This window comes from Mytilus californianus, unplaced genomic scaffold, assembly GCF_021869535.1.
Source record: "Mytilus californianus isolate M0D057914Y unplaced genomic scaffold, xbMytCali1.0.p SCAF_13, whole genome shotgun sequence".
NCBI classification, from domain to species: domain Eukaryota; kingdom Metazoa; phylum Mollusca; class Bivalvia; order Mytilida; family Mytilidae; genus Mytilus; species Mytilus californianus.
The window spans coordinates 706,904-778,992 of record NW_026262615.1 but is presented as its reverse complement, the minus strand read 5'-3'; the positions used below and the strand labels follow the sequence as shown (position 1 = coordinate 778,992).

Here is a 72,089-nt window from a genome sequence, read left to right as displayed (position 1 = left end):
AACTGTATGATTCCAAGAAAAGATGAACTGTTATTTTATGGAAGAGACCCTATGTTTTTTTTAGGTATGATATTTATAGATAACCAATAAATTTTATTCTTTGTTTATATGTAAAAACACTCTCAAACTGTATGCCAATATCAAACATTTTTGTGTATCAACAGGAAAACTGCGTATTAAGAGATATTTATTTCTACAGCAGCAATTGTTTAACCACGGTAGATCAGTAAAGAATAAAGTATAGCTGGTATTGAAAGTCAATGTTTTGATTAAAGACATTTGAACATTTGCGTTAAAGGGTATTTATATTTAAAGTATACACCAATTAATCTATTTTGTGAGTAAACAATTGCTACAGATATCAAATGTGCATGCTAGTAGAACAGTTGAAAGACAAGCTCGACAATCTCTTGCTTAGCACTACGTTTTTTTATACCACAAAAATTAGGATTAAATTCGGTACAATGTAGTGTTCATACGTGTCTATGCTTAATTCTCCTTCGACCTTTCAATACATACATAACCTAGTTTACTACATGGTGTATACTTATATGAATTATCTACCATTTGTAATGACTTCAAAAATAATATAATGTTGTTTGTTTATGTTTTTGGATTTCGTCACTTAAAGTATATGTAAACTCCCAATGTACATGCAATAATTAAAATACGATTAAGAAGGAGCAGCAATAAAGAATTCATTAACCTAATAGAAACTGTACATCTATTTTAGCTGATAAGATAATGGGGTTTCCAATTCAATTTAAGTTGGATTATATTGATTCGAACAAAACAAAAACATGTCACTGAAATCGTAAATTTTACCTTTCCTCGAGCTTAATACATTGTTCTAATGGAATAGAGTTTTTCTGATTTTCTTAAAATTGTAATTATGTTTATTTGGATATAGCATCTATGAAAACAATAAAAAAGCAGTATTCATTATTCATTTTATTCAAAGTGATTACTATTTTGTCACATATCTTTGACACATCATACCATTCGGTGATCGGACGTGTATGCCATTAGCTATCTTTGAATATTAGATTGAGGGAATATTGATATACATTGAATAGGTTGAAGCGACAGGAACACTGTATTAGATTGATACTTTATTGATTGGGATACATGAATTATTCTGGTTTATTATCAAACACTCGTTCAGATAAATTACCGTTGTATACGATTTTCATTATATTGTGATAAGATGTATAGAGCTCAGTCTGGATATTATAAAAGGTGTAATTTACTGTTCAAAACAGCTTTTTCATAAAATATTAACACTCTTGAGACAGGTTGTCAAAACGTTTGGTTCATAGTTCGATCATCTATATTAGTTGTTCTGAACGTACCTTCCTGTCCCGTATCTCGATATTTTCATTATTTAGAAACAAGATACCGCGGTATCAGTCAAACACTGAAAAAAGATGGCTAACAAATAAGAAGACAACAATTTTAGTTAAGCACACATTAATAAACATTAAAATTCAACAAAATGCATCTTTTGGATGATGTAACTTCAAGCTCTGAATATCATTATATATATGTTTTGGACCATATGAGTATTTGGACCGTACGCGTATGGTCATGACCATATGGGTATACTCATATGGTCCAACCATGCGCATATTTACAGACCATATGAGTATATACTCGTTTGGTTATTAACAGGCCGGACCATATGAGTATCTATACCATAGAGGAATTGTTCTAATAAATTCAATCTTCTTTAACAGACACAGCTCGTTCTCTGAACCACAATCGGCACTAGTTATTAACTGAAATCCTTTATCTTTGTTACCGGTACATATTGTTTGAATCTTGGTATAATTGTTGTCTTGCCTTCGTTATCTAGAGTCAATTTTAAGCAACTTGACGATGTCAACAGTTTCGTCCGTACGTGAAACCACAGGTGTTTAGGGCAAGGACATTTTTGTTTTCTTTTCCCCGGCGTTTAGATTAGGTTTTTTCTTCTTTTAATTTCCACTTATTTTCGTTTAACCGATGTGATCATACTCTTTTTCATATGATCTTACAATAACAATGGTTTGTACAAAAGAATAATAGAGAAGCAGCACGTATAAACTACTGTAACTGTAATTCGTATAAGGAGGAGCATTAACAAATAAAATAACTGAAAATAGTTTGAAAAGATTAGGAAATCTAAATTGAAACAACAAAATAAGGAAACAAGGAGGTTCAATGCTACAATTGATAATTTGTAAAACAGTTGACCTTTTGCTTAACGTGTTTCGTAAAGACTAATTAATAATGACCATGCAAAAAGGCTTCAACGATTATTTTAACTTGTGAGTAAATTTCATTTTATGTCAATAATCACGTTACAATAATTACCAAATCATTATCCAAATCAAAATTTCATTTTTCGAAACTCTTAATCTACGACACCTTGAAGGGATATGCCTTCCGCAATTACAGTTCAGCGCAATTAGTTACCCGGACCATACGCGTATGGTCGGACAATATGAGTATGTACGCATATGGTTATGACCATCGCGTATGGTCCAATTAAAGTAAAGTTTTGTGGTCAATTATGGTGGCTGTTTTCAAAAACATGCTTTCGTCCAATAAGTTGTTAATTTTCATTATTATCATATTTCAGGTTAAATGAATTGTCAAAACTGTGAGAAAGTGACCTATATATTTATACTTAAACATAGAATAGATGTTATCATGTCAACTGGAGAAACCCCAACAATGGGAGGATTGATTTTCGTTATGTTTATCACATATGTGTTATATATTCTTTCAAAATTGCTATGAGAATATAGCAATGTGAATGGAAAAGGGGAAAAAATGTGATTCATGTACTACAAGGATTAAATGATTAAAATAATAGTGTAGGAAATCATTTATTATTAATGAGGTAGGAAGTATACATCATTCTATATAGGATATTACACGCTGTTCCAGTGGAAATGTTTATGAATAGTTTGACAGGTGATATTTCTTTTTCACAAATATTAAACTACAAATTTGAATGCAATTTTCTGTACTTTTAGCAATTAATGCTCCTCATTTTAATTAGACATTAATTCTTATTCTTTGTCAAATGGCCAACTATCAAGGACAACTCTTCCATAATGCAATTTATACCTATATTGCAAAACGGTCCTCATTTTAGCATGAATCAGTCATATCATATATATGTGATATAAAATTACAAAATATGAATATGCAAAACCTTCTCCATCAGAATATTATAGAAAGGGTATAAAGCAGGGAAAATGACTAACATTATCAATATAGTGGCCCAACTTCGCCCATAGTATAACTTAAAATATAACATATATATATATATATATATATATATATGTATATACTTTATTAAAAAGTTAATGGGCCCTCCACGGATAACATTAAATTATTACAATAAACAATTAAACGAGTACAACAGAACAAATTCAACAATTCTGAGGGAAAGAATCTATGATATATTTATGAGGGTCTGATGGGTTTTACAGAGAACAATAGCCAATACTGCAAAAAAATGGAAAGAAAAATAGACCTCATAAAATTAATTAAGAACACATAACACAATAATGTGGTGCTTAATTTTAAAGAATAGAAAATATCAGGAATACATATACAGAATCGAAAATAAAAACGACCTAAAAAAGTAAAGAATACAGAAAAGAAAGACCCTTATTCATCTTTTTAAAATAAACTAGATTGATGAAGGCTGTAAAGTGACCTTTAACGTACACTATCTGCTTTATCGTTCGTTGTTAACATATTTCAATTGATAATATGACTGCCTGCATTTTCATATTAACAAGGGTGTCCTCCTAACGCAAAAACTGCTCTTGGCGTATGGGTATGATTTAATTTTTGGTGTTTTAACGCCACTTTTAAGCACCGCTTTTGGGCTATTTTTAATTGGTGGTGGAAGCCGGAGTGCCCGGAGAAAACCACCGACCTTCGATAGAAAAACTGACAATCCTAGTGAAGTAAGATTGGAGTCGAATGCACCCGGACGAGCGGGGTTCAAACTCACAACCTCAGTGTTGACTGGCTAGTGATTACAGTAGTGCTGATGGGTATGAGAATTAATAGCTAAAATTAAGACACTACACACAAGTTTAACTGCCAAAATGACAAATTGACTAACAAGAGCTATAACCAAGAGTGGCACTTGTTCGTGGTCTTATATAAATTAATGTTTAAAAAGTCGTTGATCTGTAAATTTATCAGCTGTATCCTTTTACATATCATGATATCTATTCTGTGTGTAGACTGACATTGTGGGAGTGCTTGTATATAATGACAAATGGATATCAACTGCCATATTCCTGACTTGGGACGCAGATTTTCCAAAAAAAAAAAAAAAAAAAAAAATTGTGGGTTCTTCCTGGTTTTATAGCTAAACATTTTTTTGCCTTTCATTATACATGTTATAATTTCGATACAAGTATCGATATGACTTTGATGTTTGTAACTTATTATGATACAGTAACCGATATATGCGCTACTTTATTTGGTATCAATAGGCTTAGCAGTTTGATCTGCTTTCTGTAACCGTAAGTATTCCATGCTACGGTATCCTTTATAATAGTTTAAGTAGCAATCTGCCTCCTGTTGTTAACCATTTGACTGTTGTTTATGTACAATAAGCGCTTTTACCGAATAATTAGTCTTTGTTAACGATTTGCGTATCATACTGACATAACATAAGGAATTTATTGTTTTAAAGGATATGATATCAGAGGCTTAACATAATCCTTTTCTATTTCATATACGTTATAACTGCTCAGCCATTAAACAATACTTATAACTTTGATATAATCACCAGTCAAGTAATGAGAAATTCTGTTCTGTTATGTAATGTTATTGATTTATGAACAAAAAAAAAAAAGATGTGGTATGACGGAGAAAGTGGCAAACCACCGTATGACCGTCAACATTGAGCAAAACTAATACATTAAATGAAGCTCTAAAAGATCTCGAATTGACAAACTGAAAATAATTCAAACGTTAAAATAACGACATGATTTATGGACAAAGCAAATAAAAAACATTTCGGTGAATTTACTGTCTAATTATATGTTGAAATACAACTTTTCACATTTTTAGTATTTTCTACCCCAGGTACACATTCCCTAAGCCGATTTTGGCCAAACTCTTTGTAATTTGTTTATCAATTGTCTGTATTTAATTTGGCGATGCAATTGCTTTAATTCAAAAAGCAATGACAAATCTTATGTACACCAAATACCAAATTATAAGCCTTGTATGTTTGGTGGTTGTATAAACAAAATATTGTTTGCCGTTCCTAGTTTGTTTATAAATCAATTGTGAAGGTAGACAAACTGCTTACTTATTATATTAACTTCCACCATGCAAATGGGTTCCAGCCATTCTTATTTACTCATCATTAGTTGTCACTCAAGTAATCATTCGTATGACTGTTCAAATTAAGCGACCTACAATGGCCAAGTGGGTAAAACGGACATTTTCTTTCTGCCGATATTCTAGGAACAAAACATGAAAAGTAGATTAATGCTCCGTTGTCATCAATGAAAGCACTGATTGAAAACGACAGTATACTGTCACCAGACGTGCATTATTGAGCATGATAATTTAAATAATAGACAAAAGTCACATATTAATTACACCCAAGAGTATTCAAACCCGAAAACCAGATAAGTTTTACTTAAAATATTTACTTTTGTTCTAAGATAAGGCCACGGATACATAAATAGTTGCAAGACTTTGATAAAGGACGTTTAAGCTGTAGTCATTGTTTTTTGATCTATTGGTTTTATCAAATTTATATATCTAGGAGCTTACATAATCAAAATATAAAGAATATCCATTAATTCAAATTTAATATGCCTACCTAGATATTGGTTTGCAGATGAACTTTACATAGGTATTTCAGTACAACATTTATTAGTATGACAATTGCTTTTTTATCTTTTTTTTATCAATGACGATGGAATAATCAAACACAAATTTGCTATCCTCAATTAAACATGTTAAAGCAAATTTAATGTTGAACAACTAATATAACACTTTGTAAGTTTCATGCATGCAATCGACGCCCTTGTCTGAATCTACCGAATCAGAAATATTATTAACACTAAACTCCAAATATTCTAAAGCAAAGGATATATCTATGCCCTAAAACGTGAGGGGCTCTTAAAATATAAGAGATCAAAAAGGAGTAGCCAAATTTATCAAAGGTCAACTGAAAATTCAAGAAAAGTGTGTTTTAGATCATGTCAATACTTAAGCAGTGACACAAAAACTAAAGATACCCCGTGGAAGTTACAGACCACCAACAGTGACGTTGACCAAGTGATAATGACCTTTTAGCTCTGAGTGTAGCCTTCATTATTAAAGTTGATTTTAGAAGATATTTTATGAGATGCGTTTCAAACGCTTCCCTCGTTTGTCGAGTCTTGACAGTTGTTATAAGAAAAGGTATTATGAGAAAAACAATTTGATTTGGATGCCTTAATCATTTGCGTGCAATTTTTGTTTGAAAATTGCAAAGGTTTTTCATCAGTGTTCAAATAAATTTTGAAAAGTTTGAGTCCCTCTCAACACCCCCTTCCCTTTCCGAAATAGGTATCAATTATGTTTTTCTCGGATTCAATTATTTGTTACATCATCAACTCTTTATCAATATTATTTTTTGACAATTTAAGCATCTATACTGTATGAGTGTACTTATAGAAATATATGACTGTAGGCATTTGAAAGTATTCAAATTCGATTAAAACAAATCCATTTTCTTTTTCTGTTTTTCCGGAGTGGCATTTGTAAAAGCGCCTTGATCTTCAACATAGAGAGAACAAAATCATTTTCTTTTTTATGATGTGATTGCATTTAAAAGTTATCAATTCTTTGAAAACGTCTGTGCATGTTGATATTATTGGTTTTTTTTCTCTAATACGACGATATTAAATGATTATTACACAAAGTTTAGAACCCTTTAATTACAGTAACAGACGCTGATGCTTGTTTTAAGACTTTTGTTATACAATAAGTGATTGTCAAAGCACGGCCAGTGTTTCTTTGAATTCAAATAAGATACTTAGATATCTATATATTAATCTTTGACAGTGATGTTGGAATCGTATTTTCTGTTTAATGTTGAACAAGACGCAAAAACCGCAAATAATACTCTAGTATTCAGCAACTGCGAGTATTCTCGTATCTGTATTGTGTAGCCTTAGTGTTTTTGTTAGCATTTTGTTTGTGCTGTGTAACGATCTAATGAGTTAAGCCGTTTTCAACTGATTTTATGTTTCTTTCTTACGTTTCATTGTTACACCAATGTTACGAGGAAATCTGTTTAACCCCGCTAAATTATGTTTGTACTTGTCTCAAGTGAGAAGTCTGTTATTCAGTAGTTGTTTTTTATTGCTGTATATCATATTTGTTTTTCAGGCTGTTATATTTCTCGTTTGAATTGGTTTACACTTATCATTTCAGGGCTATGTATAACCATGGAAGTGTTATATTGACAGGAACTCCAACGAAAAATTAGCACATTCCCATCCAACTGATTTCTTTAAGAAAATAAAAGGTTCAGACTCAGTTTGTCAAGTACGTGATAACTCCTTTGTGGGGTATCTGCGATGCCGCCTTCGCCTGTTCTGTTTACTGAAGCTGGTCTTATCACGTGATTTGGTATAGAGTGTCTTATTTACCTACCAATGTAAATAAACACGGAAACTCCCGTGGTTATTTGTGAATCGCTACATGAATAACGACACCTGTTTCCGTTCAATAAATGAATGCAAAAGCTGAAAAGATCTAAAAAATCGGTCCATATTTAACAGAATGACATAAGAAAATTAACTGCATTCGGAAAAAGGCTGCATTCGGAAAAAGGGCAAGCTTATGTTTAGTTTTGTTTAATATGTTTTAATCATTGGAACTTGGAAATCGGGAAATATCCGATATTAAAAATTACATGTACCTAAAGTCGGGTGTTTGCGGAAAATAATGTGATGCGCGTGTAGTGTGTAAGATGGCGGAGGATAACTCAAATTTAAGTTAAAGGTTGTAAATTTTAATCGAATGTTACAAGAATATTTATGGTTTTCTCTATCGTCTCAATGAAGAAAAATGTTATTAACGTATTTCTCAAATATGTTATAAAGACTAAAAGAGGTTAATAATTACACGCTCGTGATGACCTCTACATAGCATTATCAGGTTACGAGACGGATGAATTGTTACACCTTTTATAATAATACCAAAGTTATAATCAACCTTAAACATTCAACCTAGTCCGAGATTACTCTGACGTTTGACAGATTTTTTTTACGAATGGCTTTAAATATTTCTGGATGCATTTAAAGAACGATCACCATGATGGGCCGTAAGCAGTATAATATTTTTTTTATTCTTAAAATTTTATCATGGGAACCAAATTTGAATTTATTTATGTGTGTAAATGCTTAACAGTTCTGAAACATCTTACACCGTATGTTAAGCAATTTATGTTTTTGTTTCTTGTTGAATTGCATGAAATATTTGCCATTTGACTTTCGGTAAACAATTAATCAAAATATTTGATATTTTTTTCCGATCAAAGCCCTAGCTTTAACCTCCCTCGCCCCCGCCGCTATGAACCAACTTTTGAATTAAATTTTTGTTGGAAATTCTTTCAGTAAACACTTAATTAAAATATTTGTCAAAGTTGGCAGTAAAACGCGATAATAATTGCTGATAAAAACTTTTCCGTTTACTTTTTATAAGAATTTTATGATTTTCAAGCCTAGCATGTATTACATGCACTGTTACTGATGCGTGTTTAGCCAACGGCCCTCTCATGAATAAAAAAATCTTACAATTTAGATTGATTGTAACTTAAACTGAAATGTTTATGGCTTGTGAGTATTTTTACATTCAGTTATTTTTGGTGAAATCAGTTGCGGGGATTTCGTTTCTTTCTTTTTATTTGTTTTTACGCAGCAAAACCAGTCAAAGCTGACATATTTGACGTTTAGAGGCATTGTCGGTAAATGTCATTTCCTTGACAATTAAGTACACATCCGGTTATTTCGGAATGTTCCGTAATTACGATTGATCACGAGGTTCCAAAAATTTGATCGGTACCCATGCATCCATATGACATGTCGAGTTAATTAACAGATACTTAACGATTTTGCGGCATCGCACTATAAACGTTTGAAGTCCGCTTGTTGGAGTTCCTGTCAATATACGTCCATGGTATAACTCACTATGCGGTATGGGTTGCGCGCATTGTTGAAGGTCGTACGGTGACCTGTAGTTGTTAACTTCTACGTCATTTTTGTATCTGGTGTAGAGTCGTTTCATTGGCATTCATACACCATCTTATCTTTAAACCAACATAATGTTGACATTTATCTCATGGTAATCAGATTAGGGCATACATATAACCAGTCTTGTAATCGCCTTAACGCCACTTGGAAACACCATTAAGTGTACAATGCGTTGTGTGTTTATTTGTAGCAATATAGATAGCCGTAACTGTTTAAATGTCACTTATTCATACTTGTTTTTTTAAGCAAATCTAATATTGCATGGTCAAAATCATTGCATAATAGTAAATTTGATAGTGACGTTTCACATTATGATGAAATGTCAGGCAAATCTAAATAGAGGAAATTTTGTTTTTCGACACCATGAGGAAAGTTTATTGCTAGATACATCAAAAAGTACCTGAAACAATCCTTTTGTTTTAAAGCTTCTATATCATAAGTTTGTATTCATATCTATCGTTTGAATCTAAAATATCGGTGAAGAATTCGAGAAAGAGAGGCAAAAGCCTTTAACATGGACATTCAAACACATAAGTCAAAAACAAACTGACAACGCCAGGTATCTGTAATTGATCTTCACCTCCAATACAGGTGATCGAGGAAATCCTCATTTAAATCATACCAAAAATTCATAGGAAACAAGGACTGACAAACACATGATATGTCTTGTCGTCTCTGTTTAAATAGGCAAGAGAAAAAGTAAAAATAAAAAAAAAAAAAAAAATCAAAACAAAAAATATGTTGAAACGTATTGGAATACCCCATCACTGACTCGACCTTACTGCTTCCAACATCTTATATCGAGCAATATGCAGGTTGCATAAGTGTCTTCTGCAGTGAAATTCCAGCATTGACAGTTTGTTTACTGAAAATTTCTTCTCATAAGTTACTTTTTGTGTATTTGTAGAACACAATTTGTATTTTCTCTTCATCTGACATCTGAGCTTGTTTCAATTTGCATGCTTTCTATAGTTAGATTTATATATCTTGAAATGTAGCATGCCGTGTTGATTCTGATAAAGTACAGTTGATTAGAAAATGTTTCATATCTTCGTCGATTTTTTTTTTCACACAGAGGGCATGTTGCATCTACTTGGTTCTGATTGAATCTTGATCGAAATGCTTGAAATGTGTATGATCTACTTACAAACTTTGGCTTAATAGGTATCTATATGTGCCTCGTGCTAACTGCTTTGGCATACATATTAGGGGTATTGCTTTCCCGTATTATACGATTCTAAATTTAAGTATCCCGAATGGTTGTAAAGTTTAGCTAAAGTTGTCATTTGATTTTTCAAATATTTGAATACCTCATGGTAAATCAACTATTTCCGTCTCATTTTTTTTGTATTGCGTTTCTAGAAGTAAACAAATGTCTGGTAGATTATATTTCCAGAATATCTTTTTTTCTATGTTGAACCAAGAGTTTCTCTGCACTGTTGTAAGTATAACTGCCTCCTAGCAATTTGTTTTTCTGTGGATGTTTCGGGTAGTAGAAATAGATTGCATACAACTTTCAATATTCAAAGATGGACCTGTCCTTCTATTGGAATCAATCCAGATAGTATATATGGTACAACATTATTATTGTTTTGTGGAATAGATAAAAGAAGTAGGTCCGGTAAGGGCCGATTTTGGCCTCAAATTTCAGGTTCATCTGACGAAAGATTTTGGACACTTTTTAAACACTTAACTGTCGATTTCAGTCGATTCAATTAGTTTATGTGAAAAATTTTAACTGATTTAGTCATTAAAAACGCTCCGATTTAAGCTTAGATATGAAAGATCTATCAAATATGACGAAAAATGGCACTTTCAGATGGTTTTTGTCAAAAATGAAAGTGGCCGCATCCGTGTTCATCCTCAACCTTTATATATGTTATGTATTATCATCAAATACAACTTACATTTCAATATTAAGAATGAACACAAATGCGGCCACTTTCATTTAAGACGGAAACCGTCTAAAATTTAACTAAAATGCTAAATTTGTGAAGATTTCAGTAATTTAGCATGACTTGATGATTCTAGTACCCAATATATGTGTATTGAATTGTCAAAAACAGCCCATATTTATGTAGCAGAAGCATTATACTTTCCATTAAATAACTAAAAGTTTACATTTTAACAATTTTGTAAAACTGCTATATTTTGGGGTCAAAAAGGGGTCTTACTGGACCTACTCCTTTGCTTGATCATTATTTTGTGAAATTTCTCTATTTTTGTTTATCCATATTGGTTTTATCCGGAACTATAATGTCTAGCTCATATATTAAAGTTGGTATAATATATGTTATCAGTATGTATATACAGGTGCTGGGGTCTAATCAATTTTTTCCATGAAATCCGGCAGACATTAGGCTGTAAGCTGTTCTTTTTGCTTTTGTGATGGTGATACTTACAGTATCCTCGCTTGTTTCCTTATCTGTTTCCAATCTCTGTATGCCCACATGTACTGCTTTATCTACATTTGGAAGAAATGAAATATTAAGTTGAAATTCAATGCTAGAGTTGTTATGTTTAGTCTTACGATCTTTCATTTCAATAACTACACTCTTTTGTTGTTGGAGTTTATAGTGTTCTTGTCAGCTGAATTGATATGCTATGTTGAAGAGAATCTAAGCTTCTCCATGGTTTGTACAGTTGATAGCTATGTCATCTGCACAGTCAGTTTTGGAGCAATGTATGTGCCCAATGTTTATGCTTATTCTACTATGTTCGAGGTTGTGTAGGAGTTGGTTAACATAATTTGAGCCATCTCCTGTGTATTTGTATACACAATTTCTGATTCTCATTGCAGCTAGGAGCTATCATTCTAGCGATTTCTCTACACCCAGTTTGTAATTCCGCTTAGAAAAACTGTTGTTTTAGGATATATTCTGGATGTAAGCTGTTCTTTTTGTTTTTGCGATGGTGATACTTACATAAGCAACGCGACGGGTGCCACATGTGGAGCAGGATCTGCTTACCCTTCCGGAGCACCTGAGATCACCCCCAGTTTGTGGTGGGGTTCGTGATGCTTAGTCTTTAGTTTTCTATGTTGTGTCATCTGTACTAGTCTATTATTTGTCTGTTTGTCTTTTTATTTTTGGCCATGGCGTTGTCAGCTTGTTTTCGATTTATGAGTTTGACTGTCCCTTTGGTATCTTTCGTCCTCCTTTTAACGTGTCCTCGCTTGTTTTTTTTATCTGTTTTCAATTTCTGTATGCCTACATGAACTGCTTTATCTACATTTGGAAGTAATGAAATTTCAAGTTGTAATTCAATGCTAGAGTTGTTATGTTTAATCTTACGATCTTTCATTTCAATAACTAGACTCTTTTGTGGTTGGAGTTTATAGTGTTTTTGTCAGCTGAATTTATATGCCATGTTGAAGGGAATCTGAGCTTCTTCATGATTTGTACAGTTGAAAGCTATGGCATCTGCACAGGCAGTTGTGGAGAAATGCATGTGCCAATTTTTCATGATTAATCCACTATGTTCGAGGTTGGTTGTGTAGGAGTTGGTCTACATAATTTGAGCCATCTCCTGTGTATTTGTATACCCAATTTCTGATTCTCGTTGCAGTTAGGAGCTTTCGTTCTATTGATTTTTTACACCCAGTTTGTAATTCCGCTTAGAAAAACTGTTGTTTTGGGATATATTCTGGTCAGTATATATATTTGACATCAGGGTACCTGTTCCCTCGTTGTTGATGTTAGGATAACTGACTCTATTCAGTGTCATGTTGATGTAATATATGCTTATTGTTGAAACGGGTAAAGTGTTCTGCTATATGGAGATAGATAACAAAATTATATTTTCGAACAGGGCTTCCCTAATTCACACAGGAGCAAAACAGACAGAAGATTGTATTAGTGAACAGGGCTGCCCTAATTCACATTCAGGTGCGTGTTTGTCTTGCAAATTTTGCAAATCTGTAAACCCAGAGTCTATCGAAAGTTCTTTTTTGAGTAAGTTGTAATGAACATTATTTTTAGTTTTGTTCGTACGTCGCTTTTTGCAGGAGATGATCTGGTCTTGACTAACTTTTGGAGTTTGGACGAAGCTTTCTTTATTAAGTAATTTCAGTGGTAGGTTGTACTAATTAAAAATATTTTCCAGTTCTGTTCTTGTTGTTCATAAAAATTTTCAGCTTCAGTTAATGAAGGTTTGCCTTGAAATTAATTCTAGTTACTGTAAATTCAGAAAATATTGCGAGGTTTTTATTAATGCGAATAATGCGACCGAATAAGTACCGCAATAATAAAAACTCGCATTATGATATCTGATGCTTATATATGTATGCAAATTTTTCTGAAATAATTAATCTCGCATTGGTGTCAATTCTAAAAAAATCGCAATAATAAATGCACGCAATTAGTATTGAATTTACAGTAGTAAAAGTTTGGTAGGGCATTCAAGGCAAAATATGTTTGCTCTCCTATTTGCTCTGATAAATTTCTGTTTAATTTCTCTAAATGTGTTTAAGATTCTTTCAACTCTTTGATATGGATATGGATGTATTTTTGTAAATTTTTCTTTTTTGTAGTTAGTTCACAGGTCACAAACAAAAAAAATGTACTATAGGCCTGTTTGCGGATTTTATTTTCTGTAGCGCTTCTGATGTTATAGAGCTGTTAATACTAGTGCCAGATTTATATAATATGTTTATGTTAGGACGGTATCTTCCAGGAATTTCTGGTTTTAAATATCTTACCTTACTGTCAGTGAAGATGAACATTTCTTAAGGGTTGGTAGACTGCATGGTAGTTTCCTCATTCAACAATTTGCTAGTTTCCTTTATTACTTTAGAATACGACATATGTCACTGGGTATTTAAAAGATCAATAGGATCAGGGGTACAACAAGAAAAAGATGAAAATGATAAGAAAAATTTGTCATGAAAACGATAGGGAACCGGGAATATAATCTATTCATTGATACAAAAACTAATGGTGTTTCCAAAAAAAGAATTGATAACTGGAAATATTATCAAAGTTAATATTAAAAACAGTTAATAGAACAATAATAAAAAAAAGGAAAAAACAACTACTAAATCAGAAAATTTCACCAGTTTTTCAATATGGCGCGTACAGTGAAACTCTATGCAGGTATACATTTTAATACACGATTTTAAACTATATTTGAAAATGAAATGGATTAAAATAAAACAGTTAAATAATTAGTTTATAACCGGGATTTGTTTTTGTTTCAATCGATTTATGACTTTCGAACAGCGGTATACTACTGTTGCCTTTATTTAAATGTTAAAACAATTTGTGTGTGCAAACGAATGTCAATGTGTTTTATGTTATGTTATGTTTGTGTATAACCAAAAACCACAGTTACATGAGTTAAATAATCTTTTTCTTCTTCAGCTCAAAAAGATAAACCGCCACCATTCACACATGCGCATACATGACAAAAAATAAAAAATCGACCAAAAGTCAAACAACCGTATCCTAACACAACATGAAAAACTAAAGCCTGAGCAACACAAACCTCACCAAAAAACTGGGGTTCTCGGGTAGGGTTAGCTCCACGAGTGACACCCGTCTTGTTACACCTATAAAATACGTTGTTTAGTTATATGAAGTGATAAGATTTCACGCAATAGTGGAATTAAAGACAAAACGAAAAACAGCTAGTCTCATACCAATACAACAATAAATCTTAATCAAGGACACGTTCGAGTTAGTGTCTCCTAACATTGGTCAATAATCTATCACTCTATTACCAGTAGAAATAATAAGAAAATATTAAGAAACTAAGGATACAACTCTGTCAGGCATCATAGGCTTTAGATGAATGTTGGTCCCTAATAGTCATAGAGCTCATACCATGACTACGTTTTAATACACCATCTATCAAATATTTAGGTTTGGGCGTTCCCAAGCGTAAATCAAGAAAAGCGACCGTTCTCACCCCTTTGACAAAATTTTATTCTTGGTTGTTATGAACACTTTATTAACCATTGGGTCGATGCCACTGCTAGTTAAGGTTTCCTTCTCAAAGATATGTACAGCCCAGTAGTCAGCACTTCTCAATGCTCTTCGTCTCCGTACTTTATTTGCCCTTTTTTAAATTGTATTCGAATGTCACTGACGAGCTCATGCGTATCCTCAAGTCTGTGTTTGTTACCTTGATATGTCTCTCCCCTCTATTGATGTACGCAGTTTGAATTCGGAAATAATGTCGCCTTAATCGTACCAAACCACAAATGGCATTTTATGGGTGTTCGTTATTGTTGTCTTTTACTGTACATTTACGTCTGTTTCTGGAGGTTGATGAGATGTATTGTATGTTGAATAATATAAGAATTTTTGAATTAGCTTGTATGGTAGTTATCAAGATTATAGTTTAAGTAACATATATATAGTCACGCATATTTTGAGGCCAAAGACAAAAAGCCCATCTGACCGTTCAGAAGTGTGAAATCTCAATACTGGACTATTTCATCCAGTTAAATGTTTCCAAACATTTCCAAATTTTATGTGAAACGTCATTCTCAAATCTGGTAGGCAAAATTCAGAAACCTTTTGCATTATTTGTGAAATTTATTCTTTAGTTTTCCTTTTGTAATGTTTGGTAGACTAATTTTGTCTTTTTATCTTTTTTCATTTGGTCCTAGTTTCGTCTGATTTTCTTTGATTTTTAATTATAATTGTTCCATTGGTATCCCCTTCTTCTATTTCAACTTTTTTTTTACATAAATATTCTAATGCCATCAGATTAATTATGTTAGTTGAACTTCTTTCGATTCTCCCTGATGCTGTTTCCCATCCTCACAAACAAAGTAAATATTTTAGTTTACAGAAATGCTAATCGCTATTTCAATAACAGATTTCAAATCATTTGTTTGAGTTAACTCCCTTATCCAAGTTCTTACCCCTTAACAAATCAAAGGTTTTACTTTTATTTCTATCAGCAAGTATTCAGATACATAACATATACATATGGTTAATCTTATTCTTCAGGATTAGTAAATCATAATTTTAAAATGAATTGTTAGATGAACAGAAATGATAATTAGATAAACAGAAATATAAAAATAAGAAGATGCGGTATGAATGTCAATGAGACAACTATTCACCAGAGATCATATGAAGTAGATGTAAGTAATTATAGGCTACCGTTACAAAATGAAACGTTTGATAGGGAGATAACTGCAGACTTTGAATCACATAATATCTTCAATTGAAATACTTCAATTCAAACTAGTTGCATCACTATCTAGACAGATACCTATTACCTTTTCTTAGAATTGCATTGATATATATACTTTCCTAGAATTGCATTGATATATATACTTTCCTAGAATTGAATTATTATGTATACTTTATCGAATTGAATTGATTTGTATACTTGAAATATTTTAAGTTGTCAGTTATCATCATCAGTTACAATAAACTGTTATAATTTTGAAAACAAATCAATTTGATGAAAAGAAAGATGGACATAAAATTAAGATTATTTTTGGCTTCAGCAATGTTGAGTTTATGATTCAACAGTACTTTGCCTAGCTCTTGTCATCTGTAATATACTTTTACTTTTAAATCGTTTAAATAGCTCCTCGAATGTTTTTGAAGCGGTGATATTGATGTTTTCAACATTTTCTTATCTCTTGCGTTATTCAAAACTTTCGAGATCAGTATATCTAAAGTTAACTTAAACCTGCCGTTTTTTGGAGGAGGACTCAAAAATCGTTGTCATCTATGACGTCTAAATTATGCATCTCATCATTATTTGTTTTTCCTCATTAGTTGTTAATGTTTTTTATTTTTTTATTATTTTCATATTCTTAATGTATTGCCTATTATGGTTTTGATTTGTTTTTTTCTCTGTTTTTGTTTGATGTCGTTGATGTTAACACCCATGTCCACTTTTTTTTTGGTATACATAAATATAAAAGAAAAAGCACAATAGAACAAATCAAAGATAGAGAAATTTAAAACAACATTTACCGCTCATCATGTTTCATTCATAACAACGTACACTGTGCATGATCTTATTTTTTCGAGTACATTGTCAAACACTTATATAAAATAATTAGATGTTGTATGATCACCAATGAGACAACTATAACACTCCCCCCCTTTATAAAAAAGAAAAGGAAAAAAAAATTCAATGAACAGATACCATACAATATTGTTAGCTATAAAGGGCCTTGACATGGCAGAATATACTTTTGAAGACTATATGGTGCCTTTTAAATCTTTTTTTTTAAATGTTTGTCCTTCAGTTGCTGTTAAATTCTACACATCTCTCTTTATTGACATCTTTTAGTAAACTTTTGTAATGATTTCTTCATAGCAGAGCACTTTGCAAACAATTTTGGCTTAAAGATTTGAACAACGAGGTGTATAACTTTTAATTAAAGTTGCAGACAAAAACTAACTGACAATCAACAGTCAATTTGTAGATGTTAATACTTGAATGTCTTAAAGTTACTACGGTAATGAGCATGAAGAGATGTCAATAGAATAAAGGTTGGCGTAAAAGACTGCACGAAACAATTTACTCATGTAAATTGTAAAAGTGATAACATCATCAATTGACTTTTAATCATTTATCACTTTGGTTTTGACTAAAATGTACAAATAAATCTGCATTTGGTGTTTTAACTTTGCGAATTCTTGTTTTAACAGTGCGTATCGTCTATGTTTATTTTTGTTTTTGATATTTGATGGAATGGTTTAAAAGACCCAACTTCGATCAAATAATTTGACATTGCTGTGAATTGCATCGTTTGTTAATTTTCCTATTGATTTCTAGTTTATTTCCTTGAACATAAATCAAATCTTTTCTTTCTTAGTATCTACCAAACGAAACAGATAATTCTGCTAGTATAAATCTTGGTTTCTAAATCAATTTTACTCGCAGATATTAAACTTTTGATTTGTACTAGAACTTTTATAAGTTTAAATCAAAATTTAATCTTAGAATTCCACAGCATGATATGCTTACCTTATACTGTCTTGTTTTTTCGAGTTCATGCAATTCAATCATCGTTTGTTTATATCGTAGATAATTATGTTTTGAATAAAGCTATGTGATTTGGACGACACTAAACTACGGTTGCCTTTAATATACACCCTTACTAAATTAGAATTATCCATTGCATTACTGGATCATAACATTCTGAGAAATGAAACGAGTTTCATCACAAACATTATCCCGGATCTATTCTTTTAATTTTTTTATTTTTGTATTATCGTAAACGGGCATTTAGATGTCATTATCTTATGCAGTCCCGTGAGGAATATTTCAATTGAGACGAGATTGGTAATTTTGTTCTGAATATTGACCGAACCAGTTCAGATTAAAGATATACCATTTTTTTTTCTTCCCACAACAAGCATTAAAACTCTGTTATATATAAGAAGCAGTCTTTGTTGTTATGAAAGTATTGATATTTAAGCACAATAAGTCAAGTATCGTAAACTAATTAAACGTGTATACGTTCTGATTGGATGTTTTCCAATTAAAACGTAAAAAAAATATTGAGGAAAAACAGCTGATTATGGAAATGCCAAAGGTAAGTTATATATTACATATTGTAAATTTAGCGGTTAGGTCGTACACATTTAATAAATTAAAAAAGCAGTGTACAGTTATGTCGTACACATTTTAATATATAAAGGTAGCGGTAAGATCGTACACATATAAATATATAAATGTAGCTAACAGGTTAGATCGTACATGTATAATTATATATATAAAAAAAGCAGTGTATTGTTATATTATACACGTATAAATATATAAATAAAACAGTATACTTATAAAAATATAGGACAACGGTAAGCTTAAATACTACATATTTTAAATGTAGCGGTTATGTCGTACACGTATAATTATATACATGTAGCGGTTATGTCGTACACATATAAATATATAAATAAAGTAGTGTTCCGCTATATTGTACACGTATAAATATATAAATAAAGCAGTATACATATAGAAATATGGGACAACGGTTAGCTTAAATACTACATATTTTAAATGTAGCGGTTAAGTCGTACACATATAAATATTAAATAAAGCAGTCTATTTATAAAAATAAAGGACAATTTTGTAAAAATGTTTTAGTTGAGTTAGGTAAATTACGGTATACGATACCATGCCTTTAATATCATCAGCGTATTCAAACACAAAGTGCAATTTTAGAAGAAGAAAAAAAAAACAAAAAAACGAACGTGTACAAGAAATCCATTTTATTTCTATAGAAGAAGAAACTTTTACAGGAAAGTGTTATTCATTATTTTATTGAGTGCTTCGGTTATTTTAATAAACTATCAACTTCGTATAACATCAAAATCTGTTAACAACCTCTGTGTTTCACAACACCTGTCAGAGATAATTTATGTTTAAATATTTTGCATTTATAATATCAAGCAAAACCTTAGAGATTTTTTTTTTAACAGAAGTGTTTGTTACTAACAAATTTAAACGGTTTTTATTCATAAAAGTCCGAACGCAGCTTTTGGTCTCGAGTACCAATGAAGAGACATTTAATGTCGAAATGCGCATTTGGTGCAGAAAAATTGTTTAATGTTTTTACTATTGATTTATAATTCTTAATAGATATGAGATAATATCGCTGTAAGCAGAAGTTATGTTATTGATCAAATGAAAAAAAAAGTTTTATGTATAAATTGCGACATATGATATTATGTACGTCAGTGATTTTCTTCAGGTTGGAAATAACATCATTCAATACTGAAATAAGGGTTATTTGTAATGGTTAAACAGATCAAAAGGTAGAAACAGTGGTTTGAACAGTACAAACGTGACGACGACGTTCCTATATAGAGAAAAGAGAAATTGGACTGTAAAATATACATACTGAAACTTTACAGCTTAGCATACTTAAGATGGATGCAGACTTTTTGAAGGAACTTTTTGTTAGGATTAGTAATCCAGGGGTAAGTTTTGTCTATTGTTATAACTTGACAATGTGCCTTGTCATTTAACGGTATGAAATCATTTCAGTCTGAGAAATCGGCGCAATAATTCACCTTTATGACATTGCTTTGAAACTTTAAAAATGCGGGCAAATTCATATTTCTTTTTAATATAGTTTTAAATTCACGTTTCACTTGCAAGAGTCCGAACATTGGTAGTTATGAATGAAATACAATCAGTTTATATATGTATATCCTACAACTTAGATGATGACGGTGGTGGTCAATTTTTAGCTTATAAAAGTGGTACCGGTCCAGTGTTTACTGTTTTAAGGTTGCTCGTTCCTCTGTTACAAAATTACAAGCTTTTTAAAAGAGTGTAATAAAATGATGGTTTATAACTAACGGGACTTAAAAAGTCGAATCAAATGAAAGATCCGTGTCCTTGTTTTTGAGATATAACTATGTTGGTCGTTAATGTTTTGTCTTCAGTATGCATATGTACATAAAGCTATGACGTCTAAATTATGCATCTGATCATTATTTGTTTTTCCTCATTAGTTGTTAATGTTTTTTATTTTTTTCATTTTCATATTCTTAATGTATTGCCTATTATGGTTTTGATTTGTTTTTTATCTGTTTTTGTTTGATGTCGTTGATGTTAACACCCATGTCCACTTTTTTCGGTATACATAAATATAAAAAAAAAGCACAATAGAACAAATCAAAGATAGAGAAATTTAAAACAACATTTACCGCTCATCATGTTTCATTCATAACAACGTACACTGTGCATGATCTTTTTTTTTCGAGTACATTGTCAAACACTTATATAAAATAATTAGATGTTGTATGATCACCAATGAGACAACTATAACACTCCCCCCCCCTTTATAAAAAAAAAGGAAAAAAAAAATTCAATGAACAGATACCATACAATATTGGTAGCTATAAAGGGCCTTGACATGGCAGAATATACTTTTGAAGACTATATGGTGCCTTTTAAATCTCTTTTTTGAGATGTTTGTCCTTCAGTTGCTTTTAAATTCTACACATCTCTCTCTATTGACATCTTTTAGTAAACGTTTGTAATGATTTCTTTATAACAGAGCACTTTGCAAACAATTTTGGCTTAAAGATTTGAACAACGAGGTGTATAACTTTTTATTAAAGTTGCCGACAAAAACTAACTGACAATCAACAGTCAATTTGTATATGTTTACTTGAATGTGTTAAAGTTACTACGGTTATGAGCATAACCTCTATGTTTTACAACACCTGTCAGAGATAATTTATGTTTAAATATTTTGCATTTGTAATATCAATCAAAACCTTAGAGATTTTTTTTTAACAGAAGTGTTTGTTACTAACAAATTTAAACGGTTTTTATTCATAAAAGTCCTATCGCAGCTTTTGGTCTCGAGTACCAATGAAGAGACATTTTTATTAGTCTTTTTAATAAATGTAGTCATCAATTCACTTCGGAGTAATTGACAATTCATCAGATCTTTTTGGATTTTAACACAAATCGTATTGCTTAAAACATTTTCGTTTTACTAATTTGATAGCTACAATTGAGATGTTATCATTTCTGATGAAGAATTTACTGTTAAATATACTCAATCCTCAATTTACTTTAGCTACAGCTTCTTGTTGAAACACAGATAAAGTGACACGTACTTAGAGTCATTATCTTTTTTTTCTCTTAGAGATAGCTTACAAGGATATGCTAACCGTTAAGGCACCCGAGGTCACTCCTTTTTTTTTTTAAAGGAATGGTGTTACGCAGTCCGTAGTTTTTCATGTTGTTTTTTGTATGCTGTTGTTTGTTTTAAGTTGTTTTTCATTTTTTGCTGTAGCCATGTCAGTTAGTTTTCAATTTATCAGTTTGAATATTTTTTTGGTATTTTTCGCTTCTGTTTTACAAAAATAAAAAAAAACAAAAAACAAAAAGAGAAAATGTTGCTTTCTATGCAGCAATTGCATATACAGAAAGCCGTTAATGAAACAAAATTAAAATGTTTAATCTAGAATATTGTCTATTTATAAATTTTGAAATTATTAAAAAAACTAAGGTTTCAGTTCCCTCAGGCAAAGTTGACCTTAGGTGGATTTGGCTATTTTTAGGTACTTTAAACTTTATAACATGTTGCTTTCATTTTGTTGGTTATATATATAGAATAATGTTGTAATTTGCATTGGCAATAGTACACAAAACTAAAGGTCTAATTACACAGGACGTTTCATCTAGTTTCACTAAAAAGAATTTACACAGGACGTTTCATCTAGTTTCACTAAAAAGAATTAAAGTCTTAAAGAGGCAAAAATAAGTGAAGAAGGCAAAAATAAGTGAAGAAGGATAAAATATGAAGATACGCATAAGCAATTATTACACAATGGCTATGAATTAGTATAAAGAGCAGTATGCATATAGAATATATACAAACGAATAACAAACAATGTTAGAAATTAATTTGATAGGCATTGACTTTTTAATCAAACCCGTAAAGAAAAACACTCAATCAAAAGCAGATTATTCCGTTTACAAAATTAAAAACCAAATTGCACAATTCATGTCATCATCCTATTCCTTACACCAATTATTGTCAGGAGGACTTGATTGAAATTATACATATTTCTATGAAATGTTATCGAAGGCATATCAATGTCGCAAGATTTATAGTGATACAGTAGTTCGACTATTTAGAAGACTTGGCCACCGAGGCCCCTAAACACAAGGTAAAAAATCCCGATCCTCTTGAAGGATATCAAAATTTTCTTCGCTTGTGATAACCGTAAAATAACACTGAACACGTAAATGTTTTTTTATTAATCGTTTAAACTTTTTTTCTTTATATTTTTTCTCAACACAATTAATTCGAATTGAAAAAGGCAGAGTGTGCAAAGTATGTATCGATGTATATTTTTGATTTTATGATTTTCGATTTTATGATTTTCGATTTAACTGATAGTTCGTCCGGTAATATATGGCGTTGCATTTATTTTGTTTCCATTCACATGTATTTTGAATCTGGAGATTTCATTCTCCTGACTGTTAGATTGCATAATTTGATGGGTTCTGCTTGGTATTGTCAAACCACTATTTGCATTGTATTGACTACAGATAATGAAAAGTGTTTACATTCATGACTTCTTAAAACACCAAAACCGCGATTACAATTTCAATAAAAAGAGAGGCGAAGATTCCAAAGGGATAACAACACTCATAATTCGAAGACAAACTGAGAGCACAGTGGCAAAACAAAAAAACGTATAACGACGAGAAGACAAGCAATCGCCTAAAAAAACACAACATAGACAAACTAGATACTGAGCAACACGAGCCCCACCAAAAACCTGAATGTTCTTAGGTGCTCCAGAAGGGTTCTCCGATCCTGTTTCAAATATTGAGCAGGTTTAGCAAACATTTGATTTATTTTTTGATTTTTCGATATGTTTGTTAGTTGGATTTATTGCCTTTAACATTTTAAGTTAGTGCTCGTTTGTCTAGATCATAAGCTGTTATCCTCTTTGACACAATTAAATTTGTATATATCAGAAAATGTAAACAACTTGTCAAAAAATAATGTGTCCGAAGCGCTTTTCTAGATTTATCGTCATCAGTAACGCTTAAATCCGTATATTTTACAGCCAGGGATGCAAAAGAACCGATACAGTTTAAGAGATATATGACCATAGAAGGACCTAAAATTATATAAAATTAGACAGCAGCCAAAATCTGTAACTGTATATGTAAACAATATGTTATGCGATAGAAACTTTATTTGCCATTGGATGTCTAAACCTATGTTCACCTCTTAAAATATCTCAGTATGAAAATAAAGTAAAGTGCATCGGTTTTTGTAAGTTTCAAACAATATTCCGGAAATATTATTGAAAGCACGAACTGGCGTACTATATCAATTAAGGGCTTTTACCACTTAATGTGTTAGTGTACCTAGCTGCATTTCTAAGGATATATTTGAAATGCTTTTATTTGATGAAAAAGTAACTTTTAAATTTTTACTTTTCACAAATAACGCCTACTTCAAACACAGTTCAATGCAAATTAATTCTTTAACAGGCTGAATCTTTTGAATACTTGAAAGTATCTTATGAATGTTACAGAAAGTATTTATTTTTTGATTTAGCGATATTAACTTTTGTAAGAAGTTGTTGTTTTGTTTAAGTTCAGGCTTAATTTTCGTGTTTTAATGTAGTTTTATGCTTGTTTGCAGTGGATTCTATTTAGGTGTAAGATTGTCTGCATTTGATACTATTTGTCCCTTTGGTACATCAGAGTTCACCGAAATCTTTCGAAGGGTCCATACTGTTTAATCTTTGGTTTTCCTGTACGGTTTTTAGGCGGTTATAAATATTCCGTATATTGATTTCCCCGTTTTAATTATGGTCGACCTGTTCGCATCAAGTTTTTGGAAAAACAGCAGTTCTTATTTAATATGTCCAAGAACATGAATCTTAAGAAACCTTCATTTTTTGTAACAGATTTTAGAGAATCCAAAAACTTTTGGTTTTCCTGTACGGTTTTTAGGCGGTTATAAATATTCCGTATATTGATTTCCCCGTTTTAATTATGGTCGACCTGTTCGCATCAAGTTTTTGGAAAAACAGCAGTTCTTATTTAATATGTCCAAGAACATGTATCTTAAGAAATCTTCATTTTTTGTAACAGATTTTAGAGAATCCAAAAACTTATTTCGTCAGTGCTGCTTTAATAGTTCTCTTGATGAAAACATATCAGAGGAAATCGTGGTTTTAATACATGATATAATTCTATATCAATAAGGTTGTTTTTTTTTGCTCAGTAGCTCTATCTCGCGTTAAAACTGTAAAAGGCCAACAAAACTTCCCGTGTGTAATAAGTTCGTAATAACTGTATCTACTGTAAAACTTGCTTAATTATTTGTTATCTATCATTCTGTCGTTTAATATAAAAATAAGTAGATGTGGTTTGATTGCCAATGATACAGACGTTGCGCACGATGTTGGTACTACTTATCGTTACACGACGTTCCGCATAATAAAGCGATTTCGATGATTTCAAAGAACGTTTCATGCGCCAAGCTCATAATTGACGATGTCATTTTACTGTTGTGAATTTGGTAACCGATTTTGGTTTGTCTGAAAATGCATAGTTTAACAAATAAAACTCAAAGTGGTAGTACACATATCTTTTTAATGAATATTCATTTATAGGAGTTGTTAGTCTTTCCAGGCCATAATTTATCATTTTACTGTTGGCAGCAGTTAGCATTAATGAATCATAAGTTAATTTCCAAATATATACATATTTCGTTTTAATATAAATTAGATTTTGATTTTATTTTCCCTTTTAATGCATGTTTATACATACTCCTTTTGTTGCAATTCTTTCCGTTTCCGTTTCCTTTCTATATTTTATCATTTGCCGATGCTTTTTTTGTCGCAAAATTTCTAGGTGGCTAAACATTTTGGATTCATGTTTTTCTCATTTCCGTATTTTTGTGGCATTATGCATGTCCTTTGTTTTGTTGTAAAAGCCAGCAATGGTTTTTCTCTATTTTATTTTATAATCAAAAAAAAAAAAATTTGAATGTTGCTTTTGATGATTTAAAACTTGCAGATAGACAACGCTCCTTGAATAAAACAAATGTCATGAATGTCCTTTATCATACATTGGTTATATTATAACTTATATTTTTATTTTCATTCGAATTAAACTGGAAACAAATAATTGTGATATAAAATTAAAAACCCGATCATGACATCAATTACGTTTTGCGAACGTTAGGACAAAACGGCTATACTTTTTGAAACGATATAAAAATCTTGTTGCCTATCGAAAAAAATGTTAAACACTATATTTTTTACCGCCAAGTTTTAATTTCTTTGATTTAACTATGCTCATTTAATATACAGCCGGTTAAAACCTCAATTGTAAAGAAAATACAGCGTTTTTTTTCGTTGGGACAAGATGGCTATACTTTTTGAAGTCATTGCAATAGAAACTATACACATGGTTTCCGGCAAAAAAATATCATGAACCAGGAGAAAAGTAAAAAAACTTTCAAAATATCATAAATATTTTTCTCAGCTTTTCCAATTTCACGGTATAAATGCGCAAACTCGATATATGCTTACCTTGCATATGCTTGGACATTTTGCAGACCGTTTTCAAAAATAGCATTTTCCGGTTTACGGTTTCATTGATATTGATTTTGCTTTAACACGCGAATAACAATAACGATAGTAAAACTCTTGTCAAGTTTTACGATGGTCAGAAAAAAAATACTGTGGGAAAGAAACGGAACTCCGATCTTTTACACACAAAATGTAACGTTGGACATTACGTGTTTGCGTAAAAATGGGATAATTAAGTATTGTAATATTCTTGATATTTTAAATTTCGGTTCCTTTTTTTCTTTATTTTCAAGTCTAATGTAATAAATTCAACCAAACATCACTATATCTTTATCGAAGTGACCAGTCTACGTATTTATTTTCATGCTAATCTATAGCAAAATGGAATTCGTACCAACATCGTGCACAACGTCACAACTATCCACCAAAGTTCAAATGAAGAGGATGTAAGCAATTATAGGCAGCCGTACGTCCTTCCAATTTTAGTCAACTGCAGTATAATTTTAAGTGATATCACAAAAACAATCATGCATCCCGATCGTACTTCTACTGAGATACACAACCTATTTGTATACGTTTTAGAATACGACTAAGGATTTAAAACGTCAAAATTAATCATAAAGTTTAATTAAATCTTTTAATTTTCTGTCACTTCACAGTCTTTCGGCCCCCAGTTTAAAAATACGCAAAAACACACAATGAAACCTATCGCATAGGAAATTTCTCAATCCATCCTCATCTGTTTAAATTAAGGTCAGAAAAAACTTACAGAGAGACAGAAATACTGTGAACAACAATACTATAATATCAATCCTTATATTAGATTAACCTACTTGCTTAAATTACAAACAATATGTGTCCCCATATGCGTTAAACAAACCATTTTTATGTCAGCTGCTAGGCTTTTAGCAAAACGATAGTTTGATGTATAACTTGTATTGCAGCTTATAGCACAACATATAGTTAATAATAAATTAAAAAATGTTTAAAGGAGAGGCAAAATATAAATGGATTTAAGCAATTCTTAGGTCGATACCAAACTGACGATGCAATAAGATGAAAAGAAAAGCGATTAGAATAAAAGTGCACAGGAAATGAAGAAAGTAGTACACATTTTAAACACAACAATTCGCATGATTAGCTTGCACTTGGTCAAAAAGTAACATACTTGGGTATTTTTGATATCAAATATATCAAATGACAGCTTAAGGCCTTGGGATACCTTTATAGTTCTTGTTAAATTTCTTTTGAATAATAAATTAAAGTATATGGGCATATTTGTCCTGTTGCTAAGATCAGAAATTAATGTGTTTGAACTAACAAGACGGTGAAAATGAGGTAATGTGGAACTATGCACTTTTAAAGATCATGCATATACTTAAAAATCACTATTTCACGTGTCTGCAAATCTATCATTTGGGAATAAACAAACGCATTTACATTGACAAGTCTCAAATTCAAGTCTATGACATAAAGTACAATAGAAGTAGTATTTGATAGTTTGGTCGACAATAATAAAAGATCATAGAACGAAACCTTCACACCCTAAATGACAAAGAGGAGTGTTGTAGACTATTTAGAAATAACCAATGCCTTTGTGGCTTATGTCCATGAAAGAGGTAACACCAATGAAAACAATATTACCGCAAATCAATCGTACAATGAAAGGTCAATATGCCTGATACAAACTGACCAAATAGTTTGTTTCATGGTATCGTGCTCGCCCCGAGGGAGGAATTTTGTCGATTCAGGTCAAACCAAAGATATAAACATTGATATCTGCTACTTCCCCGTTCCGTTAAGCATGTAGGCGCTAGAACGAAGACCATCCTCCTAAAAACTATACCTTGTGGAATTAGCATGGGTCATTGGACAGGGTCTGACAATAATGTTAACTTCGTAAGTGTATATAAGTATCCTATATATTTATATGAGATATTGCATTAAATATAAAAAAGGAGATATGGTATTACTGCCAATGAGCCATCTACCCCACAGAGTTCTGATAATGACGATATAGGCATTATTCGTAACTAGAGGCCTTCAACAATGAAAAAGAAACATACTCCATAAAAAGGCCCCGGAATGAAAAATGAGAAATGACAAACATGAACTTACAACAACCACGTGAATTACAGGCTCCTGACTTGGGACACACACGCAAAGAATATGGCGCGTTAAACATGTTTATTATAAGTCTTTGACACAAGATATTTTATTAGTTGTAATGGCATTGAACTGGCAATCGGTTAACTGTGAGTACACTTAAATCTGTACTTTTTGTATCTGTGTTTGTGATAGTTCTTATATTGGATTTGTATCAATTGGATGAGTAAAGCCCTTTTCAACTATTTTATATAGTTTGTTCTTATATCTGTCACCGCTGTCCCAGGTGGTGTAGAGACATGTTAAACTCCGCCACATTCTGTATGTGACTATCTTAAGTCATGAGCCTTTATTTCAATTATTTTAGGTGCTTTTATAAATTACTATATCAAATTGGTTTTCCTGATTGTTGAAGGTCTTACGGTGACCTATATATGTTAACTTCTTTGTCATTTGGTCTTTGGTGGAGAGCTGTCTCATTGAATATTATACCACATCTTCTTATTGTTATATCATGAGGGCTCAACCTAATATGTAGATTGTGACAGTGGTGCAACAGCAAAAAAAAAAAGAGGAACTGTACAATTCAGTTGCAAAAAATTTTAACTCAAATACTCGTTACAAAGCAGAAACACCCACATAGCAGAAAAGCAATAGACACAAATAAAGATATTAGAGAACTCACAGTTATTAAAAGCTAGTTTATAGTTCATAACTAATAAATAAATCATGTTTTCCTAGAATAAAGTACCAACCAGTACATAGTACGTACATCGTAGTATTCTCTTTGCATCAAGTTTTATAGGCAGAGAAACAGTCCTACCTTCTTATGTGTTTCTATGCGACTGGCTACAAGTGAGAGGTTTAGTAAGCTGTAAACCAGGTTTAATACACCATTTTCTACATCAAGAAATGTCTGTACAAAGTCAGAAACATGACTGTTGTTTTCCATTTGTTTAATGTGTTTGTCTTTGCCATTTAATAAACGATTTCCGTATTGAATTTTCCTTGGAGTTCGGGATTTTTGTTATTTACGTTTTTTCCACAAGAAAGGTTATTTATATTTGTTTGAAACAGAGTTTTGTTATTACAAAATGGCCAATTATCTGTACTTAATTCTGCATTTATTATTACTAAATTTAAACACAAATATCCTTTTACTTTCTCACTATTTGTTGCGGTTATGTCATCACAGTTTTTTTTTACTATTTTTGTGTCAAGTAACAACTAATGTGCACAGAATCTAACTTTGATAAAGCCTTTCGAAGTTTTAGATCCACAAGGCTTTTCAACTTCGTACTTTATGTGGCCTTTTATCCGTTTTTTTTTATTTGCGCGTCACTGATGAGTCTTTTGTAGACGAAACGCGAAACGTGAACAAAATGTCAATCCTGGTATCTATGATGAGTATATTTGTATTTGCTTATTGTGAGACACTACATAAAAGTCCTCTGCGCAGGTCATCTGTTAACCGGTAATATGAAACAGAAAAAAAATCTATGTTTTTTTACAAAACGATATCATTATTCTTTTATATGCCTGCATACATGACATAAGAATGAAAATGTCATTATTTGGTTTTTGATTTTGTGACTCCCCCAGTTTTTTGTGGGGTTCGTGTTGCTTAGTCTTTGGTTTTCTATGTTGTGTCATCTGTACTATTATTTGTCTGTTTGTCTTTTTATTTTTGGCCATGGCGTTGTCAGTTTCTTTTAGATCTATGAGTTTGACTGTCCCTCTGGTATCTTTCGTCCCTGTTTTGTATATATCCTGTCTTCAAAAGTTCAGACACACAATTACTCACACAAAATGACAACGATAAAGTGCACACCGACAAATTAGTTTTAAAATATATGTCCCTTGGTAATTACAATGTACTTATAATATCCATTACTGTTATGAAGTGATAAGAAACTGCGTCCTACGACTAAAGATGACACACTGAATACATTATCATTAATCATAGCACTGTAAAAATATGTGGTACTGACACAAAATCGAGTGTATCTTTTTGAATTGATTGAAAGGAATAATGAGGAACATCATTTACAAATGTAACGGTACCAATCTGAAAGCACCTGATGCTCATTTCGTCAATTAGTGTCTCTTCACTGATGTGAAAGGCCAAACGTTTTAAAATACTCTAACATCAAACAAACAGTAGTTTACCGATGTTCAAATCTAATAAACCGATTAAGAAGATAAAAATAAATGTAACAAACAATAATGAGGGCATGATTACATAAAAGTAGCTTGACCGAGTACTTACGTGAAAAATATGACTGTGCTATGTATGTGATATATTAAAAACTGATGATGTAATGTATATGTTAATGAGTGAGCAGCCACACGACACATACAATATTAGATGCGTTCTTTTTGAATATACTGAGAAACACGACAAGTTGATGAAAAATTATTTGGTGAGATTTTTGACTCCATACTCACTAGACTTGTTAGATCAAAAGTATAGTCACAATTGATAAGACTGCCCAGAAGATATAAGAACTAGTAACTCGATATTACTAGACAATATTTTTTTTCATGACCTGTTATTATATCATTCCGGTATTCCGAAGCAGAACAGTTTGAAGCAAAAAGATAATTTCCGAACGCCGTTTTTGTAGTGGGATTCGTGTTGCTCAGTTTTAAGTTTTCTATTTTGTGTTTTGTGTACAGATGTTTGTCGCTTGGTCTTTTACTTTTTTGTCATAGTGTTGTCAGTTTTTTTTTCGAATCATGAGGTTGAATGTGGTGTCTTTCGCCTCTCTTTTACTATTTAAAATTAATACAAATCCCAAAAATGAATAATTAAAAGAAAATATAAAGGACGATTAAAATTGAAAACTTTAAGGTAAAATAACAAAAATACCGAACTCGAATGATAATTCAAAACGGAAGAGACCCTCATGTTTTATTGGCAAGATGATATTCATGCATAACCAATAAATCTTTTTTTATTGTATGTAAAATACTGCTAATATCCAGATATGTTCTTGATATCTACAGCAAATCTGCATATTAAAATATTTTATAGTCTATGGCATGAGATTTCAAAAACAAAGTTAACAATTATCACGGTAGCCTAATTAAGGATAAAACATATACTGCATTGATAGTCAATATTCTTAATTAAGTATATCGGAACACTTGCGTTATAGGATATAAATAATTTAGTTTAGAATGATATAATCTGTTTTGTCTACTTTAAGTGTATTTTTAGATTATCCGTTGAAGGTATAGATATGCTATCTTTTGTTTATTTTTTTTGTTTGTTTTATAATTGACGGTGTGGATAGGGTTAACATAATAGATATTACTGGGCTCAGATTAAAGATAAATGGGCTTAAAAAGATGTGCAGAAAAAGGAACCATAAAAAAAAATGGAGTGCTAGAATATAAAAAATCAAAGGTTATTGACAATCAATAAAAGGAAAAGAGAACAAATAGCCTAAGATATTATGAATACATAAAATAAATGACCCCTATCAAGACCCATCATCCTTGTTTTCACTCGTTTCCAATATTTGGTTAGAGTACCGCTCATTTGAGATATTTAAAACACGCGTATGGTAAATCAAATTAGAAAAAAAAACGTACGGTAAATCAATATTTTAATTAACACATAGCTCAGAAGGCGATGGAGCAGATTGTAACCACGAGGAAACATTGTCAACCGAGGCGACGCTTGGGTCGATAATGTTTTTCGAGGGAAAACAATCGGCTTTTATAGCTGACTATGGGATTTGCTCATTGTTGAAGGCCGTACGGTGACCTATAGTTGTTAATTAATTTCTGTGTCATTTGGTCTCGTGGAGAGTTGTCTCATTGACAACCATACCACATCTTCTTTTTTATATCCTCTATCACCCTCTCAGATATGTGTTATTAATTTATCATACTAGATGCTGTGTCATTATTGTCTCTTAAATTTCAAATATAAAGTAATTAACTATGACGTCATGTACATAACAACGTCAAAGTTATTAGAAAAACAACAAAAGTGAAACAAGAACTTTTGAGAACAGCTATCCGACTTTCGGAGGGTTTGTGTTGCACTCTCTTAATTTACTATATAGCGCTTTGTATAAGGTTGTATGACTTTTTGTCGTTTTTCGTCCTTTGCTAAAGACATAACTTTTTATAATTACTTGTCTCGAAATACTATAGACATGCTCAACACACCCAAGTATTAAACACGTTTTTGAGCCTTGTTTATGTTCTGTTTTGAGATAGTTTTTCATTAGTATGCATGTTTTTTTTTTCAAACAACCACTGGATCGATGACATATTTTGTCTTGTCACTTAAACAGAGGTATGACTTTATAACATTTGTGATATTTCAGTAAAAACAAAACTATATATGTTTTTTTTCTAAAACTATAGTCGGTAAATTTCACAAAGCAGGGATGTTCTGAAAATAAATCAAATTGAATCTTTTATCAAACGGCCAAAACCAATAAGAACGAAAGTCTTAAAACTATGTACGGTGAAAAGATGAAACATAAACAATAAAATAACAAAAATACCGAACTCCAAGGACAAATCAAAACGAAAAGTTCCCTTATCAAAAGGCAAAATCAAAAGCTCAAACACATTAAATGAATGGAAAACAACCGTCATATTCCTGACTTGGTACAGTCATTTCGTTATGTTAAAAAATGGTGGATTAAACCTGTTTTTTAGCTAACGTAACTTTTCACGTATGATAGTCAAAAGGAATTCCATTATATTGACAACAATGTGTGAACAAAACAAACAGACAACTGTCTTTACCATAATCCTCTCCCCTTTTCCCCGAATGTGACCTCCCGAATTAGATCGGTCAACGGGTTTGTACTTACATGAGCAGCACGACGGATATCACATGTGGAGCTCGGTTTGCTAAACCTTCCGGAGCACCTGATATCCATCCTTGTTTTTGTTGGGGGTTCGTGTTGGTCAGTCTGTTGTTGGCTTTTCGTCGTTATTCGTTTTTATGCCATGGAATTGTCAGTTTATTTTGCCTTATGAGTATGAATATTTCTTTGGTATCATTACCCTCTTTTTTATTAGAACACAATTGGTAAAATTGTGTATGTGATGACTATTCTGGTTTTTAAACATCAAAGTCTCCAGAAACTTGTGACTAATGAATAATAATACACACACATATCGTATAGGTAAACCAATGTATGATGATAAAAATTATGAATGATAAACTCATCATATATAAATAAAGGCAACAGTAGTATACCGGTGTTCAAAAGTCATAAATCGATTGAGAGAAAACGAATCCGGATCCAAATCAAAACCGAAGAAAACACACCAACTACATGAGGAAAACAAAGGAACAACAGGAACACTGAAGTGCAACTAAAAAAAACGCCAACATACGTAGATACGAACTATTTGATAACAACTTCTATATTCCTGACTTGGTACAGGATATTTTAAGAAAACATGGCGGGTTGAACCTGGTTTTATGGCTAGCCAAACCTCTCGTTTATATGACAATATTAAAGAATATCGCTAAAATGACAACTACGTGACAGAATTACAGCACAAACACACGCAAGAACACTATAACAGAGAAACGCACAAACAAATAATATAATAGTCGACACAACCTGCAAACTGCAGAACAACAACGAACATCTTCCATCAACGAGAGACACCACAGTAGATCACAAACAGTGACGCCCTTACGTAACGAACATGCAATTTCGAACTTTATACAATTATTTTCACAATACCAGTCCAAACAATTTTCATGACAATGATGGTATTGAAAGGCAATTTTATAAATATTTACCAGGAATGAAATTTTGTAAGCCAGACGCGCGTTTCGTCTACAAAAGACTCATGAGCTACGGTCAAATAAAAAAAGTTTAAAAGGCCAGACTGTCAATTGTAATCATTTCTAATCACAACTCTTTTATCAACTTTTGTGTAAGGAGCATACCCCTGTTAGTGAAGCCCGTAGAGTGTGTTAATGTATGAATATTAAGTATTAATTGAAATATATAAACTCCATACGATAGGGCAGAGGTTGTTTTGCTGCTGATATTGGGACGTTGACAATTGGAAAGTTAATTCAGTTTGAAGTCCTTCATCACTGTCAATATCGAGGAAAAGGTGAAAATGTGAGTTAGACCTTCTAGTGTCGAAAGCATTCTTTAGCTTACGTTTACTTTGATATATTAGTAGAAACGACTCACTAAACACTGGATTTTTGGTGACATTATCCACATATCTTAAAATCAAATTAAAAAACTGTCCAAGATGTCTTTTGTTTTTGTCTCTGAGAAGGTTTTGTATGATTTCTGTTTTACCAAAAGGAAATACACAGTCACTTAACGGCTTTGAACAAATTAACAAATATTCGTCTATAATACTTCAAATCCCATTTAAATTGCGTTTTGAGTAATAAATAAGGAGATCAATATTAATGATGTTTATTTTTATAATTTTGGTTGGCAAGATTAAAATCTGCACGGTGTCATGTCCAATACATATCTATGTGTTATACTCTTTAAACCTTACAAAACAGAAATAACCTTATTTACTTCATAATGTATTCTAATCAGTAGGAATATCTTCCACTTATACTGACTTCAAAGCTAGTCTAATGTTGTTGGTTTATGTTTTCCTTCGATTAAATATATGTAAAAATCTCAATTTAAATGCAGTAATTAGAATTCGATAAAGAATTCATGAACTTAATAGAAACTGTACATCTTTTTTAGCTGATAAGATGATGGGTTTTCCAATTCAATTTTAGTTGGATAATATAGATTCAATTACGAACAAAACATGTCTTTGAAATTGTGAAAAAGTCAAATAACAAAAATAGTCAAAATGGAAAGTCCCTTATCAAATGACATAATCAAAAGGTCAAACACATCAAACGTAGAATTGTATTTTCCTTTGAGCTTAATACAACTTTCTAATCGAAATGAGGTTTTTTTTCTGATTTTCTTAATATTGTAATTATTTCTATATGCATATAGTATCCATGAAAACAAAACAAAAAAACGTATGTATTATTCAAAGAAGTTAATATTTTGTCACATTTATCTTTGACATATCATAATATCAAGGGATATGAAGTGTATGCCATTAGCTAATTTTGAATATTAGATTGATGGAATATATTGATAAACTTTATTGAATGGGTTTAAGCAACAGGAACATTGTATTATATTTATACTGTATTCATCGGGATATATAACAATTATCGTGTATTATCTGACACATTTACTGAAACAGGAACACATTATATGAATTTTACTTACTCGTGATAAGATACATGAAGTTTTGTCTGGGTATTATAAAATGTGTCACTCACTGTTTATAATATTTTTTTCTTAAAAAAAAAAAAAAAAAAAAACTCTTGAGGGAGATTGTCAACATGTTAGGTTCCTAGTTCGATTATCTGATACCGAATTAATCGTCATCGAGATGCATTAATACAACATATATGAAAATAACACTTTATGAATTGTGTACGTTTGCAGATCATTTAAATAAACGATTATTTTGAAATTTGGAATATACAGCCAGAACTAAAGCAATGAGGAACAATATATGTCAGGTTATCCAACTATTGGATCGACTTGAAATAAGTCGTGCATATATGAATATTGTTAGAATTGAAACACAAGCATAGTCTTTCATGTTATTTTCCTAAATTAAGTTTGTAATTATTACCTTATACGATTAAGCCTTCTTTTGTTTTTTTTTTGCGTGTGTAGGTGTAAACTGATATTCTAAATTATATCGTTATATTTATACGTTCCTAAAAGTTGGGTATCCAGGTGATTGTTATCTGTGGTCGTCGTCATGATAAAATAAAAATATGTTTATAAAAGAAGAAAATTAAATGAAATAGATACACACATAAACCACGTGACGTGTGTCAATCAAAAGGGGAAACGATTTAGGAATCAAAAGTGTTTCGCTTCTGGTTCTGATTTAGTCATACATTTACCTATAAATGGCTTAGATATGCAAGTAACAATGAAGTTAGACACGAGAGATATTGGCAGATCCCATCCCATAGGTGAGATTAAAGACGGGAAAACTTCCATCATTGTACGGTTCCTGTCGTATCGTCAAAGGCAGTTAGTTTTCAGCAATAAACGCAAATTGAAAGGAAACATAAATAAAACTTTCATTGCTGAAAACCTTACAAAACACAGATACAATCTTTTGCACAGACTAAACACATTGCGTGAGAAAGGTCAAATAAATTCGTTTTGGACACATGACGGGTCAATATTGATTAAACAATCTATCTGAGAATTCTCGTCCGAAAGTGGTAATTTCAAGGCAGGACATATATAAGCTTGGTGGGGAAGTCCTTGAAGGTGATGACCAGAAAGAGGATTAGACATTCCGTTTACATCATAGTCTTATGTCTTTTGACTTGCATTTGTTTAAATAACACAATTCTTAAATTGTTTTATCAATTTAATTATATACACTTGTATATATATACTTGTTTTCTATGTATTGCTGTACTGAATATTTCTTTTTTCGATACACGTGTTAAGCAGCACGTGCCTGTGTTTGTTTATTTATATTTCATTTATTTGCTATTTAAAACATGTGACATGAAATTATAACTCAACTCTTTACACCTGAGTGATTTAAAATCACTTACATACACGTGAACTTGTGTCGTTCCTGTAACTTTATCAATGATCGTTCTTCAAACATTTTTATAGCTTACCTGTATTGATTAAATGAAAAGATAGATTACTCTATTTACCTATTTATAACATTTCACAAAAGAGCTTCCGTTTTTAAAAAAACTTCACATTTTGTTTTCTGATTTATTTGATTTATTTGTTTCCCCCCTAAAATGACATCGAAACTAAATTCATCTTAACTAAATTAATCTCTCTGATTTCACTACAACTGCATCGAACATTCTTATGATGTTCCAATTTTGCCTTTTGTACATAGATTTTTGTTTTCCCTTATTTTTTATTTGCCTGAATTTCATGAATGATCATTCGAATTATATGTGTTTATATCTTGCATCATGTTTTACAAAGCAGTCCAATTTTCTGATTGTCATTTATATGTATTGTCTTGTATTTGACAATGGGTAATGACATCGTAGCATAAAGAATGACAATAGGACTGTTTTATCACAAGATAAGTCTGGGTTGTTTGAGAAAAACATTTGTATCGTTCTCAGTGTATGAATTACTTGCCGTTTTATTTACGAATGTTTCAAGACTCAAAATATGTATTTTTAATTTATACAGATCTTCTGCTAATATGATTTCATTTTACATACTGTTATTATGTTTGTTGCTAATATGTGGTGACATCGAACCGAACCCGGGTCCTGAGCGCACACCAGAAATATCTGAGAAAACATTGTCAATTTTCCATGGTAATATAAGAAGCCTTAGAAATAAACTGAATTATATTGTCGATATTATTGAAGATTACGATGTCGTATTCTTGACAGAAACCCATTTAGACTCAAATATTACAGATTCTGATTTATATATATCTGGTTTTGAAATACCAGTTCGAAAAGATAGAAATTCTCATGGGGGTGGCATTATTATGTATTATAAAAGTTATGTTCGCATAACTCGTCGACATGATTTGGAGAATTGCCAACTTGAGAGTATGTGGTTTGAGTTAAAAACCAAATTGCGATCAATATTGATAAACATCAATTATAGGTCGGAACGGCAATCTTCACTTTATTTCTGGCAGTATTTTGATCAAATGTTGAAAAATGCCCTGGATGAAAATAATTGCATAATTTGCTTAGGTGACCTGAATAAAAACTTTATGTCAGATCTACCGTCAAATATAAGAGATATTTTTTTCATCAATGGCCTTGTTAACATAATTGACAAAGCTACTCATTTTGACACACGAACAGGTAGCACGTCTTTACTTGATCCTATTTTAGTCACTGATTCGATAACGGTTTTAGATAAAGACACAATATCTTTTGATAGAGGTATTAGTGATCATGATGGAACATACGTCACAATTGATTGTGGTTTTAGTAAAAGACGAACTTATAATAGATTGATATGGGATTATAAAAAAGGTGATTATGACCTTATGAAACAAAAAGTAGTTGAAACAAATTGGGAATATTTAATTTCTGATACGAGTGACGTTCATGTTGCTGCGACTAATTTCACGAATTCATTTCTTAATATAGCCTCCGAGTGTATACCTACAAGGGAAGTAACTATAAGATGTGACGATAAAGTTTGGTATGATTCGAATTTGCGGCGTGAAACGAGAAAACGCGACAGGCTTCGTAATATTTTTATTCGCTCAAATAGTACATCCGCAGAAAAGAAATTTAAACAACAAAGGAACAAAGTAAATAACTTGAAAAAGCAAGCTAAAAAACATTTTTTTACCAGTATTAATGAAAATTTAGATGAACTAAAAGTTACAAACTGTAAACAGTACTGGAAAACGGTTAACATGTTAATTAAAAGTGATACACCGTCTCATGATTTACCACCCATGACGGACCCTGATCATAATTTTAAACTTGCGTATGAGGGAACCGAAAAGTCCGACATTTTAAATAAATATTTTTGTTCAATTTCTAATTTAGATGGCGCTAGTAAAGATTTGCCGGAATTTGAAGACCGATGTCTTGATTTTATTTCACAAATTGTAGTTAGTGATCAAGATGTACTTGATATTCTTTCAACGCTCGATGTTAATAAAGCTGTTGGACCAGATATCGATAGCAACAGAATGTTACTTGCTGTTAGAAATGAAATTTCCAAACCATTATGTCTACTTTTTAACAAATCTTTAAATGATAAAATATTTCCAGACCAATGGAAGATTGCACATGTTATTCCCTTATTCAAAAGTGGTGACAAGTCATTACCGTCTAACTACAGGCCAGTCTCATTATTGTCATGTGTGATTAAAGTCTTAGAAAAGATTGTTTTCAAAAATATTTTTAACCATTTACATGAAAATAAACTATTATACAAGTATCAATCCGGATTTATTCCAGGATACTCAACTTCGCATCAGTTGATAGAATTGTATAACAAAATTTTGAGTGCACTAAATGAAAAGCTTTTAACAAGCATTACATTTGCTGATATAAGCAAAGCATTTGATACTGTTTGGATTAAGGCTTTATTACATAAACTTGAAAAATATGGTATAAAAGGAGACTTGCTATGTTGGTTGAAAAGTTACTTGTCTAGACGATCTCAGAGAGTTGTCATAAAAGATTCATTATCAAACATTGGAAAACTTAACGCTGGTGTGCCCCAGGGGTCGGTATTAGGACCCTTGTTGTTTTTAATATACATTAATGATATAGCTGATGGTATGTCTGGATTCGGAAGGCTTTTTGCAGATGATACTTCAATAGGTCATACTGCACCTGATGAATCCACTTTAAAAAGTTCGATCAGTAGAGATCTTGATTATTTAAGTAAGTGGTCAGAAAAATGGCTAGTGAAGTTTAATCCTAATAAAACTGATATTATGATATTCAGTTTGAAAAATATATACAGTGATATTACTTTTGATTTTGGTGGTGCTACATTGAAACCAGTTAGTGCGCACAAACATCTAGGTGTCATATTTAGTAATGATTGTAAATGGAATAAGCATGTTGATAAACTGATTGAGAAAACTTCGAAGCAGCTTAATGTTTTACGCAAACTAAAATATCGATTAAAAAGGGAATATTTGGAAAAAATTTATATGATTTTTTTTCGTCCGATACTTGAGTATTCATCAGAAGTTTGGGATAATTGTGGGAACATAAATTCTGATCGAATAGAAAATATTCAAATCGAGGCTGCTCGCATTGTTACTGGATTATCAAGTTATGCTAGCCGAAACGCTATTTACAGGGAGACGGGATGGGAAAAATTAAGCGTAAGGCGGGAGGTAAAAAAGTTGGCCATGTTTTATAAAATTATTAACAATCAGGTTCCAGATTATCTACATGACTTGGTTCCAGAATTTGTATCTGATATTAGTAATTACAATTTACGAAACAGACACAATATCACTATTCCAGTGAATCGTTTGTCGGTTTATCAACATTCTTATTTCCCAGCATCCATAACATTGTGGAACACTTTAGATATTATTATTAGACAGATTCCTACATTTTCATTATTTAAAAGCAAATTGCATATGTTATACTATAAGAATAAAAAATCTCCGAGACATTTTTACTCTGGAGACCGCTTACTATCTGTATTACATGCAAGGTTGCGAAACCATTGTAGCACTCTTCAATCAGATTTGTTTAATGCAAACTTAGTACAAGATGCCAAATGTTTATGTGGCTTCATCAATGAAGATGCTAAACATTATTTATTATATTGTAACAATTTTTCATCACAAAGGCTTTTAATGATAAATGAAATCAATGTTTTTGCTGTCAATATTACAATTGAGTTATTGCTCTTTGGTGATGAGTCTTTGAGTTCTGAAGAAAATTATAGTGTTTTTCTATCTGTACAAAAGTATATAAAAAGTACCAAGCGTTTTTCTCAACTTTGACAACCTTATTCTGTAACAGATCTTACTAGAACATGATCAATGTATGCTCTTAGGGGTACGATAATCGAATGATCTTTATGATTGACTTTTGTATTCTGAAACGTTTCCATGGATTTAAGTAAAAAACAAAATTGATACTTACAATTACGTGTAGATTTATTCCGTTTTCCTGTTAATCCGTAACTATAAACTATGAGTGTGTAATTTACATTTAAACAAATTTACTCACATGACTTGTCATGTACACTAACATATTTTATTTTACACAGCTCGGTGTGTTTGTATTTATTTCTACTGAAAATAGGCGCATTCGATTGGTTATATTAAGTGGTAAATATCCATTGATTCGATTCTTAAAATTTGTATGTAACTTATTTTTATATCTTCATGCTAAAATAATAATTGATTAAAGTCAGATTTATGTAATGTTCATTCATGTGCATTTATGTATATATTGGAGAAGACGTTACTAAGTTGAAAAACTTGTGTCTAATCCATTTGTCAATTTTGAACAATAAAATATGTTTAAACTAAACAATGAGTAAATTTTAAACGTTGCAACCCTCTTAGCAATTTCTTTTCGTGGATTGTTTTGATGATTATGTTGATCACTCAATTTATGTTTTTGTAAATTTTATTTCTCTTGACTATACCTACTAAGATGTGTTGCATAAACACGTGTCTTATCACCAAAAGTACATTCTGCCCTGTAAACAGGCCCTCGTTATTTTCATCATTTCAAAATTAATTATCACGGTGATAAGTTAAGATAGGTATAAAGAAAAAGTCAAAATGAAATACATAATCGTTGCAAGTGTTTTCCTCATTCAACTATTTAAACGTCATCTGATAAGGTATTTTACAACAACAAAAAAAGAAAGTTCCATCTTATTTCATCGTAGTTTCGCAATTTTCGGAATATTACAAACATCGCAAACATTTCAAAAATTAGTTTTAAAACATTAGGTAATATTCCGTCGTTCATTCATATTCCATTTAATATATGTGTTTAAAACAGATTGATGGCAAACGTTGCTTGTAGTCAAATGAAATTAGTTGAGTCATCTTCATAATATTTTGTTTTCGACCCTCATTGTAAATTTCTAGATTTAAGTCAAGATATGAGGCAGACTTAACTGTATCTGTTGTATCCCTTATCTCAAGTTCGATGGAATAGATGAGTTCAACATAGTCACCAAATTTTGAATTATTTAGTAAGAGAACATCAACAATATAACGGAAAGTTAAGTTTAAGGATACTGCTAGCTTTTTTCCTTTCTTCATAATAAGTAAGGAGACAATTACTTCATTCATCAGGCAAGTGGTTCATTCATAAAATGTCATTGCCCACAATCCATCGTTGTACATGTTGTAATACATTTAAGGTACCAATATAGTTTAGCAACACAATAAGATATTTTATAATTAGTTGCACAAAATAGCAGTTCAGATAGTTTTATGGAAACATTAAAGGATAGTATGTTAATTTTTTTTGGTGTATAAATAAGGCCTACACAAATAAACAAAAGGAACAAAAGACACACTTTGACTTTAGTGTTCAATTTTGTTCATATGAAGTGCAATGTGTTGTTGTGTTTTTCTGTTGCAGCACAGTCCTAAGGTTTTGAGAGTGTCGAATGCTTACTATCATTCTAAAACTTGACACAACCATTATGTTTGTACAAAAACAAGATCGTTACCTTCAATGGTTATCGCATGTAGTCATCTGTTGTGTTTTTATTTATTGTTTTAGTTAAAATCAGTCCTTTGGTTTTCTGTTGAAAAGTTGTCTTATTGGTAATCATACCACTGTTCCTATGTTTATATTACGAACAGGTATTGTTTCTACTACTGCTTAATTGTAAATAAATGACTTCCAGGTTAAAGTTACGATACTAGAGCATCATACAATCCAGTTGTGTTATCTATAGTTAACTATATCTTTTTCCGTGTAACATTTTTACAATAATATTTGAAATAAATATTTCATGCTGAATCTTTTTTTATGTTTCACTAATGAATACGAAAAGATTTACTACAGCTTTATGCTCTTGTAAAATTTAGATCAAGAGAAAGGTTTGTTGTCTCTACTGTGTCTTTTAATATACCCTTCTGTTTTCTATGCAATTAAATTAGCCTATTAGATTTAAAACGAATCATATATGCTTTTAGTTATGCATTTATATAGATACATTTTCAATGAAAACAGAACAGAAAAGTGGCTAATCATCAATGATATTGATAAATACGTAATTAATATTTATCCACAAGTTCAATAGTTCAACATTATATTTTTGTAGAATACAATTCATTCGCAGGGATATACTAATTTTTTTTCTGCATTTCACGAACGGGGATCGTAATCAACGACTAGTATACTTATGTGTATTTTCTCTAATGATAGCTACCCTTCACATAATTCATAGAGCTTCTGCCAATATTTAAAAAAACATAGTTTAGATCAATATTGTTGGCATTTGTCTCATATTTGACCAATTTCGGATATTGATATCTATGTATTAATCGTGTAGGAATATGTATATAGCTTTTAATTAACAAGTCTATATTTTATGTAGACAGATTTATCTACATTCGGAAGTGTACCAAGAAGAAAAAAGAAGAAGTATGAGACGTCACGCGAACCCAATGTCTATTAAATAGATCTAAAACCATGTTTTAAAACGCACATTTAAAGGTTAAACAACACGTAATTTGTGGTAAAGTTGTTGGAAAATGAATTGTGCTGTAAACATGAGGTTAAACATGCATATATGTTCGCTGTTATATTTTTTGACTATATCTATATCAAAAGGAGGACCGTTGCTTTGAAGAGTGTTTCCAAAAGTCACGATTTAATGTAAAAAAGAAATTTGAAGATAATTGATCTTTAAGTTTAAGTAGCCTAAATTTGGTAAAATCAATTGTTTTATAAGGCAAATGGAGACCGAATTTGGATAGTAAACATATCATACATCCATTTTGAAGCATTTTTCTGGCTCATTGACATGTTCTTACATCTCTGTTTATTTATACGAGAAAGCTTGGGCAGGTACGTTAAATATAATGTTCTGATAACCTCATAACACGACTTTCAAAAACCTTTTCTGTCATGTTAAAAATATCTTCAAGTCAAGTTCCCTGTTCTTCTAGATCGTTTGATTCTATAATGCGTTTTATCTGCTGTGACGATATGGTATTCTCCGATCGAATTGCTATTATTGATAGTCAGTCCACCTGTGTATTGGAACTTGCATAATGTAAATGACACATTATGATGGTTTATTTGCATTAATCAGATTTCATGGTACAGTAATTCCTATCACTAATGTAACATCAATTTAGGTCTTGAGAGGAAACAATCATAAACATTTCCAGTAATTGCACAGAGTAATGCAAAAGATAATACCCTGACAAGAGATTAAGACAGTGTATTTATTTTCACACCTAATTGATATTTTGTCCACTATTGTCTAAAATACTGCACACAGAAAGCTTATATTGCAGTTTGACTATTACGACTGCCTTAATATAGTTTTTTCTGCCGGCGTCTTTGTCAGATTTTCTTGTTTGCTTGTTTGAATTTTATAATCAGTTGTGTCGTATGTCTTTGATGTATGTTTTACACAGTTGTGGCTGCTGGATCCCAAATATTTTCACAATAACCAATCAAGTTTGTTTGGTTTGGTCACTTGATTTTGCCAATATAACGGATTTATAAACAACTGCCGTACAAATTAGAGGTTTTGCTGGCTTTTAAACCAGGTTTAACCCACCATTTACTTTAGGAAATGCAAAATCGAAGTAAGAAATATGACAGTTGCTTCCCATTCGTTCAGTTTGTTGACATATATTGTAGTCTAACGTTTGAATTTTTTTCAAGTTTTACAAAACATTGAATTTTTTGGAAAACTTAGGATTTTCTTATCCCAGGAATAGATTACCTTAGCCGTATTTGGCACATTGTTTTGGGATTTTGGGTCCTCCATGCTCTTCAACTTTGTACTTGTTTGGCTTAAAAACTCTTTTGATCTGAGCGTCACTGATGAGTCTTATGTAGACGAAACGCGCGTCTGGCGTATTAAATTATAATCCTGGTACCTTTGATAACCATTTTTCCTCACTGGGTCGATGCCGCTGCTGGTGGACGTTTCGTCCCCGAGGGTATCACCAGCCCAGTAGTCAGCACTTCGATGTTGACATGAATATCAATTATATGGTCATTTTTATAAATTTCCTGTTACAAAACATTGAATTTTTCGGAAAACTAGGGATTTTCTTATCCCAGGAATAGATTACCTTAGCCGTATTTGGCACACTTTTTTGGAATTTTTGGTCTTCAATGCTCTTCAACTTTGAACTTGTTTGGCTTCATAACTATTTTGATCTGAGCGTCACTGATGAGTCTTATGTAGACGAAACGCGCGTCTGGCGTATTACATTATAATCCTGGTACCTTTGATAACTATTTATGGACATCCCCTTTTGGAATTTACCTTGGCGTGTGCTATTTGTTAGCACCATTTTGACTATATTTAAGGAAGTGAAATAATTTTGATGATATTAACAGGTTTATTTACAGTTGAATTAGTACAACATTTCTTCTTTTTTTCAAAAACACATTTTTCTAACACTAATACTGTATCATATGTTTATTATTAGGCGAGTGACACAGGTACTGAAAATTAGAAGTCTAGGTGTGTTTTTACGTAAACATCAAATTTACCATCGTACTTTAACACAACACTTTATATTATGATAGTCTATTAAATAAACTATTATATTCGTCACACGTTGAGGCCAAACCAGGTTATATTAAGGCACGACGGTAGTCTCTTCAATTAAAATGTATAAAATCCTTTATCGTCATATCTGAATTCTTTAGATATACTTTCACGATCTACGAAAACGTAATAAGCTATATATCATCCAAAGTCAATGCTTTCACCTATACATTCGTAAATACGTGTCTAACAGAAACATAACAGACGACTTAGTATAAATGAAATTTATATAATAGTCATCTATGTTTATCCATAAAATCCTGAAGAATTAAAATGCGTAATGATCTTTCGAATTTGACAATGTTAACCACTTCAGAAATCATTACCCTTTATATAATTCATAAACCTTTGTACATTAAAATATCGGGTGCATTCGAATTTCGTTTTCCCACATCTCCATTCTTTCATATTTTTTTTTTACATTTATGTAGAGAAATTGATTTTTCCCTTTCTTTTTATAGTGCACTAGAAAAAAATAATATCTATCAAACATGTTCCTTTGGTCCCTTTGTTCTGATTTTCTTATCAACAGGTATCACTAGGAAATTCTTACAAATGAAAGAGCATCCGATTTCATCCCATGGATTTGCCCGTTTCATCTTTCATTTTCAAGGTAGTTTTTTGTAATTGATGTTTGTTGTTTCGTCATTTTTTTTGGACTATTGTGTGGTTGTATTTGTTGGAGTATAATTTTGTATTGTCCTCTTAGTATATTCTCTCCTTTAGTGCAAAAGAAAAGAAAAGGAAAACAGTTGTATTGTGATATCAGTTTGTCATTAAAATTATATCTTACTATTGTTTTCGTCACGTTTATCTAGTTTATCATCCGTATGATCTCAAATTTTAATGTTATCTTTTCTATATACTGCCGGATATGATTTTTCATTGATATGGGTTATCATTGAGACCATTTTCCATTTTGTCAAATATATGTGACGGTACTGTCTTCAACAACGAGCAACATCCATACCATAAAGTCAGCTATCAAAGAACCCGACATAATATAAAATTAAACAATTCAAAGGCAAAGGTCCGTGTCAAGGTTTTTGGCATATTAGGAAACGAATTACAAATACGACAGATAGTAACCAACGACAAGACGCCTACTGCAAACCTTGATACGTCGAATCCTAAGGAACTCCATACGACCATGTCAATGTCAGGAAAAGGTCTAACGATGTACCAATATATATACTTTTAAGTCAGATGAATTGTTTTAGTATCAATATCTACGTAAATACATCTGCAAGAGATCGTTAAAAAGCCAGTTTTTACCAAAATACTCGTGCCTTTTTTAATTGATTAATCGAAATATAGAGACAAACACTCACATCAACACTTATATATCTCCAACAAATAAACAAAATAAATAAAAATACAAATACAACACTTCAAAGATATCAAGCTTATAATTTAAAGAAATTTAAAGGCCAAATAGAATGCAAAGTTCAAGAGCATTTGGTTCTAGTTTTGCAAAATACAGCTTAGGTTATCCAGGATATAACGTAAAACACCAATAATTATGTCTGATTACCGGACACAAAACAAAATGTTATGGGAGACTTATAACCCTGTTACTTCATCAAGTAAATGTACTTCCCGCATGATGACTAGAAATGTTAATGTAGTTTATCTGCCGAGAGCATCATTTCTGTCTTATAATATCAGAGAAAATTGCGTTAGAACATCTTAAAAATTAATAAGGTCGACGAAGTTGTGAGGCGATCTTTCTGCCCATGCGACAAAAAACACAAATCTTAAAGACGATTCTAAGTGAATACCAATGTTAAGACACTTTCTGAGTAAAATCAAAATCTTGGATGTACTTTTCGTCATTGAAAAAAAAAAAAAAAAAAAATTAAAAAGCAGATGTGGTAAAATGTCAATGAGAACATTTTTCATTAAAGACCATCGGAAAATATTGAGAGTAAAGAATCAGAATGATATTGGAACATGGGAGTTAGTCATTTTATAAAAAATGTATCGGAATGGGGTTCAAACATTAAATGTACCGTTCGTCATATTAAGAACAAAATCGGAGTTAGATCACAACATGGGATGTACTTTTTGTGATTTGAAAAACAGTATCAGAGTAGGTTCAAAACACGAGATGTAGTTTTTGTCATTTTTAAAAGAGTATCCGAATAAGATCACAACATGGGATGTATTTTTAGTAATTTTGAAACATGCATCTGAGTAGGATCAGAGCATAGGATGTATTTTGGGTCATTTTAAAACTAGTATCTGGGTTGGATCAGAGCATAGGATGTATTTTGGGTCATTTTAAAACTAGTATCTGGGTAGGATCAGAGCAAAGGATGTATTTTGGGTCATTTTAAAACTAGTATCTGGGTAGGATCAGAGCATAGGATGTATTTTGGTCATTTTAAAACTAGTATCTGGGTAGGATCAGAGCATAGGATGTATTTTGGGTCATTTTAAAACTAGTACATAAATGTATCTGAGTGGGTTCAAAACATGATATGTACTTTTCGCCATTCATGAAGTAGTATCTGAGTGGGATCAGAACATGGGATGTATTTTTGGTCATTTTAAAACTTTTATCTTTGTAGGATCAGAACAAGAGATGTATTTTGGCCATTTTAAAACTAGTGACTTGGTAGGAACAAAGCATAGGATGTATTTTTGGTCATTTTAAAACTAGTATCCTAGTAGGATCAGAACATGAGATGTATTTTGGTAATTTTAAAACTAGTATCTGGGTAGGATCAGAACATGAGATGTATTTTGAGTCATTTTAAGATTAGTATATGATTAAGATTAGATCATGAGATGTATTTTTGGTCATCTTAAAGCCAGTATATGAGTAGGATTTAGAACATGGGATGGATTTTGGGTCATTTTAAAGTTCTAATCTAATAGGAATCAGAACATAGGGTGTATTTTTCAAAATAATTATTCTTTAATATTTCTTTTGCAAATTTCAATTAATAAAATGTTGAGATCACTCGATATTCTGATGCTGTGTAACAAAGATGTGTTTTCAACTTATCTCTTTTTCCATGATTTTTTTAGTATTCATGGTGTTGTCTTTCTTCGTCGACTTACGATTTCCAATCCTTGAATAAGTTAGAAGTTGATGTAATTTATCGATGTTTACATTTCATAAATCATTCATCTAAGGACGATACAGAGCAAGGTAATAAACAAAAACTGAAGAAAAAAAAAAGAAAAATCGCGCACGTCACATTTCAGAAAGAAAAATATGTATCTAAAACTGAAATAGTACATATCCAACATTCAAGTGATTTAGTGTTAAGATGTCAGATAACATATGACCATGTGCAATGCCAAAATAAAGGCATCGAAAGATTGGTCGTACCGCAAATGTACATTTGTGTATAGCAATAATATTTATTATTTACTAATAACAAAATTAATTTGTAAACAAATAAAAGTAATATTCAAAATCTAAGTACAATACATACCGGTTTATTAAATAAAATTTGAGAACATGCTGCGATTGCAAAACGCAGAGTTCTTTTAAGATTGTATTAAAACTCTCTAGTTCAATTAAAACGTTAGTTTGCATTTTTTTTAAGTGTTTGTAATTAGTTTACATTTTGTTAGTGTTTGAAATTCGTGTTTGGTGTCCCATGTTTCCTTTAAAATTCAATACAGTGCTAGTTAGTATAGTGTGCGTAACACCTAATGTGAATATAACATGGTTATTGAAAACAACATTTCCCATGACACAAATAAAGATATGACACTACTTACTTTACCAGATAGATTTTGCTCTAACGTAATAAATAGACGAGTTTATACTTTTATATGACTCCATCTGGATAAGAAAAAAAAGGACATTCAGCAATCAGTACGTGTTTAAAGCTACATTAAAAATTCGTGCTTCTTGCAAATAAATTTATTTCTAATTTTTGGAAGTTTGATATCACTTTTGATGTAAATCCTAAAAATGAATACCAAAAAGGAGAAAATGTATCAGCTATGCAAAGGTACTACAATAACCATTGCTACTACAATCTTGTCAACAGTCCATGTGATTACAAGCTTGACGTATCAAATACTAGACACTTGTAAAATATAGAACACTGACCTCCAAATGGATTTCATGCATGACAATCTTGTTGTTGTCGTTTCATTCATCATGTTCAGGCTTACCTCGAATACTTCTTTTTTTATATGATGTGTGTATGCATACAAATGGTATAGTACAGTAGCTATAGAAGTAAGTAACCTTGTCCTTTGGTGTTTGTTGTGGATTGTTGTTTCATAGATAATCGTTTTTCATTTTCTCATTGATATTTTGATTAAGGCAAATTGCATTTTGTTAATACGCTTTCTTATATGTTAGAATTGTTAAGTTGTTTTTGATATGAATACACATTGTTGTCTATTGTCAATTTGTGAGAAATATGTGTATAATATCCTGACTCTAAGATACATATAGGAATACAATATACGTACTACTAGATATTTCACATATCATAAACTGTTTTTTTTGTAACTCTCTGCTGTTTCAAATGATTGGCTTTTAAACGTGTTGTACTAAGGAAACCTTAATAATGCTATTCTAGAAACATATGCTGTTGCTTAGAAAACCATATTTTTATGTTTTGAGTTTCATTGGTTTAGGAATATAACCATTTGCTTCTGATTTGATGTGTAATTAATTCGAAAGATATTTTATGGCATATTTTACGTTTTTAACTCTCGGGCTTAATAATCATTGATATGTCAAATATCTAGCATGTTCATTATTGACCATTATCGGTTTGTCCTTTCTTACTGGCTTGCATGCCGTTTAAATGATTTCATGAAACCGATGAAAAAGACTTTAAAACATCGTATGAATGATATTTTGGGGCTGTCGCAGCGGTTAGATAAAATTATATTCAGCTTTTGTCATTTGCTAAGTAAAACATCATGGTAAATAGAACAAACAAATGCGTCTGGAGAGTAATATGAATGATACAGTTAGATCTATGGTTATATTGAACATTATTGTTTTCGTTTGGATAATTCTAATATGGTAATAACAGGGGGCATAATCATATTTCAATTTCGTGAATTATTATTGATATGTCATGATTATAAGTTTATTGTTTATAAAACTGAATTTTTCGAAATATTAAGGATGTTCAACCCCAGGAATAGATAACCTAAGCTGTATTTGACAAAAACCTTTCGGAATTTGTGGATGCTCTCCAACTTCGTTTCTTATTTGGCCGTTTTAACTTGTTTGATTCGAGCCTCACTGATGAGTCGAAACGCACCTCTAGCGTATACAATTTAAATCATTGTGTATATGATGAATTTATGCTATATGCCCAAAAATACATAAATCGTTAAAGACCTGCATGCTTCGTCCATTTTTCTGTGTCGAATTTGAGAATGGCCAAAATAATACGTTCAAATAATTTTCAGTTTCCCTTAAAGGTGAACAGAACAATTTCAAATACATGTATTCTTATTTAGTACATTTTTTAGATACAAAAACATTTGTTTATCCTTCAAAGTCCTTAAGGATATTCGCTACTCTGTTTCAAAATAACAAGCTTTTTTAAAAGACTGTTATAAGTTGATAGTTTATAAATAAAGAAACTAAAAAAGCAGAAAAAAATGAAGGGTCCGTGTGCTTGTTTTTGAGATATAAGCCATTGAGAATTTGGCGGGAAATAATTCTCCCTAGATTTTTCATACATTTAACATTGGCACATTTTTTCTTTCAAAAACGATGCAAAAAGCAACAAGGATTTTATAAGATGTTCAAAGATGTCATTTCAACCTATATGTTATCAAATTATGGAAAGAAAAGTAGGGGTTGGTGGGCAAATGTTTTAATGGCACTACATGGATAAAGTCAGAAGATTCCGAATATCTAGTAAAAAATCAAAAACAAAAGGAGCGAGCATCCTTAAGTTACAAATTTTTGAAAGGTTTCTTCCTATTCAGGTTGTATGTAGTGTTCTGTGACTTGTTTGTCGTTTGTTTTACTTGCCATGGCATTGTTAGTTCTCTTCGACTTATGATTAAATAAACTCATCATAGATACCAGGTTGAAAACATTGTACGACAGACGCGCGTTCAGTCTACAAAATACTCATCAGTGACCCTCGAATCAAAGACAGTTTGCTTATCCCCTTCGTATTTTCCGCCTCTTTTTAAGCGCATGCATTCGAATGATTCTTATTTCGAAACAATTTTCAATTTCATTCTGTATCTGTTGTCATCGGTATTATTCATTAACACGTGTCTTTTTCGGGTTTATTTTGTTTTGGTTTGCCTCGGTGAAAAGGTTACATTTAATTTTAATTAAATGTCCTTTCCTAGTGAATAATATAACCGTGTAATACCAATTGCCAGTAAGCACGATTCGAGTGTCTAAAATAATAAGAATCGGTTACGTAGGTCAGCATCAGCACGTACTTTAGTCTCCAATTAACAATCATATACTTCGTATGTGTATCAGTGCTTCAACTCATTTTTAACTAAGCTTGTTATACGAAATTTAGGCAACAGTAGTTTACCGATGTACAGTAAAATTAATTGTACCTATTGTACTGCACCAGATGCGAATTTCGACAATAAATGTCTCTTCAGTGATGCTAGAAGCCAAAAATTGTGAATTTATTAAAACAAAAGAAGAGCTGATAATACCGAAAGGACCCAAGTTATAGCCATAGCCTTGCAAGGAACCAGAGATTTGCATGAAGGAGATGTATTCCATAATTCCAAATAATTGAAACAAAATCGTAAAAACAAATTTTCTAACACAATTCCGGTGTTTTCATTAATCCATTAAGATGACAAATCATAGCAACTGACACAAAGAAGACAATCGTATGAACCATAAAAAGGCAAAAAACGGGTATATCGACATGGCAAGCGTCTCCTTATCAGACATCTTAGGAAAGTCGCTTATGCAGATAATTACACCCACACCCATACCCTACGCTGACTAATAAAGAGAGACGTTTACAAATATTGATATTCGAGTGTCTGACATAACAAGCATCGGATACTTAGGTCTGCAGTCACCAATAAACAGTCAACTAATTATATTCGTCATCTGAATCTGATGAAGTTTTAACTAACAAAACATGAATAAGATAAAAAAAACATACTGTTTTCGAGTCAAATTACTTAAATTAGAGTTCGAAGCTATTGCCACTGGGCGTATGAAAATTATAGGTTTCATCTTACAAAATACGATTATGGAAATTTCTATTTTGAATATTTAGATTATTTCTACATTATATAAGGTTTAAAATTTGTTGGTGATTGTCTTTTTTGTAGACATTTCAGTTTTAATTATCTTTTCGTTGAACTAACACTAAAATACGGAAATAACTAACAAGATCTCAAATAATATATCCAATGTAAGTCTTTGAAAGATAGAACTAGTTCACACAAAGCTGTGTGTACATATCTTTCGTAATCATAATTATACTATAAATATGACTGGTAAGAAGCGCAAAACAAATTGCCGAATACATTTTGTTTTGTTTTGTAGGCTAATAGAAGGGCAGATGCAGTACACCCAAAATACATTTGTTTGAGCATATATGTGTAAAATTGATATATCTTAAAATTGATTCTTTTGAATTAAACAAAAGGTTTTTCCATAAAACGAATATTTTTATTTATTCGAGCGTCACTTGTCAGTTTTTTTAAGACGGACGGCCATTTGGCGTACGAAAATATAAGCCTGGTATATTAGATGATCATTTACCATATGATATTAGTATCTCAAATGTTTCGAGAAAAAAAGTTAAGTGATATATTTGACAGTCTGTTGATGCCCAAAGAAAGTTAACAAAACTAATTTTAGCTATACTGTATAAAATTTCCACCCTTTAAAACCTCCTTTGCTCTTGAAGGACTATACAACTTAGAACCAATCATGTATAAATAAAAATATCTGTCACTATTAAGCCATTGCTAAATGACATTGAAACAAATAAAGTAAATGAAAAACTATTAAAGAACTAGAATAGTATTTCAGTCCTAGAAAATTCTACAGGTCAAACTCATATTAACCTATTAATCCTTAAATACAATGGTATTATGCATTGAGAAGGAAAAAGCAAAATTCTAAATCAAATTAGCACAACTGTCTACTAAGTTACTTTTTAGTGTCAATGCATCTCAATATCTATGTTACAATAAACTCATTAAAGATACCAGGATTTCAATTTTTTATATGCCATGCGCGCGTTTCGTCTTCGTTTGCTAATTTAATGTTATGGATTTCATTACAATTGCACCTACGTTAAAATGAAATCGATTACACTAGATGACTTGTCTTGAAAGAAATTATGATTTCTTTGGATAAATCATGTTAACATTGTATACTATTATATTACATATTTTTTTTTAAACATTTAATCCACACGAAAAAAAGATGATTTCAGTAAAAATTTGTGTTTTCAATATCGTTTTAAAGATATATACTAATATATGTGATTAAGAACTTAGACCAGGAGCATGTTATATTTGTATTGGTTCATAGCATAAACAATTGCCGTTTCTCTGCCAAGAAAATGATATTTTTTTTCATTAATTGAATATTTTCAATTAAAAAAAAAGGAACTAAACAAATAATGACTAATTCATGTGTAATTGATAACAGCTGACTAAGATTATGTATTATGATAATCTGCCTGTTGTACACCATTTATATTACATTAATTTGTAAATGTATATTTTACTAAATGCATGGTATAATTTTTATAATTATTACCCCGCTTTAAAAAAAAGTTGGAGTATACTGTTTTACCTCTGCCTGTCCGTCCGTCAGTCCGTCCATCCACAAATATATCCGTCAGTCCATCTATCCATCCGTCAGTCCGTCCGTCCATCCCATGAATATTTTTCGTCACATTTTTCTCAGGAACTACAATTCAAGGATTTCTGAAATCTGGTTTCAGGGTTATATAAGTCAGCTGTACCGTGTGACGTGTTTTCAGATTCATCTCTCAACAACTTCCTGTTTACCAGTTTGCCAAAATATTTGGGCGGGGGTATCATCAGTGAGCAGTAGCTCGCAGTTGCACTTGTTATTTCACATTTATTAGTATTTAATTTCTTCAAACATGAAAATACTAATTAATGTTCCAATATAGTTTGCTTCAATCAAAAATAAGTTGAAACAATTTGTTTCCGGGAAAAAGGGTAAGAGCATAAATGTGAACTATTCCAGTTAAGGCGAATTCATGCAAACGTGTTTGAAAGCTGATGGTTTCCTCAGTGATTGACATAACCTCCCAACAAAAACTGAGGAAAACAAAAAAGATAATTATTTTGAGACCATAACATCTAAAAGCATCTCCTTTACGGGAAAGTCATAACTGTCTTCATTCGTAATCCAGTGGATATTGTGGAAAACATGGTAAAGACAACTCTTATCTCCTGGTCTTCTTTCGACAAGCGGTAAATTCCTAGCCAAAGTTTGAAGTCCAATGGTTTGTGTTGGATTTATAAAGTCCTGCCACGTCCAACGTAATGGGGATGTTAAATCCGACGCAGCGTATAGAGAAAGTGTTACCTCAAGAATAATTGCAGCAAGTATTTCAGGGGTCTGTAGGTGGCTTGTGGCAAAGCTAATTTTATGTTCTTATCCAATGTATCAGAGTGGCATTTCAAACTTCTCGTCCTTCATCCCAGTCGACCTTTATAAAAAGACCTTCCTATTAAAGTTATTGTCAATTTGTCCTTTTCCTAAACATCCACGAAATACTTGTCACGGGACGTTAAGCAATTAACAATCAATTAAACAACCTTCATCCGTGTATTTCTAAATCAAAGTGTTTGCTCCTAATTCAACCTAATAAACTTGAGACTTAGGTTACACTGAGGTCTCCTTCGAATCCTGATCTTTTCCATTAAATTGTCACGTCCTGTCACATTTGATATGCTGTCAGAAAGTCCATGGTTTCTATTTTGTAGGGGGGAAGTTAAATGTCACAAAAATCGCATTAATGCAAGACAATAGCGCCGAGGCAAAACTAATTGTCTCAACAAATATGATTATGGCTTTGTTGTTTATAATGAGAGGAGACGAAATTGACCATAAGACGTTTCTTAAAGAAAATAGAAATAGAAAACCTTTTTACCATGTTTACAGACATTTTATAAGCAAGGCCACTAAAAGTGTGATATTGCGATTTATCGACATTAAAAATGTTAATGATTAAGACGACATAATCTAGGAGAAACATACAAATTGATAGAACAAGTTATAACTACTAAATAATTTGTGTGATGTGTTCGGAGCAAACGCAATAGTCTTCAGTTGTTGTCTCTTATTCAATTTTCTATATAAACCTGTTCATTATAGTCGTCTGATCCGTGGTTTCATCGATTGAGTCATATTCCTGATTGTGACATTTTTGTCTCAGTGATTTCACATGGCGGGTGACGAATGCATAGCAGGAGACGCTTACTTTGAGGGCGCATCCAGTTTAATTTTTTTTAGCATTCCACTCCTTTTATACCTTGAGTTTTTTTTTCTTTTTAATTGATTTACAAGATACGAACATCGATAAATTACTATCACCTATATTAATTACATTCATTTGAAAATTTAGTCGTAACTCGGGTTTGTATTAACATCAGCAATACGACGGATGCCACATGTGGAGCAGGATCTGCTTATCCGTCCGAAGCCCCTAAGATCATCCCCAGTTTTTGGTGGGGTTTGTGTTGCTCAGTGTTTAGTTTTCTATGTTGTGTTTTGTGTTTTGTGTACTGTTGTTTGTCTGTTTTTCGTTTTCTTTTTAGCCCTGACGTTGTCATGCAGTTTATTTTCGACTTATGAATTTGAATGTCCCTTTGGTATCTTTTGCCTCTCTTTTATATAAACCATCAAATTGTAAATTACAGATGTGAATTTTCCTGGTTAAAATATTTTTATAAAAGTTGAAAATGTAAGGAAAAAACAGTATGAATATCGGTCACCATATTTGATATCACAATAAATGATCATGGTCAGACAGTCCATTTTGTAAATTGCAAAAATTAGAGATAACTGGAAGTCAAGATATGGTATGCATAGTGTGTTCCAAGCGGTGACTCCTTAACATTTGGATAAACTATGAAAACTCGTCTGTAAACATCAAATTCCATATAAAAATTATCAACCGAATAGAAATACAATGTACCTTCTTTATTCAAATATCACTTCCTCACTTTCCTGAGTTCAGAAAGGAACATTTATAGTTGGCGGGTATAGACTAGCTTAACAAATCCAAAATGTATTCTCAATTCGATTGATACAAATAGAAACAAAGCACAAGGTGCGATAGAAACTAGTTTAGAAAAAATATTTACACCCACAACACGGATACTAGAAAGACAGTGCTAATTAATATCATATATAAGATCTTCGCAGACACTGATAGTATACACAAATCATTGGAGATTGTACCGACGTCATGCAAAGTCAAAGAAGACACGATACTGTTCAACTCCCTAGTAATGTACTACAATATATTTATTAATTAAGACAACAAACACATAATGAAACAGTTTAGTTCTGTTTCAAATTATGAATTTGCAAGAAGATGTTAGTATTACAAAAGAGAAGAGACTCAAAGACTGATCAACACCATTATGTTTATTCTATAAGTAATGATATTATTCGTGTCTTACTAATACTAGTATCATTTAACGATGGTTTTGATGTTATTTCATTTTATGATGTTCCTTTATTTGTGACAGTTCTGTCACGATAAAACTCCTCCAGTTAAAATAAAAATTCGGAAATGATTTGACAATTTATGGTCTGTGCGTACTGGCTAATTTGCTGGTGATACTTACAGTCAACCACCAGAGGTAACGAACTACATGAAGTTGTAAAGTTCCTGTCTTGTGTTGATAAAAGTACCCACCTATAGTCACTCTATAACTGAACAGTATCGAAAATGAAATAATTGTTAGGAACAGAAAATTCCTCTCGTGTTTTAAAAAAGCGATATATGTTGACAAAAATGCCAATGAGACGTCTATCAACTTAATTTCAAATGAAGTCGATGTTAGCAAATTATAGGCAATCGTACGGCCTTCAACATGAAGCATACCAAATACCGTATAGTCGGTTATAAAAGCGTCCGACATTGAAACATGTAAAACAAATCAATTGAGACGAAACAGATATAAGAGAAATAAACCAACCACATCCATAATGAATAACAGGCTCCTGACTTCGGACAGGCACATAAAAAATGTGGCGGGGCTAAACATATTTGAAGGTAACAAACTTCCACCTAAACTCGGACAGTGGTGTAACAGTACAACATAAGAACAAACTATAAAATCAGTTGAAAAGGCTTAACTCATCAGATCGGTCCAGAGCAGAAAAATACCAAACCAAAAACCCAGACAGGACGTGGCAGGGTATTTGTACATCCCCACAACAAAACAAAGGACACACAGTACAGATTTGAGAGTACTTACAGCTACTTACAGCTAGTTCAAAGCCAATAACAACTGATAACAACATTATGTATCTAAGAATGAAATAACAATCAGTACACATCCCACATTCAATGTATTTAGTGTAAAGACAACTTTAAAAGAAACAGTCTTTATTTTATACAGTGTTTTTTAGACTGTAGTTTGTCTATTTTTTCCGTTATATTTTTCGTTTCTTATGAGTTTTGTTTCTCTCTATGGTATCTTCAACATCTGGTATATACCTTGCATGTTTTAGTATCATGTTCAAGAAATATAATATATGAAGGATACAGTCTAAATCGTTTACAGGCATGATAATGTCTGAAAGTCTGCATGTATTTAGAAACTATCCAGCAGGTGTTGTTTCAACTCATAATAGATCCGCGCACATCAATTTAGAACAGTCAAGGAAAACTATCTGCGATGAAACTCCACAGTAAGTGCAGGTACATCAATAATAGTAATACGTTACATGACTTTAACATTAATTTTACCATTTTTGTTTATTTTACATTCTCCCACAAATATCGTGAACAATGAGACACATTAAAAAGAATATATTGAGACATTGTTTGTCTAGGAAACACTATTAATTTATTAGCTAAACTTAGGTTTTCAGTCAATGCAAGTACTCTTAGGTCGGTACTTTGTCTTTTTAGGCTTTTTGTTATTTGTTTTGTGTGTTTCGATAAGATTGGATGACTGTTTGTTCTCATGTTGTGCTGTTACACCACTGTCCAAGGGAAGGGGAGGGTTGAGATAACTGTTTGTTCCCAGGTTGTGCTGTTCCACCACTGTCTAAGGGAAGGTGAGGGTTACGATGACTGTTTGTTCTCAGGTTGTTACACCACTGTCCTAGTGAAGGGGAAGATTGAGAGCTTGCATACATATATTACCCAGCCGCATAATGTATATGCTTGTCCTTAGTAAGTAACCTGATATTCAGTGGTTATCATTGGTTGCTGTCTATCATACTTTGTTTTCGTTTGTTTTACTGTGTATATATCAGTCTTTAGTTTTCTCGTTTTATTTCATTTTACAGTTTATCACGTCGAAGCCTTTTATAAGCTTACTTTACTGCATATAATTTGTCCATTGTCATTTCTAAAGGCCATATGGTTATCTCAAATTTCTTGGACCTACACAATTTTGTCACTTGTTATCATACCACATTTTCTTTCTTTTTAAATGAAAGGATAAAATCCACATTCGTTTTGTCAGTTCCTATTGATCTGAACAATACAAATTAGTATATATCAGTATGATATTGACAAAATTCTTAAATACCAAATAATTATAAAAAACATAATTTTTACCCTGAATTCTAATTCTTTTAGAATATATTCCGTAAATATAGTATATTAAAGAAAATCGTGATGTTAATCAAGTGTGCATGCAGGTGTTTTTATTCCATAAAATCTATTGATATACATTGTAGATGTAAATACATTTTACAGAAATATCATCAGGATGCACTACCACATATATAGTATTAAGTACAATTAAAGAAACTATTAACAATGATGTTCGTAAGCACGACATGTAATATATAATCTCATTAATCAAGTATGTTCGAACCAAACATTTGGGAAAATTAAAAATGATGAAATATAATACAACAACCATATTTATCTAAGATAAGTTATCCCTGAGAAAGATGTGACCATTTATGAAAAAAAAACATAATTATATGATATTTAAAGAGAAAATCTGTTTTCAATTTGTTCCGTTTGTTAAGAAAGCCTACCGTCTGATTGTCCGATTTTACGGACCTTACCTTTTTTTGAATTTACCTTATTAGAATTCGGTTTTATTGCTTTAGTTATTTACTGTCTAAATGTATATTTTTAATCATAAATTTATAAAAAAATACACCTGAAATGATGGTAAGTTTGAATGCTAACAGTCCTAGGCAGCGAACATGACCACGTGATTCATTGCTTTTTTGTAGTGTTAACTGTACTGTTGTTTATAGATATAGGAAGATGTGGTATGAGTGCCAATGAAACAACTCTCCGTCCAAGTCAAAATTTATAAAGGTAAACCAATAAAGGTCAAAGTACGGTCTTCAACACGGAGCCTTGGCTCACACCGAACAGCAAGCTATAAAGGGCCCCAAAAATTACTAGTGTAAAACCATTCAAACGGGAAAAACCAACGGTCTAATCTATATAAAAAACGAGAAACGTAAAAAACTTATGAACCACAACAACAAACGACAACTACTGAACATCAGATTCCTGACTTAGGACAGGTGCAAACAATTGCAGCGGGTTGAAACGTTTTAATGGTACCAAACCGTCACCCTTATCTGAAACAATAGTGTAACATCACAACATACAAAGACACACTATAAAATATCAAATGAAGTGGCATAACTCAATCAAAAGACATATTTACACCAGTGAACATACACTAAACAAATAAATAGTAATAACAAACACTTATCAAAGCTGGTATATAGACCAGATATAACCTGTTTGTCTTTTTCTTTTCTAGCCATGGTGTTGTCATTTTATATTACAACTTATCAGTTTGAATGTCCCTTTGATATCTGTTGCCTCTCTCGTTTAACGTTATTGCAATTAGTCAAAGATGAAAAGTTTGAAAAGCAATACATATGAAACGGTTGTGAACATTTTTTTTTTAAAAACAATGTATATGCTAAAACGTTCAATAAGTTATCAAAACAAAGTTAATCCTATCATGAATATACATCTCTTATGAAGCATATTTCTAACAAAAAAATCAGGCCACGTGTCGCAACATTTAACAAAATGATAACAGATAATTAATACAAGGATAATACAAAAAAACAGACTTACAACATCATTATTAAATAAAAACTAGCTCCTCTTCTCCTGTTCTCGGAATATTAAAAAAGGACAAATAAAGATATCTAAAGGTAAAAACGTTCACGTTTCAGAAAAATAAGAAGTATCCTTAAACTAACAGGAACTTATTGTAACGAGTCAAATTTGCATTGCCATTTGGTACCCCCCCCCCCCCCCCCCCCTCAACCTCAGTTCTGTTTTAATATTTTACTCGGATTACAGCGTTAGTCCAAGTATCCCTGTAATTAGTTGCTGAATTTCTACGGAAAAAGTTCAGCAAAAAATGAAAACAACACGTTACTAATTTCATGCTTCCGAAGCGCTTCTCTGGATTTGCCATTATCGTGAACGATCAAAGCCGAATATTTGAAAGCCGAGGATATATAAGAACCGAAACAGTTGACGAGTCATTTAACCAAAAGGATCTAAAAATATGATTCACAACTACAATCGACAACCTCGGAATAACAGGCTTTTGACAGGCACATACAGGAGGGGGTTCAAAATGTTAACGGGCGCCCAACCCTCCACCTAACCTGGGACAATTGTGTAACAGTACAATATATGAACAAACTATAAAAATCACTTGAAAAGGGCTTTACTTATCAGATCGATATAAGGGACAAAACAGGTACCAAAAACACAGAGTGGCATACTGATACATCCCCACAACAAAAAGACACTCAGTACATATCTGAGAGTACTCGCAGTAACTGACAGCAAGTTCAAAGCCAATAGCAAGTAATAGAAAAATCATGAATCTAAGACTAAAATATCAATCAGAAAACATCCAACATCCAAACCAAACTTCAAAACCAAATCTTTATATCTATGAGAGAATTTTGTAACGACTTAAGGTAATTTGTGGTAACGAAATCCCTAACTGAATAACTTTACTTTTTAATGCCATTGTTCACCTCTAATTTTCCTTTATTTTAAAACTGTTTTTCGAGTTTCCATTTGGAAATTTTTGACTTTTTAGTTGATGAGAGCAATATAGTTTGACGTAAGCATCGGAAAATCTGCAGTTCAAATCTATATTTTATTAATCTTTATATATATTCACTTGTCCATGAAGATACGAATTCTTTGATTAAAACATTAACATTTTTCTTTCTTTACATTCAAGTCATCAAGAATCTACTCAATATGCTAGACAGATATACGATAAAATCTATTTAAAATGCGCAATTTCAAAGGACAAACAACCTAATGCTACCTTATTACAGATATATGTTTGACGAGACAACCAACAGTATATTGTGTTTTTTTTCTACACGCCGATGGGTAACAGGTGCTTTTTTTCTCATAACATTTGATATGTGACATTATGCTTTCAAAAGTATGGTGATTTTCAAAATTGAATTCTGTTTGCTTTATCGATTAGATAAATCAATCAATTACATATAATAATACAAATTACTTCGTCATTAATAAAAGAAACTAAGAACATCTTACGTGAAAAAAAGTCTTGTGCTTTAGAAAAAATTGAAATCAATATATTATATATAATATATTTCTATCATCAAATAAGATATGAACGATCCATATAGCTCTATCAGCATTTATTTAAGACATGGTTAATTTGACTTTAAAATTGTAGCTAAGTATAATTTTTTTCCCAGGTAGAGTACAAGTTGTTTTTACCAAAAAGCATATGTATGAAGATACAATGCAGAATTGATGTCGAGCGGTTCATCTAGGCTTATTTACCACTCTTACATGTATTATTATAAAAAGGAAAAGTGTATAGCAAGCAAAAGTTAGAAAACAATGATGTGTATATCACGCATGCTCCCCCCACCTCCCAAAAAATGGTCAAAGATAAGAAAAAAAATTAAAATGATTAATAAAATCAGATCGGCAACCCACAATTTTAATCAATTGTATAACATGGAAATCATCATATTCCGTAGAATTGAAATATGATTTAATCATTTGTTGTTCTGGGCTTTGAACTAGCTCTCAGTAACTGCGAGATTGATAGATTGTTACAATGTGTATTTTTTTTATGTTATGTTTTTTTTTTTCTGCTTCATGCCAATCTAATGAGTCAAGCCATTTCAAACAGACAATTTGTTCTTATGTGGAACAGTTACACCACAGTCCAAGGCTAGGGCAGGATTGGGCGATCACAATCATATCGATCCCGCCACATATCATATGTACCTGTCCCAATACGGAGGCTTTAATTCCTTGGCTGTCAATATTTGCTGTTTGTTAAATTTGCCTTTCATTTGATATTTTGTCACAATTCAGGCCGTTGTTTTTTTAAAATTTTAATTGTTTTACATTTGTGATGTCCCTGCTATCGCACAATGTCAAAACATTATCACTCTTCCACTCGGGTAAATAAAGGCAACAGTAGTATACCGCTGTTCAAAAGTCATAAATCGATTGAGAAAAAACAAATCCGGGTTACAAACTAAAACCGAGGGAAACACATCAATTATAAGAGGAAAACAACGAAATAACAGAACACAGAAGTGCAACAAAAAACAAACAACGGTGCAACATTCATAGAAACGAACTTTTAGATGACAACTGCAATATTCCTGATTGGTACATGACATTTTAAGAAAAAATGGTGGGTTGAACCTGGTTTTGTGGCTAGCCAAACCTCCGCGCTTTATGGCAATGTTAAATATACCGCTAAAATGACAACATTACATTAAAATGATAGTTTTGATTAAATAAATGCACACAAATTCTACAATATCATTCAATTATAAAATTATATAATGCACATATTGTTAAGATTGTATAAAAAGGAGCACGGGTTCATGGAGAGTTTATTTTGCTATTAAATAATGAACCATTTCCTTTCATATTTTAGGTTTTGTGGTGTATTTTACATAGTAACCTTACCTTATCAAACTAAGTAAGTGCTTTCATATTCACTGATGCATCGAAATATCAATGCTTCATATAACTCTAGCAAAAATTCATATTACAAATTGTTATTTGAAGAGTATTGCAGTGAAATCTATATGCTTGTCATACACCGTATGATGCTGATATGTATATTCTTAATCCTTCCACTGAAATACATTTTCAATGGTTTTTTTTAGATATTAATGTTTATCTTCGCCTTGATCTTGACTAATTGAAAACTGCTGTGCTAGGAATCACGTATGCTCTTACGATGATTGATTACGTGTTTACATGATATGTACCATTTATAAACATGATTAGTGGGCTATTTAACCTTTCTTTGCCTTTATAAATTCATATTTCTTTATAAGTCATTATTATTCATAATAGAATATAATAAATAAAACAAAACTAAACCAAACAAATTACCAACAAATATCTATAAATCAATCAGTAGGCAGGTGTCTTTACGATATACTAAGTATCTTGTTCGAAATCTGTATGATTCAATGACAGCTGAAAAATGATTCAACATAGGACTTTGAAATTTTACCATTAATACTTAATTCATCACATAACAAAGGCATAATTCCTGACCTATGATATATACACAAATAAGAAAATGGTTAAAAAGCAAAATATCAAAAATACCGAACTCCAAGGAAAACGGAGAGTCCCTTTACAAATGGCAAAATCAAAACCCGAAACACATCAAACGAATGAAGAACAACTGTCATATTCCTGGCTTGGTACAGACATTTCCTTATGTAGTACATTGTGGATAAAACCTGGTGTAATAGCTAGCTAAACCTCTCTTTTGTATGACAGTCATATATAATTCAGTAAAGTTAGCTTCTTCAGATCCATACCGCCTTCCTTAAAATGTCGATCGACGGAATAACACAGGGGACATATAAACCTTCAATAAAAACGAAGAAAAAAAAAAAAAAAAAAAAATGACAATCAATATTAAAATATTTCATACCGTATCAACGATGGTTTTATCTGAAATCAAGCATTACATATTTACCGTAAATCCTTTTCTTGAAAATTGCGACTTGATGTGTTTCGGAAATTTTAAAAAACTCAAATTTTGATTTTACGATACCGTTATTTATATGGAGCATTTTTCCAATAACTAATCATACATTTTATTTGTGTCCTGTGTTTAAAAATTGTAATTATACAGCATTACAGTAACCTGTCGTCCAACGAAATGTATATGATTTGATAGGTAGATAAACTATGATGTATTCCTTCAATAAAGCATTACAGTAACCTGCTGTCCAACGCCTAGTATATGATTTGATAGATAGATAAATTATGATGTAGATAAATGATGATGTATTCCTTCAATAAAGCATTACAGTAACCTGCCGTCTAACGCAGAGTATATAATTTATAGATAGATATACTATGATGTATACTTTCAATAAAAATGTTTCAATAGCAAGAAATAAATAGCGCGTTGACTGAATTCAGACAAGGATTTGTTTAATTGTATAGCAACCTAACTGAGGAAGAAACTCTAAGTAAAGTAAACCAGATTCAAAAAGGATCAATTAATAATGAAAGGGTAGTAAGCAATCTCTTTGTCATTTAAAAAAGAAGATGTGGTATAATTGCCAATGAGACAACTCTCCACCAGAGACCAAATATCTTAGAAGTTAACACCTATAGGTCACTGTACGGCCTACAACAATGTGCAAAACCCTTACATCATAGTAAGTTATAAAAGGCCTCGAAATGACAAATGTAAAATAATTCAAACGAGAAAACTAACGGCCTCATTTATGTAAAAATCAATGAACCAAACACACCGAAATACAACAACAAACGTCAACCACTAAATTACTGACTCCTGAATTTGGAGAGGCACATACAGAATGTTGCTGGGTTAAACATGTTAGCGGGCCTCCACCTCTCACATGTAATTGAAGGTCACTATTGATGTATTGAGAATAAGTTTATGATACATATTTAGAAATATGTTTTATATCGAAATAGAATGGCAACACAATCTATAGTATTGATAACCCATAGCAAGTGTTTGTTGTTACAGTTTCCAACATTTTTTTCTTCGGGGGCCTCTGACGAGTCTTATATTAACAAAAAAACTCGACTGGCATACCAATATATAAACATAGTATCTTTGATGAGTTTTTTGTATATGCAGCATAAAAGTTAGTCACATACATGTTCTGATAATCATACCAATACAGGATTAAATCTGCACATGTGGATATAATCCGTCACTTGGCTAATTACTTAATACAAAACTAAACATAAAACAGATTCCATAAATATCATCCAGCATTAATAAAATTCTATCATTACTCTATAGGGCAAATTGGATTGCAGGATTTAAAAATCCAATTTCAATATGACAATGACATTTAAACATATTAATCGATCTGTAGATCAAAAATTAAAGATGCAACTGAAAACGAGATGAAAATGTACATCATTAATTTACATTTATGCTGTTGGACTATCAGTCTCCGAGGGTATCACCAGCTCAGTAGTAATTACTTCGGTACTGACATGATTAATAACAAATCTTTTTAAAATTGTCTGTTTATAAATTTATAAATTATAAAGAATCTAAGCTTTCAACTTCCTCAGGCAAAGTTGACCTTAAATTGATTTGGCTATTTGTTTAGGTCTTTTTGGTTATATATCTCTTCAATTGTTTTGGTCTTTATTATTCATCATTGGCTTTCAAATATTCGGTTTTGAGCGTTCCTGGTGGAGGTAAATCCAGAAAAGAGCATCGGACGCATGAAATATAGAAAGTGTTTTCATTTTTTTGTTACCTTCGGATCAGCTGAGATCACCTCCGATTTTTGGAGAGATTCGTGCTCTCAGTTTTCAATGTTGTGTTTTGTAGTCTCATGTGTATCGTTTAATAGTCATTTTTTTCTTAAGACGTTGTCAATTTGTTAACTTGTCTTTAACCAAAGATTTTGATACTTTTTGGTATCTTTCGCCTCTCTTTCACATTATTTGATATCGTTTCAAATAAAATATGGAAAAGACAATTTCAAAATAAAAAAAAAAGAATAAAGAAAAATACCGAATACGCATGCAATCAATTTATAGTATTGTGTCACTGGAGAAAAGAATTATCAAATCTGAATGTGTTATTCAAATAACTTTACTTGTCACAGCTGTTTTTCTATAAAGATGAGGTTTATAGATTTGTTTTCCTTGCAGACAAACGTAAAATTTTATTGGTAACGACGTTTTGTTTTCATAAAAAAGTGCGTTAAATGTGTAGGAAGAATCATATATAAAGACACCTGTTGGAAGTTTCGAAATAGTTTCTGATTCAAAGAATAATTAGACGATTTAAATGGAACATGACCAGCTTTTAAGGAAAGCAATACATTATGAGTGATTATTTGTTTTCGGCATTAAAATTGTACATTGGGACAACTAAGGTATGGAATATAATTTTAAATTTTAAAGGCTTGTGTGCATTCTATTTAAACTATTACGGCGATTCAAATCATACGAAATGTATGGTACATTTTCTGAAAACCTGTATGACACGATTATTTTCTGTAAATGTATTGTCTAGGAATAATGGAAATCAATGTTTAAAATACTATTATTTTTTTTTTACCCACAGGCATATATATACATACAGGAATTTCCTTTGCCAGATTTGGTAAACATTTCTAATTAACTATTCGATTTTTAAGGTGGTACCAAACACCTTGACTAAGATTAATTTGGCTCGTTTAATTTTCATAAAATTTTAACAAAATATTTACTTTGACCCTTTGACAAAAATATGAAAATTTCAAAAAAACTTGAATCACACACTTTATCGGAAAAATTTCATTGAATATATAGCAGTTTGACAAACACTAATTTTGATCATTGAGAAGCTTAATATTTCCTTAACAATAGAACGTGATTAAAACGTTCTGCTTATGTTTAAAGAGTTATCTCCCTGTAGTGTTATGTACCCCCTTAAATGCTCCAAAATGTTGTCCTTGGTTTCTTCCCTTCTATTTTGATTGCAGTGCCACAGACGAGTCTAATTAACGCGAAACGCGTTTCTGAGGTATACAACCTTAAGTTTTGTATCTTGGATGATTTTATTTGTATATTTGTAGTTGTCATTGTTCTTGCCGTTTGAAAACATTGAAAAAAACATAATATGCAAGTGTTTTTTAAACATTTGAACAAAAAAAAAAAAACATTGTAAAAATTGCAAGAATAAAGAAAATACACCTTAGAATTAGGAAAATCAAATGTCGGTTTCAAATATAATTGTCGTCCGGAATTAACTATTTCGTACTACTCCTCTTACAAATATTTTGCATTACTTATATTATATTATATGACTGTTTTAAGACCAAAAGATAATTATTTAATGTTATCATTCAGTATCAACTTATCTATTCAACATGCATTACAATTTATGTTTAGTTGAGATCATAGGACATTTATTTCGAAAAATTTTGAACTGAAAAAAATGTTGTTAATTGTTTTTTGACGTGTTTACTTTAAACATATTTTATTTGCATAAACACAATTAGGATTAGATACAACCATAAACACTTATGAAGTCTTTTCTTTTCACGGGAATATAAAGTCTATATGCAACAATATAGCAAAAGCAATAGCAATAGTATATTTAATAAGTGTTCTTATGTTTATAAGAGTTGTATTGCCAAATGGGACATAAAAATCGGTCGTATGTTCTTTTCACTGATGATGTCTAAGTAAGGTTGTAATTCAACGATACACTTAAGAATTTATTTGACGCATTTATTTCAAAACGAGTGGGTTTAATCACTTATTCTGCTGTCATCGTTAGATTTATTTGCTGCTTAATCTTTGTTCTACGCATGTTCAGAAATAATTTTCAATTTACAGTGCATCGAAGAGCAATCTTTTTTGTCGTTTATCTTATTTTTCATTTGTTTTTGATGTTTTTTTTTATTATTTTGAGAGGATGTTTATGTTTCTTATTTTGTTCTTAAGGATGTTTGCTCCTCTGTTTAAAAATAACAAGATGTTTAATATACTGATATAAATTGATAGTATATGTATTGACATCTCAATGCATGATGAATCGAATGTTTTGATTGCATTTTTCCCTAAAAAAAAGTAGTTGATCGCAAGGAAATAATATACTAATATGACTTCACAACCCGTGCATTCAATAGTCGGTTGATCACTCTGATTAAGGCAGATATTAAAACTGTTTATATTTAATAATTACAGATAAGAACATATTGCGTATTTATATCAAATATTTGAAATATTGTATCGTTATTAAATGTGTTCTTTGTTAATTCATTTTGATTTATGCCTAGCATGAGACGCTTACTCTGTTGATACATCCAGTCTTTTTTTTCTTTTGGAGTGAATGTGATTCTTGCAGTTTTTGTATTTTACTTTGATTTGCTTAACAAAAGCATATTATATTATTAGATGTAAACTACTAGTGGTCGAACTACTCGTCTGAGGAAAAAAAAATCATAATGGGAATAATGTAAAGTCAATTAATATAAAGAAAGAGAAAAGATATCATTGTGAAATCGATAATTATAAGTCCAATCAAAGCAAACAATAAAGTTGTAATTGCTGCCTTGAATTTTAGCTTTTAAATGACAAACTGAAGAACCGACAATCCACAGTCCAATTATTACTACCATGATAATTGCATATAAAGTAACACGACTTACCAAAATATGTGCTTAAAATCGGATTAATTGGAAGGTTTTACAGTTAAAATGCAAAATAATTAGGTAACACGTTATTACTACATTTAATTGAATATTCATGTTTTGTTCAGTCTTCATATTCAGTGCAGAGTTTTGTTGTTTATGATAGTCTTGTACGTTGTTCCTATTTTTCTGGCCATGCGTTTTTTTGTTGTTTTTTTTTGTATAGGAGTAATGGATATTTGATTGCCCCTTTGCTATCTCTCTTTCCTTTATCTTACATTTCATAAGAATTCATGAATAGAATAATATGCATCGAGTGACGGAAAAACGCATTCATTCATGAAACACGTGGCGCATGAGTTTTCAGTGTTGCTCGGCCACGAGTTGAAAAATTGTCGATATTTTAATCCTGGAATTATATATTCTTTTTATTGAGGACTGTTTGATTAAGATAAAGCAAAAATGAAAGGAAGTATATTTTGTTACTACGCATTCTCAATTGTGTTGATGCAACGTCATTGACTAAGTCCTGACAACACTTATTAATGTATGACGTCAGAGAAGTGATCAGATTTATTTCAATGGGGAATCAAAGTTATTTATTGCAATCAATATAATAATTTTCCTTATTACTATTAAACATTCTTTCAATATATGTTATTTTTTTATGTCTTGCATTATGCAATTTTGCAGCCATGTGATATACCGTTGATTAATTGATATACACACAGAGTAGATTGTATTTTGCAAGTAATTCAAAAACTTCGTGCTCAGCACATATATCTTTATGACTTTTTATCGGTAACTGTTAATATAAGAGTGTTAAAATTCTGACAAGAAATTCAATAAAGAGAGAGTGAAAAAAATATCAAAAATCATTTATTTATAAAATTTGTAAAATCTCTATACGCAAAATGGATTATAAATCTATCTCATATAGATTTTTCCAAACTTCGTAAAAATCAGATGATTAAATATTTATGCTTCTATTATTTCAGGAAAACGAAACAAAGAATGACCCATGCTTAAGGTTTAACAGTTCAAACAGTACTCAAATACCATGCAATGACAACGATTTTTTTCTCAGTTTTGGGGAGTTAAACAATTCAACTGAGATCAGCCACGAAGGACTAGTTTTCTTCACCTATTTTACACCTATTATATTCATCGTAGGAATTGTGGGAAACGTTTTATCACTAATGGTATTTGTTACCAAAAACATGAGAAAATTATCAGCTAGTGTCTATTTAGCTGCTCTGTCGACAGCAGATCTTCTAGCTTTGATATTTTTTGTTCTCATTGAATGGGTGAAGCGTGGATTACGTGAGGAATTCCGTAGCAACATTGCAGAATTTTTAGACGTCAATGGAATTTGTCAACTTACAATTTTCTTGTCATACGCCTCTCGATTTCTCTCAACATGGCTGGTGGCAAGTTTTACTTTGGAACGGTACATAGGAATATGTCATCCACTCAAACGAAGGGGCATATGTGATATTAATTCGTCAAAGAAAATTGTTGTAATTTTAGTGCTGATATCAATATTCATTTCCTCAATAAGGCCTTGGCTAAATGAAGTTCGCCATATTGGACCTGATCAAACCCCATGGTGTCTCCCGAAAACAGACCTTGTGACGGTTTCATTTATTTACGATTGCGTATTTGCAGTGTGTATAACATTCCTACCGTTTTTTGTCATAACAACTCTTAACATACTGATAATTCGTACATTGATAGAAAGGAGCAGACAACATCGGAAATGCAATTTTATTACTGAAGAAAGCATCATTCGGTTTGAGTTTACTGTAATACTTATAACAATTTCGATTTGTTTTATTGCTTTTAACTCACCTTACGCTGTTGTATGGTTTAAGCAGTTTCACCAAACAAGAACGAAAACATTTTCATCAGGTAGTAAAGTAGATACCTTGCAAAACATACTATTCTTTACCAAGACTGCATATTTTTTGAACTATTGTATAAATTTCTTTCTCTATTCTGTAACGGGTGCGTACTTCAGAAAAGAATTGAAGGCTTTCTTTACTTATAGACGTAAGGTAAACGAAAGTTATCAAAGATGCTCAGTTCAAAATTCACACCAATCCAGCTCAACACCAAACTCGTGGATGTAATCATATATTATGTGTAACTCACACTTTTCCAGTTAAAGACCAAACAGGTGGATGTAGGCGTGTATCATGTGTAATTCACACCATTCTAGTTCAACACCTGTCTCGTGTATATAGGCATGTGCCTCATTGTTTTTGTTGTACTTTATTAAAATAAAAAGACTAATATGATTTTGTTTCGCTTCTTGTGGTTCTTTAGCGGGTTGTGTTCAAGTTCAGTTTTTAGAATGTTTCTCTTGTCAAATGATAAGAGTAAGATCAACATGATTTGGTAGAACACTAAGAGTTTTTTTTTAACAAACTTATGGTTTCAACATTGATCAATAAAGGATTAACGAACGCAAATGTTCATATAATATTGTGCTGTATTTAAATAGTTTCTG

The 72,089-nt window shown here is 31.6% G+C and overlaps 1 protein-coding gene across 1 annotated transcript; it reads left to right on the top strand.

The window, feature by feature from the left end:
* Positions 1-20,143: 20,143 nt before the first annotated feature.
* On the top strand, positions 20,144-71,784 carry LOC127723829 (probable G-protein coupled receptor 139). The gene is made up of 2 exons (XM_052230553.1): positions 20,144-20,194; positions 70,576-71,784. The coding sequence occupies exons 1-2, from the start codon at positions 20,144-20,146 to the stop codon at positions 71,707-71,709; spliced, it is 1,185 nt and encodes a 394-aa protein (XP_052086513.1). The 3' UTR covers positions 71,710-71,784.
* Positions 71,785-72,089: the final 305 nt, after the last annotated feature.

Bases quoted from the DNA above. Each gene is read 5' to 3' on its own strand.
- LOC127723829 (XM_052230553.1), top strand. From the start codon at position 20,144: ATGGATGCAGACTTTTTGAAGGAACTTTTTGTTAGGATTAGTAATCCA. The intron at 20,195-70,575 runs GTAAGTTTTGTC...CTATTATTTCAG, and splicing joins TTAGGATTAGTAATCCAGGG to GAAAACGAAACAAAGAATGA.